This window comes from Saccopteryx bilineata, chromosome 2 (genome assembly GCF_036850765.1).
Source record: "Saccopteryx bilineata isolate mSacBil1 chromosome 2, mSacBil1_pri_phased_curated, whole genome shotgun sequence".
Taxonomy (NCBI): Eukaryota; Metazoa; Chordata; class Mammalia; order Chiroptera; family Emballonuridae; genus Saccopteryx; species Saccopteryx bilineata.
The window spans coordinates 30,410,937-30,483,025 of record NC_089491.1 but is presented as its reverse complement, the minus strand read 5'-3'; positions in this window follow the sequence as shown (position 1 = coordinate 30,483,025).

The window sequence follows — 72,089 nt, the reverse complement described above, 5'->3', positions numbered from 1 at the left end:
GAATAAGATTAGACTTTCTGTATCAAGCAGCTAAAAATGCTAGATAAAATAAAAATTATTTCAGCTGCAAAGTTGAGGTCAAAATAAATAGTAGGTAATATTCAGGCTTCTAAAAGCAAGCTGAAACTGATAATTAGAGCAATAAACACATGGTCTGCCTCTGTGGCAGTGGCCACCTTTAAGATATTAGAGAAGGCGACAATTGCAGTTGCTTCTAAGCTAAATCATAATAGCATGGGGAAGTAAATCAGGGCTTGGTCTCACAAGGCAGTAGGTTTAATTTAAGACACCTGCATAGTCATGTTAAGAGCTTCCTAGTGAGGGAAAATTAAGACTGAAAAAAAAAAAAAAGAGCACTGGCAAAAGATGAGGAAATATGTCTCAGTAAAGAGTCTTAGGGGGAAAAATTATCCTGAGACAAGAAAATCTGGGTCTATAAACTAGTACTGGTTTGGGATTTCAGAGAAAGCAGAAACCTTGTATCTAAAAGGTCAATTGTGTGAAATTTTCTCTTCTGACAGAAATCCTTGTTGATTATATAGCTCTAACTCTACAAAATAACTAAAGGACAAAATAGCTGTCCTCTTTTTTTCACCAAAAATGACTCTTTATAAAAAATTAAAAATTCACATTATTGTAAAATAAAATGAAAGCCCAAACTGGAAAAGTTCATTTCAATCTCCCATTCATGGAAAGATTATTCTAGACAATACAGATCCAAAAAAATTCCATTTGAAGTTTTAGGATATTACTCAAGATTCTCAAAAAAAAAAGAGTAAAATACTCATGAAGGTATATAGTTAGTGAACAAAAATAATTTATACTCTTAAATTAATACATAATATGTTCAGATTAATATTAATTCCTTGGAAAGCATCACTGCATATACACTGTTGAAGTTTTACTACAGCTGTCATCTATTCCTTGTAGAATGTTAAAGGAGGGGACAGTAAAAATAGCAGCACCTTTGAAGAAAGTGTAGAGACTAGGATTGCAGTAGAAGTCTACCAACAGTCACTCCAGGCAAGTCACTTGCCTCTCTGAGATGCAATTTCCTGATCCATGAAAAAGGGTAAATATTATAACAAAGTACTTATAAAAATCTGGGACATAGTAAGTGTTGTTAAGTTGTGTGCATGTGTCTGTGTGTGTGTCTGTCTGTGTATGAACTCTGAGAGTGTTGGACACATAAGGACTTTTATATTTATAAATGCCTAGAATAGCTTTCTCAAACTATAGTCTATAAACTCTTGGGAGTCCATAAGAGTAGGTGGTTCAAAAGGTTAAAACTGATATTTTGCCTATTCTACTCTTTTTTTCTCTCATAAATGTACAACAGATATTTCCAAGAAAATAATGAAATGTTATTGTATATAATTATATTAAAATATTTCTCAGATTTAACTTCAAATGTGGTAAATATTAACATATGTAACCCACAATGACAAAAGCTCTTGCAATCCTCAATAATTTAAAAGCATCACAGTGTCCTGAGAACAAAAATTTGAGAACTCTTGGCCTAGGAATATCCAGGAGTGGGCAAAAATTGGTGTTTAAAGTATGTGAACAAGAGTTTGATGTTGCATTATTACTTATTAATTATTGTATTATTTTCCATATAAACTGTAAGCCTACATTTGCCCACCCTTTATTGAGTATTTTAATTATAATAATATCAAATAAATGGTAAATAATTCTAATTGTTTCATTCTTAAAGTTTGAAAAGAAGCATGTAGACTAGACAAGTAAGGCTGACTATGTAAAAGCATTCCAGGATAACATCTTGTTGATGTAGCACAGCCTAAATTTGGTTCTCACTTTTGCTTTTATACAATCTGACTGCTTTTGGTAGATACAGAGCTGAACAGTGATTCTTGGTCAGACAATTGTACCTATGTAAAATTGTACATAAAAAAGTGTCAATGTTTTTCATGTAAATGACTGTGATCCTTGCCCATTAACTGTGCCATTTATCTGAGGAGTTCCTTTTTCTACATTCAGGAAACTGAAGCAATGCTTGCAGCTATGTCATTCGTCTAAAATGCACAGGGTTGGAGCAAAATGAGTGAAGACATATTATGATATGCTTCACTCAAGCCATGGTAAAACTTTTGGAAATATCACTAACCTGGGGCAAAATATAACCTTCCAATAATTGTCATAACTCTTAAATTCTTTGCCCCATGTAAAAGTCAACCCTATGTAATATAAGCAAACAACATTTTATTAAAAGGATACCAGACAATTAACAGCACCTCTGAAAGAACTGGAGAAACATACTTGACATAAGTACAGAATACATGGTGCCAGAAGTACAGTCAATGTCATGACACAAACAGCCTGGTTCAGATACTACTGCCTCCATTTTGCCACTGTGAATAATGCTGCAAGGAACATGGGGGTACATGTGATTTCACACATAGGTGGGATATAAAACTAAAACTCAGGGAAATAAACAAAAGTGAAGTGATTACCAGGGAGAGGGGGACATGGGAGACAGTGATATGAAGATGAGGGAGGAGGGTGTGGGGGATGGGTGGGGACAAGGGTATAAAGCAGGACAAATATAAGGTGACAGAAAATGATTTGACTTTGGGTGAGGGGTATACAATATAATCAACAGTTCAAATGCTACAGAAATGTTTACCTGAAACCTATGTACTCATATGGATCAATGTCACCCTGTTAAATTTAATTTTGTAATAAAATTAAAAAAAAAAAGATACTACTGCCACAGGAAACTGGATACAGACTCTAGTAGTGTTGTCTTCTCCACCATGATATACCTGCTCTTTTGTGTCATTCGTTCCAAATTCCAAATGGGAGCTTTAAGTTGATTCAATTTAATTTCCATGTCCTTGTCCTATTTGGTAAGGCATGGGAGTAACTATTTAGCTCTATTAATTTAAAATCTGTCCTCAGTCAGCATAATGCAACTCATTCTTCCAACAGAAGAAAATAGAATCATCTACATTAACAGAAGACCTCACCCAATATCTCATTAGTGACTGTATCAATTGGGCACAAGCCAAGATCTTCAGGTGATGATTTACAACATCTTCAAATCTCTGATGCTGATGCTCCTGCCTCCCTTTCATAGGGCCTCTGTGATTACATTGGGACCATCTGGCATCTGGGCAGTTTATACCTTAGTATCTGTAATGTCCCTTTTACAGGTAACATAATCACAGTGACTGGAAATTAAGATGTAGTCGTCTTTGGGGGACTTTTAACCATTATTCTGCCTTTTTCGTATTAAACCAAACCTTTATTCCTGTGTGACCTAAGAACTTTTTGTCCCTGGATTTTAAAATATTTGTAGTTGTTTCTCCTAACATTTACCCCTGGCTGTGGTACTAAAAGGAGAAAGAAACCATAAAATGATTTGCTTAATTCCATCAGTACTCCTCCTTTGGTCTTCTGTATGGCCTAGTCACATAAAGAAGTTGATAGATAGAGTTAACATATCCAACTTAGAAGAAACTTTATATCTTACCCTTCCTATCCTCTGGTGGAACCATTTCTCTCCTGGGTTAAATCAATATATCCAGAAACTGTAGGGTGAGGATTTCTTACAGATGGGTAAATTATTGTGATGGTAACAGATGCATTCTAGTCTTTACCTCATTGTTCCCAGACCTGAGTACTAAGGAAGAATTAAACCGTATATTAATAGCTGAATAAAAGTATGAATCTTTTCACAGATACCACCACTCTACTCACCCTGTTCTTGCAAATTGCTATAATACACTCAGCTATGATAGAGACCACATCAGCCTTTCCATTGAAGATGTCCATATTGTTGACTCTACACATAGTATCTGTCTCTGCCCACATAATCTTTTAAAATCAGAATACTGATCAAGCCCAGAAATGGCAAGTAAGACAGGTTGTTGCAGAGTTGCTAGTTTTCACTGAAAATACCTTTGCTTTGTCATCCTTAGTTATAGAATCCAAATTTAATTTAGAGCAGCAGTGTGTCCAGATAAAATATTGTATTTCTTTGCTCCTCATTCAGGGGAGACCACATGAGTAAATTCTATCCAGTGATATAAAAAGTAAAAGCATTGTGAAAGATTTCAAAAACATGTCTATGAAGTGATCTGACTTAAATGATACGTGCACTCTTTCATACTGCACCCTTTCCCTATTCCCATTTGTTGACATCCTGTCAAGATGGATGGTATTGCACCTACAATTCTGCATCATGAGCTGACCTGGAAAGTTGAAACCAGCTCATTCATGAACATGAAGCTACATACAGTCATGCCTGCATAGCTCAAGGTGTTTTCTATTAGAAAAAAATATACTTCTAAATTTTTTATGTTGCTACTCTTTTTTTCCTGTTATATATAGCAACGGCCTGATTTTATCTCACACATCACTGATAGTCACACCACTAGACATTAAGGAACTTCTCCAGAGTGACCTTCAGTGAACATGTACATATGAAACATATATTTCATAACTTTTGTGAAGTATAGTCATATACTTCTTCCTGAGACATATTTATCTCTAATTCTCCAATTTTATTCCTCCCAAACCTCTGGTCATCAGACTAAAGCACTGCCCACTGCCCATTAATCCCTACAGATACTCTTCTCAAGCCACCTTATCTGCCAGACAGAGGCAATATTTCCTCCTTAAAGTTTTTGGCACAGTCAGGGGACTTACCCATAGGTACGTTCAGGACACTTCTGTAAGAACTTTGAATGGTACATCATTGAACTTTCAGATGTCACATTCAGTAAAGTCAATAAATAAGATTCATATTATCCAACTCACTCAATTATTTATAAGGCATTTTACATGAATCCCTAAGTGTGAGTTAAGGACAGAGTAGAAGTGTTGAGGATATGAGTAGCTTTTACCTGCAACTAATTTATGCTTTCAGAACATCCTTGGATCTAGTTTCATAAAAAGTACATTCACGTGTAAAATTCACGTGTACATTCCCCCCATGTAAATGTCAACCCTATGTAATATAAGCAAACAACATTTTATTAAAAGGATACCAGACAATGAACAGCACCTCTGAAAGGACTGGAGAAACAGACTTGACATGAGTACAGAATACATGGTGCTAGTACAGTCAATGTCATGACACAAACAGCCTGGTTCAGATACTACTGTGTTTCAAGACACAACTGTGTTTAAGGCTAAGTGGATTGTTCTAGCTGAGGGTGGACAGCTTGGTAGAAAGCATCCTGACTTGTTGTCCCAAGGGCAGATGTTCAAACTTTATAAGAACTTAGTAGTAGATGAAAGGCCTTTTTCAAAAGAATCACTACTTGTTAAGGAAGGAATGACTTTAATGAAAGGAAGAAACCAGGGCCTCTACTCTGATTCCATTAGGTCTTTCTATAGTTTAAAAGAGAGCACCACCCACTCCTACTACAGGAATTCTGAGAATCAATGAATCTGCTGCATCCTAAAGTTGAATACCAAATTGCTTCAACTGAAACCTACAAGTTTGGTAAAGGGCTTAAAAGTATACGCTTTTTGATGTGGTACATATACACAATGGAATACTATGTGGCTGTGAAAAGGAGATCTTATCTTTTGTGATGGCATGGATGGACCTAGAGATTATTATGCTAAGTGAAATAAGCCAGGCAGAGAAAGAAAAATATCATATGATCTCACATATATGTGGAATCTAATGAACAAGTTGAACTAAGGAACGGAATAAAGGCAGAGATGGGGTCACAGGGACCAGAGGGACAGCAGTCAGAGGGAAGAGGGATAATATAGATAACAGGACAGCAAATCCTAGAGGGAAGGGGGGAGGGAGTTAGGGGGAGAGAGGTAAAGGCCTATAAAAAGGGACACAGGGCTTGAGAGGTGAGGAAGTTATATTTAGTGGGACACTTGAATCCATGTAAACACAATAAATTAAAAATTAATATAAATTAAAAGTATAAGCTTTTTAATGACAACTCAATGAATTCAAGAAGTAGCACTTCCAAATGTAATTTGAATTGTATCTAAATTTTTAATAAACTCACTGAGTGTTTTAATGCACTGTTACTGAAACTGGTTCTATGATGCATTTATCTATCCCTTTGAAGGGGATATTCCAATATTTACAAATCACTGTATTTGTAGACAGTTTAACAAGGGAGAAAATTTCTGTATTTTCATGCACTCTTTGTCCTATGCGCATGAATAAAAATTTCTTTTATAACAAGACCTTTAATGGAGTTAACTTCTACTTACTGTTTTTCAAGATTTTTCAAAACTAGATGGTGGCTTAAAATGAGCAGTGCCCTGCGAAGCTGTTGTCCCTACCAGGTGAAAGCAGATGCTTTTGTGTTTGCTGTTTATTGGTTTAGAAGAACAAAAGTTAGATCTGAATCAATAATAGCATACCAGATACTAGGGGCTGTATTGATTCACTTTAGTAAGAAGTGCACATTTTGGACAGTAGCTGCAATTGGAAAAGAACCTAATCAAGCTCATGATAAACTATAATTCTTTGAACCAAACTGAAAAGTTAAATGGGAGTGTAATAGGAATTATCACTTCTAAATTTTCCAGTTTTTTAATCGGTGAATTCCACAGCAATGCAGTATTGCTTTTGATTTAATAGTGGTGCAGGGAAATGTTCCAGGAACTTCTATTTGTTCTTTCTTATGATCATGAGTTTTCCCAAGATAAGAAAGCAAGTATGAGGATGCTTTTCACTAAGAAGGTACATCTTTACTATTCATTCACTCATGTATGGGAGACATTTCAATGTCTGGGTTCATTTGGGATAAATGTAAATTGACTTATTTTAAAAATGTATTACTTTACATAATATAAGGCTCTCCACATTTCCTGGTGGTTTTCATGACAAATTTGTACCAAAAGAACCATGATTATCTCAGAACAAATTTATTAGTCAGAGTACAAATTAAACACACACACACACACACACACACACCACTATAAAGCTTATAGGAATAAGGATTTTAATAAAAAAATTACAATATACATGAATAAAATAGTAACTGGAATAGTGAATATTATAATCTACCATAGCAAGTACCCAGTATTACTCCAAATAATTTCCATATTTTCCTTAATACTGTACATTATTACTTAAAAAATAATTACAGGTCACTTTAATGCAGGGTTAGAAGGAGAGTCATAGTAAGTACCCATGTTTTGATTACAATATCCTTCCTTAGGTAAGATGAAACCAGTGGCTTTCCATTTACAAGTACCAGTTACTTTAACTGAAAACTGGGTAAGGGTTTGTCACTCAATATTTTAATAGTTACATTAAGTAACCAAATTCATTGGAACTGAAAATTTTGTTTGTTTCTTTTGATTATCAATTCCAGTTATGACCTTGTCTATTCATCTCACTTATTCCTGAGGATACCATAAACAATTGCCATGAAGAAAGATCCTTTTGTTAACCATGATCATCCTTTCTTTTTTTTTTTTTAATTGAATTAAGCCATGCCCATTTGGCTTCTGAACAAGTAGAAGCTAAGTACGTCTATTTCCCAGGGGGAAACTTACTATCTTTCTTCTCACCCCCATTTGAAATCAGGGGTCCTTTTTCAATTATAGAATCTCATATAAGAGGGCAAGGCTACAGAGCACAGACATTAAAGCATTTTGCAAAGATGCTGTTCTCTCACCAACTGGGGAGAACAAGTTAATTTAGCAGACCTGACACTGTTTCCCTAGAAAGGCCTTCTTGTAAGGTGGGAAGTTGGCTGGCTTCTGGGGATTGAATCTTTGAAATGTTCTTACCATTCCTAGAACTGATTAAAAATAGGTCGCTTGCCTAGATGGTTCATATAAACAGCATGGTTAATGCTGAATACCCACTTTACTTCTGGAAATCTAAAATTTTGGTAGTTGCTAAAAAGAGGATGCCTATATGACCAGGTCCTATCCCAACAAAACACTGGGCATTAAATCTCTAATGAGCTTCCCTACTAAAGAACATTTCACATATGTTGCCACAACCCCTTGCTAGAGGAACTAAACATATCTTCCACTGGGACAGGACTCTAGGGTGCTTGAGCTTAGCTTCTCCTGGACTTCTTCTCATAAACATTTGCCCTTTGTTAACTTGTTTTGTATCCTTTTGTGATAATAAACAATAGCCATGAGTAGAACTACATGCTGAATTCTGTTGACCTTTCTTGGAAATCACTGAATCCAGAAATGGTCTTGGGCACTCCTTACACACCAGTATATTTCTTCAGACTTTGGTAAAGGAATTGTTTATAGGGTCCCCTGGGATGGGAGGGATAGTGGGTGAGTTATATATTTAAAGTTTATTACATTATTTCCTTTTCCCTACGTCACTGGATTCATTTCCCAATACAAAACCAAAGAAATTTTGGAACCTTGCCTTTATTTACTGCTGAGCCCAGTTTTTAACCAATAAGTATGCTTAAATTTGAACAATACCCCACTGCTAGAGTTAATCCTAATCCAGAAATTCTGCTAAATATACCTCCATTAATAAATTAAGCCTGATTTGAAACTGTGTTTTTCTCTCCTTAGTTAAGCATCATTGGTCTCTATCCACATAATTCTCAATGTATTTTTATATAAATAAATTAGAAAAAGTTTCCAATTACCTTTACTTAATATTTTGTACTTTGTAATTGCTTCTCCACTCCCAACAAGTCTGAATTTGATTCTAGATATAATTGCAAAGATAAAGAGGAAACATATTTGAGGCCAAAACAAGAATTTGTGTTATCTCCCTTTTAACTCCCTACATTTAAGACATTACATTTTATTTAATAAAGAGAAAAACCAGTTTCATCAACAAGGAGAAAAAAGGGCATTTTAGTTGTTAAGGTGAACAGTAACATTTTGTAGATTTGGAGATATATAAAATCTCTATATTCTTTCTCTTATGTCCAATTCTTGGTATCCCACACTTAAAACAATAAATGCAGTAAGTCTTACCAAAGAGCCCTAGCAAGACTGCAAAACAAGGAACATTTTAATTCAGTAACCTGAAAGATAAGACTTCACATTAGGTTTTCCGTTACTTCAGCTTGCAACATCAGAGTATCTATCCAATTTTAGATAGAAAAAGAAAGCCTGCAGCATTCATTTGGTGCCTCAGGTTATTAGTTGTCTGAAATGGTTATTTCCTTTTTCGAGACATCCAAGTTCAATATTAGCAGCTATCTCACCCTGACATTCCCTCCTTCATACTATTCTATGGAATTGGCAAGTCTATCCTCAACCACTTATTTTTATTGGGGACTTATTTCCAATAAATATACATAGTTTTTTAGTTGTTTCTCTCCTGTATATTATATGTCCTTTTTATCCAAATTTTTATTATTAAATTGGTGTTGCCTGTAGCCTCAAATATGCAACCCACATCAATTCCCTACACCTAGATGTCATTATTTGTAACAGTCAAACTCTGTGGATGCAAGTAATGTCAACTCACTTTGGCTAACAAATAAAAATGGTATTTCTTAAAAATCTATGGGATGGCTCAAAGAAACAAGAAACTGTAGAATATCCATCTCGGAGAACTAGCAAGAATCAAGGGTATGTAGGTAACTGAATTCCTGAGCAAGGACATAACTCAGGAACAACGTGGCTCTGCCGCTCAGCACAGGACACTGCTGAAATGTTACTGTTACCAGCAGGAGAATGAATTTTAAACTGTCTGTTTCTTTTTACACTGAATCATTAAAAACTCTGGGGGAAGAACAGATTGACCAAGCTTTGGTTACCTGTACACAAGCATGCTGCTGCTGACCTTTTTTTTTAGCTTTGGCAGTAGAGTGTTTTAGGAAGTCGAGGATCCCTGCCTCATGGAAAGACTCATAAGATGATGGAGTCTTAAAACATATTGCCCTTCATCTAAATTCCCATCCTACTTGCAGAGTTAAGGAACAACCCTTCCTCCAACTCCAGAAACATAAATGAATAACTCAATTCCTATAGTTTTGAGTTGTAGCACAATTTAGAAACAGGATACTAAAGATTGTCAAGGGTATCTCTACTTTTTTAACATAGAGTAAAAGTTCATCAGATTGCATTGCTGTTTTGGGCTTAATAGCAAAATATTAATAGTACACAGATTATTTGGGGGGTACTTCTTTGGATACCGATGTAAAGTGACAAAAAATACAAAGAATTGCAGCCAACTGGTAAAATCTATAAGAAAAATATATTCGAAATGGTAAACATAGCATATATTTAATGATGGTATCCTTGAAAATGCCTGTCTGTAATAGAAAAGAATTTCTATTAGGTTTTCTTTATTCATTAGTAAAGAGCTGGTTTATATATCCCTGTATCTTCTTTCTTTTTTCACTGAGAAGTCACTGATTTGTGATGTGAATAAATAAGATTTGAGCTATGCTTAAATTTTACTACCATTATTACAACTATTACTACATCTACCACCAGCTAATATGTACTCTGACTTCTTATGTGTCATGCCTAGCTCTAAAGGCCTTACATACAATGTCTCATGTTTCTCCCCTTCCACAATCCTGTGAGTTCTTTATGGTCAATGCACAAGACAATGACTTTTCTTTACTTGGGAATACAGATTAAAAGATCTTTGGAACCACAGTAATTTGCTTTAGGTCAGTATTATTTTATAGAAATATGACCAAACAGGACATCTTCCTTAAATGTTTATTTTCTCATTTGTTTGTAGAGTGTGCTGCAAAAGGCAGCTTTTTTATGTAAACCTTTGAATCATTCTCAGTGAGTCTCTAGAGAAGTTTCTCTGAGACCATATTCATTGCAATTCAACTCTCAGTTTACTTCAGATTAAAAATATACTTCCTAAACTCTGACACTCAATAAGGCTATATTACTTAGAAAATTAAACTAGATTTTTTGACAGTTTGGGGTAAAGTTTTTAACTGTTTCAAATAATTCTTTGTCCCATCTTGCAAATCCTGGATAATATATTTCTTTGTGTAATAAACTCCAATCTTTAATTTGTTCCTCATATAACTGATGTACAAATCAGACTTCAGTTTAGGCAATATTTCTGGAGAGGTACTGTTTTCTACTTTATTTTCCTCTGATTACCAGTACAATGATGTGTCAAGATCTCTGTTTGAAAATTATTTTTAATCAGCCTTATACCTACTGAAAAATTATTTACTTCTTCTGCAAAAACAGAAAATAAACTGTGCTATCACTTCCAATGTTCCTGGTATCCATGTTATCAAATTCATTTGCAATCCAGTTTGTTTCTTCCTTAATACTTAGTGGGTGTTCAGTACTTAGCCTACTATTTATTTACTTTTTCTTTTGCTCTTTCAATAGCTTTTTAAAATTTTATTTCTTTAGAGAGAGGAAGAAGAGAGAACAAGAGGGGGAGGGGGACAGGGAACAGGGAGAGGCAGATGGAAGGAGAAAGAAGGAGATGGAGATGCAGGGGGATAGGGAAAAAAAAGAAAGGAGAGGAAGAGGGGGGAAGAAGGACAGAGAGAGGGAGAGAGAGAGAGAGAAGCATTAACTCATTGTTCCATTTAGTTGTGCAGCCATTGATTGTTTCTCATGTGTGCCCTGACAGGGGCTCCAACCATCAACCTCGGGATCAAGAGAACACCCATGGAATCAAACCACTGATCTTAGGACAAGAAATCCCAGACTTGAGCCACTAACCCCAGGACTAAACCAACCTCAGCACACTGAGACAATACTATCCACTGCACCACCAACCAGGACACTCAACAGTTTTAAATATTATTTATGGTTCTCCAGACACTGTATTTTGATCAGTTTTGACAATCTTCTTTTAAGATGATTATTGTATTTTTCCCCCTACTTAATCAGAATTGGGCTCAAGTTGATCTTTCTGACTACTATTATTTGAAGTCCTTCTTTGAATTATGTGTGTTATGTGCTGGGGGTGGCATTTGTCAGTTAATACAGAAAAAGATGCAATCCTAAATTCACATTGAACAAGTCACCTAACAAGTAAAAGGGAGATGAATGAGGCAGGGGCACTAAGGGGTAGTGGTGAGAGGAAATAGTTTCCAGATAGCATGTGCAAGAGACAGCATGGCAAAGCAGAGGACCAAGGAACTCTCAGGGAAAACAAAGCAAAAACTATACAGATCTTCACTCCCTGAACTGCTTCAGCTATTCTGCAGTGCTTTGCACATGTGAAAGACAATGTCAGAAATAATTTATATTTAAGGCAAAATTTTTAGTAGTTTTGATTTCCCACATAAGTCATAGTCCAAAAACATCTAAGAAATTTAAAATTAAATGGATTCATATTTTCCTTAAATTCTTTTTATAATATATAATAAATGCAAAATCTCAAAAAGTTAGTCATAAAAAAAAGTTAATTCTTAAAATATTCTGATAGGCCATTGTTCTGGTAGTTTTTGAAAATCATCCCAATTGCTAAGAAGCCATAATAAATGTAATAACAAAAACTTAAAAATAGTTACTCGGTAGCAAATTAGAGATGAAAGATAGAAAAAGCAATTAATTCTTTTAATACACTACATAGGTTGAAATTTGTATACCAAAACAAACAAAAGAATATGAGCATTATAAATCATTCTTTTTCTTGGAAAGAAAAATAAATTCTGAATATAAAGAATATTCCTGATGAGGTGCAATAACAGCAATGGTTTTAGTCCACTATCTCTACTTAAGATTTTAGGGCAGGGAGTATAACATTTTAACATGAATATGTTGATGGAGATATAGTTTTACTTTATAACACATTCATTTCTATTCATGTTTTGACAAAATATGTAAAATTAGATCACACTACAAGCTTTTATGGCTTATCAAATCCTTTTACCAAATTCATTCTCATTAGATTTTATAAAAAAGCTTTATTGTTGGTAAACTATATATTATTGTTTCCTTTTACCTGATACTCAGAGATATTACATGCCTAGGTTAAATACAAAAAAATAAAGCCACATCTCTCATCCTCCATTCAGAACTTATCATTCACTCTTCCTTATAATTTTTACAGCCTTTTATTTTTTTTAACATCCAAAAATATATAATAATTTGGGAGAAAAACAATAAGTAGAATAAAGATTTTTGCACTGACAGCTTAAGTATTTTTAAGTAATATGCCTTTTCTTACAATTCTACCTTTTATATTTCTTGCTGCATATTTCTTTCATCTAGGCCCTTGAATCAAAGAGGATCAAATCTGATTGAATATAAATTCTTTATCTTTGCCATTACAGGTTGAAGTCAGCAGGATTGGTAAACAAAATAATTTCTTCTAGTGAAATCCATCCTGCCATCTGAAAATGAAACCAGGAACCATTTCTCCAAAAATAACATTGAAGAAATATTGTTGAGCATTGAAGGAGTAAGTGTCCTTGCCATACACTCAATTCATAAGATGCTATGTCATTTGTGCAAAGAAAGTCACCATTTGTATTCCCCAAGACAAAGTTTGTTATCTAAGCTCTTAAACATTATGTAATGTCACCTCTTGGAGGACAGAGGACTGAATGTTTTGTGTTCATGATTGGAAAAAATAAGTTCTGAATTTGAACTTGCATATACAAATATTGATCAAGTACAAATGAACAGTTTAAACTACTTAATATCTTAGACTGTTGCCTTTCATAGTTTTAGAGTTTGCTCTTTCTGTGAATTAACATTTGGTTTTTTTGTTTGTTTGTTTGTTTGTTTTGCCATTACAGGGTTTTGGCACAGAGTTACCATGGAATCCTTAGTTTTACTTATGTGACTACCTCCCCTGAGAGGATTGACTCTTTTCCTAGTCCCTGATCTAAACATTCTGGGAGAGGACTCTCACAGAATTGGGCTGGTCCAGGGGACCACACTGACGTAACTCACGATGAATAAGGGAAAGGAGCAGTAGTACAATCAGTGGGCCTTCTGAGTGTAAATCTCTCTCTCTGCAGCAACTACTTAGAGATAAAATGGAATCTCGTAATACAGACTTCTTTATACTTTAGAGAAGCAGTCAATTCAGGATTTTCTGAATTTTGAATAATATTCAATTCCATGCTTTGTTTATGGAAAGTAAATAATGTAAATTCAAATTTTACAACAGTTTAAAATTTACATAACAGAACTGATAAGAAAAGTTATTTAACTAAAAATAACCTTTGACTTCATATCATTAAGTTCATATAAAGAGAAAATACATTGTTAAAATTGAATTATTCATTATCTATGTTATTTTATATTAAATCAGGAATTTACTGTATTACCATATTTCCTAAAATAACTGGTAGTATAGAATTCTGGCTGACATATGTCATTTTTCAGACTTCTTGAAAATATGTGACCAGTATTGAGTCCAAGTTATGCTGAGTTTATTCAACATCAAATGTTATACATAGAGCCAATATAAAATATGTGGAACAAACAGACATACTGGAAACTCCTGAGATGCCTCAGTCTTCAGAATTCGTTCACTCTCAGGTAAACATTTGTCTAGAATATGTAGTGCAATGTGATTTTGCTCAATGGAAAATAAGGCCTAAAACTTCACTTGCTTGTGCTGATGCAAAACCCAGCTAATAAAAAGAATACCTTTTCACTGGATTAACCCTGGACACAACATTCATGGTATTAAGATTAGTCCAAAACATGCATCCTTAAACATAATATTAATTATCTCCTTGTTATTTAATAAAAAACATAGAATCTTACAATCATGCCTAGTTACTTATCATGCTGTCTCTCATCACTTGCTAATTCTGGTAATAAGGAGGAGACTTCATTTATCAGAGGTCACTATAGTTTTCCCTTCCTTTAATTCCACCTCAGAATTTCTTCATTCACCTTTTTATATATTTTCTTCTAGTATTGTTTAGGTTTTTTTCCAATACTACTTTAAATAATACTGTCATAAAAACAAGACAATAAGTGCCAATACTTCTCTAATTAGCATGGGCAATAAAATCAAGTACTAACCTAAAAGTATGGGGTTATGGTTAATGAAATAAAAATATTTTTCATCCCTTTCTTACTAATTCCTCTCCTTCCTTCCTCCTTTCTTCTTTGTGAAAAAATTATTTTTAAAATTACTCAACTATTTTCCCATTGGAGGCTAGAATAGAGCACGCAGGTAAAAATCAAAACTTGATTTCCACTAGGAATGCATGCTGTCTAGACACTATTATTTAAAATGTATATGTCAGTATATGTTTCTGGACTTCTTTAAAAATAATGAATTAAAAATAGTTTAGGGTACAGAGTTAGTCTTTATAAAAACTTGTTAAAATAAATGATGAATCAGTCTGGCTGTCAAATATGGTGGATGATACATTTTGATGAAAATAAATAGAAAGGCTTTGGCAACTTTTTACAGCATCTTTAATTGGGAATCAAATAGAATTCAAATAAGGTTAACTGGGAGATAGAAGGATGAACATAAACGTGCCCCATCATTCCAAGAAGATATCCTCTGCTGTAAATATGATTATATTTTGAATTTTAAGAACAAATAATAAACTCTAATAAATACTTTACATTTTAATACTGACAGTGAAAGAACAGAGTATTTTGGTGGTTATTTTAAAAATCTACACATGAAGGTTGGTGGAATGAGACACACCTTCACGCTCAGGAAGTAGTTTTAAATGGAAAGTATAGAAAAGATCAGGATGCAAGATGAAAGATGGGAATTACAGCAAGTGCAGGCAGAGGCTTGAGGATGGCTTCTCTGTCAGTAAGCAGACAGCATCACAGAAGAAAGAAATGGTTTTGATCCTAGTCAAGTCATTAAATCTCTTTAAGCATTAATTTCCCGCTTTTAAAAATAGGAATGAAATTATATGGTTGAAGACTATCATTTGGTTCTGTGTTGCTCCATAGATTTCTGCCTATCTGTTGTCATCCTTTCTTCTGAGGATTAAATGATAGCCTGTCACAAAATATGAAGTATTTACATAGCAGAGTTGTTAGGCTGGCAGGCTCAGAGTCAAACCAAATTCAAATCCCATTTCCACCACTTACTAACCATTTAATAAACTTCCTAAACAGTCTCTGAGGTCAGCAATAACAATTATTTTCCTATTGCCTTTGAAGCAATTGAGGAAACTTTTGAATTATGTGTACAATAATTTACCCTCAGTCTGGGACTGGTAGCATTTGGTATCTGTCAGAAATAAAACTCATTTCTCCCACTGCCCTTGGTAACTATGAATTCACACTCACAACGGGGAGTTTAAAAAGAGGAGAGATGTGTTCCATACCATTATTCATTTCACTTAGACCGCTGCTACTCTGTGAACCAGAAGCCACATGGTATTTACTACTGCAATTACAGTTGTTTATTGAATGAGGTTTTTCTGGAGTATAATACTTTTGCTATAATGAAAACACTTTTTTATATAGAAGTTCTAGTCAAATTTAAGATAATGAGTATGGGTTTATTATTTTATGTGTTCAATGTTATAAATTGATTTTTGCAGACAAAATACCATTACAGATAGAGCAACCAACATCCCCCCAACACCTGATGAACACATTTAACATTTCCTATCATATTCACACTTACTCTGGGCCCTTACCTTATCTCATCTACTTTGCAGCCCACCCTCCTCTCCCTTCAAATAATCACTACATTAAATTTTATAAATTGCCTAGTTTTTATGTATTTTATAAAAATGGGGTTGTATGCAGTGCTTGCTTAATATTTATTTTTTTAATTTTTATTAATTTTTAATTTATTGTGTTAACATGGATTCAAGTGCCTCACTGAACACCCTCACCCCACACCCCCATGTACCTATTTACACCCTCTTGCCCCCCTCCAACTCCCTACCTCCAACTCCCTCCCCCCTTACCTCTCGAATTTGCTGTCCTGTTATCTGTTTCTATGTATGTATGTGTGTGTGTATATATATATATATATATATATATATATATATATATATAATTTCACTAATCCCTTCACCTTCTCTGATCCCATCCCCTCATCCTCCTTCCCTCTGACAGCTGTCTCTCTGCTCCCTGTGACCCCGCCTCTGCCTCTATTCTGTTCCTCAGTTCACTTTGCTCATTAGATTCCACACATAAATGAGATCATATGATATTTGTCTTTCTCTGCCTGGCTTATTTTACTTTGTAATTTAATATATACACAAATGCATATATAGCTATGATTCATTCATTTTCACGTCTGCATAGTATTTCATGGGGAAATATCACTATTCATCTACTTTTCCGCTCACATACTTTGGTGTTCTTTCCAGTCTTTCTGTATTATTAGCAACACTCCTATACATTTTTCTCTATGTTTCCTGGTACACATATACAGGAGGTCCCTAGGGGTCTGGGGCCAAGTAGATCAGGCTTGCTCATTCTTTGGATATACAATTTCTCACATATATAAGGCCAAATTGTTTTCTAAAGTCTATAATAATTTACACTCCTACCAATAGTGAATAAAATATTTAAAAATAAATAATTCTATACTTTGTCATATTTCAAATCAGAACATTTCTGATCATTCTTTATAGGTCTGGATTAAATACTTGACAGGTCACAGTAGCTTATTTTTTTTTAACTTAAATTCTCAAAAGGACCTAAAACACTACTGTGATTCAGACAAGCATACCTACCAGTGGGTACATATGCCTATCACTTCTCTTTTGTATAAAGACCTATGACCCTCCATTTAGCACAAGATTTTAAGTGTTCTAGATTAAAAGTATCTCTTGTGGCAGGATAGGTAAACTGCAACCCTTGCACTGAATGGAGAAACTCATTTCTTTGCCAAGAGTAAGTAACATGAAAAGCTTATATTAAAGAAGTAAATAGGCCCTGGCCGGTTGGCTCAGCGGTAGAGCGTCGGCCTGGCGTGCGGGGGACCCGGGTTCAATTCCCAGCCAGGGCACACAGGAGAAGCGCCCATTTGCTTAACCACCCCCTCCCTCCTTCCTCTCTGTCTCTCTCTTCCCCTCCCGCAGCCAAGGCTCCATTGGAGCAAAGATGGCCCGGGCGCTGGGGATGGCTCCTTGGCCTCTGCCCCAGGCGCTAGAGTGGCTCTGGTTGCGGCAGAGCGATGCCCCGGAGGGGCAGAGCATCGCCCCCTGGTGGGCAGAGCATCGCCCCTGGTGGGCGTGCAGGGTGGATCCCGGTCGGGCGCATGCGGGAGTCTGTCTGACTGTCTCTCCCCATTTCCAGCTTCAGAAAAATACAAAAAAAAAAAAAAAAAAGTAAATATACTGGATATTCTAGCTTTGGGTATCATCACTGACCATGAATTTACAAAGAAAATTATACCTCTTCAGAAAGACCTGCTCTCACAAAAAAAAAGAGTGGTTTAATATTCAATGGAAGTTACCAACTCACTGACTAGTGGCAACACAACAGAGATGGGGATCTTCAGATCACCTTTGGCATCTGGCAATGTATTACTGTTTCAGTTTTTCAATAAGTAATACATTCATATAATTAAAATGAAAAAACTTAAAGAAAATTTGCAGTGGAAAACGTCTCTTTCTACCTCTGCTCTAAGAAAGTCCCACCATCACCCCACAATTATTAGGTTGATGTCAATTCTGTTTGAAATATGTTAATGGACAAATAAGCAAATTAAATGTAAACTAGTCTTCCCTTTTTTCATAATTGAAACTCACTCTTATGCACACAATTGTATATATTCATTTATTACTCACCAAATAGATCTTGGAAAACATATCAATTTTTAAAAAATCCCCTCCTCTCCTTCCTACCAGTTATATATCCCATTTTATAAATAAAGACAAAAAAGAAGGGTGCAGGAAGAGGTAAAAGAGGATAAAGGGGGGGGGTAAATGGTGATTTTTGGGTGGTCAACACAGAATTGGACATTTCGGCTATGTTTTTTCTAGTAAGAGTGAAAAGAACATTTATAATTTTCAAAGCACTATTTATATCCAGAATAAATTCCTAGCTGGAACTGCTTAATCAAAGGAGAGATGAATTTATAAATTGTTAAATGATGACAAAGTGACCTTCATATCAAAGAATATATAGGATTCTGGTATCAAATTTTAAATATATTTTACAGTAAGTGAAAAATAATACCTCAGTTCAAGTTTTGATTGAACTTTTTATTGTTTTTAACTTTTCATTAAATCCTATGTTTTAGAGTTTTTTAAAACATTTTTTTTAAACTTATGTTCATATTCTTTGCCTATATTCATAGGTGTTTCTGGTCTTTTAAAAATTTATACAAAAATAAAAAATAAAATAAAAAAATAAAAATTTATATGCAGAAATGCTCTATATGGAAGAAATTAAAAGAAATGAATCCTTTCCATTAAAATTTGTAGGTGTTTTCCAATTTTGTAAAATAACTTTTTACTTACTATTTTTGAATTAAGATTGTGTTATGCTATGTTGCAAATTTCTCAACCTTTTATTTAATAGCTTCTGAGATTCTCAATTGTAGTCAGAAAGATTTTTGTTATCCAAAAGTTAATAAAATATTATCTTTTCTCTAGTAACACAATATTTTTCTATATTTAAGTCTTTATTTGAAATACATTCTCTTAATTGTCACACACTATTTCTTAAATACATATCTTTTTCTCCAGTGATTTAAGATATTACCCCTAAAATATAAACAATCCACTGGACTTCAAATATTGACATCCTTGTGATAGTTCTTTTTAAGCAGTAGCATGATATGCATTTCCATTTTGTTTGCTTTGAAGAATTTAGAAGAATTTTTAAATCCAAATTTTGCCCAGTGCATTTTAAAATCAGGTCTCTGAGCAGACCTTTATCTCAAGGTATCTAGTCTTTCCTTGCTAGTGTAAATGCAGTCCTTTCCTCTAAACTATCAGCTAAATAATTGTTACTGAAATATGTGACACCAAATATTTTCATGTATATATGTAATATATATAAATATTTTCAATATATTCATATTGATTTTGTACTGTTACCTTTATAAATTAGTATCTATATGTACAATTTTTAGTTTATTTTGCTTATTTCCTTAAATCATATGAGAGCATAAGTATTGTATCTACTTTTTACAGTATATATGCTACCAGTTCTTTATCTTCTCTAATTGCAATATATAATACCCTCAGTACAATGGTAAGTTAACAGACATGTTAATGGATATTCCTAATTTCCTTAAAATGCTATAGAGTGAATGAACATAATTTATGCTAATAGGATAAATCCCTATGTTATTATTTTATTTATCATTATTCCCTCATATCTATCAAGCAGATACATTTTTTAAATGCTTACTACCATAGATTATTATAAACTTTTGTTAGCTACTAATAAGATGAATTAAATTTTCCATAATCATAAAGCATTATTTAAATATTCTGGTGAATTTTAGTTACTAAAATTAACATTTAAGCCTTAATATTATAAATGAGTTTGGTGTTTAGTTTGTAATTAAATTGGTGTTTTTTATTCTATGTTCTTAAAGAAATCAATTTTCTTTTATGCAATATTCTAATACTGTTTAAGTAGCTTTGAAATTATCTGACAAAATTTTGTGTCAGAATTCTTCTCAAAATCACATGAGCTAAATAAATACATTTGGGAAGCCACTGTTATCTGTTTATGCCATGGGAATCACTTGATTTACATTATCTTCCTCTTCTAAAGTAAATTTTCATAAATTATATTTTCTAAAAATGAATTATATCTAGGTTCCCAAATGTATTTGTAGAAATCTGTCCAAAATGGTTTATTATGAGTATTTCTATTTTATTCCTATAATTATTTATTTACATTATTAATTTTGCACATTTGTTCTTTTCCCATTTTCTCCAGATTTTATTAGATAGTTATTTAGCTATTATATTGGTTTTGTCAAAAAAAAACCTTGATTTTTTTTGTATTATAGTGTTTTTCTAACCATTTTTCATACTTTAATCTTTATCATTTCTTAGTTTCTATTCCCATTTTATTCTTTTCTTTATGTAATAAGTTCTGAATCATGTTTAATTTATTTATTCTCCTTTTTATCATTTATTAATATATATAGTTAATTTTCCTTTGGGAAAGAAGAAGGGAAGGAGAAGAAGGTAATGAGGGAGAGGGGAATGGGGGGACAAGGGGCATAGGGGGAAAAGGGGGGAAGAGAGAGAGGGGGTAGGGAGAGGAGAGACATCAATTTGTTGCTCCAATTTATTGTTACGCATTTATTGGTTAATTTTTATATATGCCTTGACCAGAAGTTAAACCCACAACCTTGGTATATTTGGATAATGCTTTAAACTAATGGAGCTACCCTGCCAGGGCTGGTATTCTATTCTCTTAATTCTACAAAACCTACCACCGTAATGAAGTTGGAAATCAAATTATAGACCACAGGGCTCTGATTAGTCTATCTTTCACCATGGTATGGTATCGTAGAGAGCTGAGTTACTGTCTGACAGCTGTAGAATGTAGAATCAAGAGAGCAATATTAAAGAAACCTGTCAACAGAGTGTCCAGTTACAATCTAGGAACACTGTCTGAACAAAGTAGGCAAGACTGATGGTACTCTGGTTTTGTAAAATATCATCGCTTTTCTATTAGTGACTTTATTTATTTATGAAATCTTAGTATGAACATCTTATAAGGATTTCCTGTTTTAGTTTTTAATCAGCAGCTTTTATTTTCATTATGAATGTATTCAGCTAAGGACTCACAATGTTATTTGTTTAATGAAAGAGTTCGATGACCACTGAATTGAAAGTAACTTTTACTTTTTAACCAGACTTATTACACTACTCTCCTACTCAGTGTTCTGATGCCTTTCTAAAGTTCAGGTAGTTTTTGCTATGCTCCTGAAAGCACAGTCTATCAAAAGATATAGAAGAATGTAAGCTTTAATCATTTCTTTGGAAAGATCTCTTACCACTGTTAGAAGACAAGAGTTTCTTTTACCAAGGGTCTTGGCTGTAATGCAATCTGTATTGCTTCTGTCTGATAGAGTTAGGCTTAACACCTCCCCTGTATGATTACAATCCTTCAGGTACATCACATTTCTGCATATATGACCTTGGTTTAGTCTTTTAATTAATCATGCTTCCTTTCTTGTGTTTCTTTTATGCTGGGAAAAATTTCAATATGTCACAACAGAATAATATCTCCCACTATATTTGATTCATGAGAAAAGGAAAACAAATTCTGACTGTATAGAATTAAGAACAAAGACGGGGCAAGTAGTAGGTCACTTCCCCATCTGCAGTTTGTAAATGGCGTAATAGTAAGTTGTGTTCTTTGGCGCTTGTAACTAAAGAACAGAACATATGGTAAAGGCTTACTTAAAACTAAAAATAGAAAATATTTATTTAAAAGAATCATGGAGCTGTTAAGATGCAACTTATTCTGTGTAAGAGGGTGGAAAGTGTTCAAAGAAGCTCGGTCTTAACTAGAGTGAGATAGTATACTACAAATTGTTAGACCCTCATATAAGCTAATTGCCACTAAGAAATCATAGTGATAAAAAAATATTCTCCACTGCATTCACTGTATATCACCCAGAAATGTTGTGCACAGCATTTTAAACTCAATTATTGTCCTTGGTTTGTAAGAAACAATTCATATAAGAACGTACTGACCAAACATTAATTATTGAATTTATGTCTGAAAGAAAAAACAATCTGATTTCATTTCAAGTCTGCAAGGATAAGATATTGAACTTGCTACTAAACTCCTAGACAGTAATTCAAGTGTTTTGGGAAACAGAGTAGGTTTCTTAGGCCATTAGGTACTGTATGGCTGTTTCCTAATTTTCTGTGACAGATGCATTCCTCTGACATTCCTACCCTGAAAACTGGGTTAGCTGATGAAACATACTTTTGCTTATAAACAGTACTACAATTGATAGAAATATAAAAATTGAGACTCAGAAGTCTTGCTATTGTTAGATATCTCTAGACCAGGGGTCACAAACTCAAGTACCTCTAAGAATAAAGGTGGTATGAACAAAGAAACATACTTCATACTAAATACTTTTGTTTTTAGAGTAAATAAGAATGTGTTATTTAAGAAAAAGCATTTTTCACATTTTTAAAACATTAGCTCTTCCAGATTTATTTTCTCACTTGCATACCTTTGTTAGAGACATAGAAACAGGACAATAGATATTTACTCCAAGAAAAACAACAAATTTGCTGACATAGTTTACATTCACCTTCTCTATCAGGAGACAATAAATTGATGGGTACTCTGTTGAATTGGAAAGTGTATATTCTATCTAAATTGTGCAACTGCAGGTCAGCTCCAGTTGAATGCTGGCCTAATGTTTCCAAATTTCCTGGTCACTTTCCCCCCAAAATGAAGGAAATCAGATCATCACTGGGGAGGTACTGATTTCTTTTTTAATGTTGGCCTAATTTAATATTTTTTAAAAATAAAAACTATATAAAAAGAACATCCAAGGCTGATATTGGTCTTCATACTAAATTGTGCAATAGGCAAAAAGGTCCCAGATATTATGATATTTATTTAAGTAGATATTTAAAATTATACCACCTGATAAAACAAGCGAGAAAGAGTTTGAGTCTATGGTAATAAAAAGCTAGAAAATGCAAAACTAAAAATAGTTCTGTCAGACATATTATGTAAAACCTGTAGGTTATGATCTGACATCAGTCAAACAATGTTAGTTATCAATATAAATTTAAAATATTATTAATTAATAACTATGTTCTGATAGATAAGATATAAATGAGCAAGAATTTCTAGTGCATAAAACTCATTTGTTCCTCAGCCTCCTATCAAAAAAAAATAAGCATGTGCTGCCTCTCTTCAAAAAATGAAATGACATTTACAAAAAGAAAGTTAAGAATTCTTTTTGAGCAATGGTCTAGTATAAAAACCAATCTCAGAGCTGTAAGGATGAAATCAAAGGCAATTAAATACTCATTAGAACAAGAAACCACAAAGACAGGAATAGTAAATATCTGAGTCATAAATGTAAACCAAGGGGGTTGTGAATAGACCCTTGCAATTGAGATAAAAGAGACTAAAACCAGATAAATGCTATTAGACTATATAATTTAAAACACTAGCATCCTGGTGGCATAAATTACTTCAAAGAGAGGTACCTTTATAGCCAATGTAGTTGTCCATGAAGGAATAATGAATAATAGAGAAGTTATTAATATCTTTTAGGTCAGAAGTTACTAATCAAACAAAAATAGAGGATTGAGGAAATTACATAATTTGTCAAAGTGACAAAACTAAAAAATGTAAGAATAGGAATTTAAATGTGGACCTCTCACACTCAAGACGGCATGCCCTTTTACTGCCGCCTTTCCATGTAGGGAGTAAGAGATTTTTCATGTAATAATCACTAAGAAGTAACTGAACAAACAAATGTGTAGGTGAAGAACAAGACTTTTTCATACGGGCACAATTATGAATTTACCAGCTGGTCAGGGATATTAGCCTCTTGTTCATAGGCACTATCCAGTTGCTGGGATTATTTGTAACATATTTAAAGTCAGACATGGAGTATGGAATAAAACAAATGGTTTTCTATCTCAGTCGTATGCTGGAATCTTAAGGTTCATTGAGAAATATTTTATTTTTAAGCAGCCAAAGCATCTCAAAAGTACATAATCAGTTACATTTTACTGAGACAGTAAAGAATGAAATGGCTATTATTAGCCTGGTTATATTCAGGGTAATAAGGACAGCCACAGAAGGAATACGAAAGTCTATTTCATTCAGTCATCTACACTGAAAGGACAAAGAAATGCGTAAATAAAATGACAGGTCTATTAAATGGATTAAGTATTCTCTTCCATGGGTGACTAAAACATAGTAACAGTTTCGCAAACTCTGCAAATTACATTGAGAACGGTTTGAGTCCATTTCAGTGTTGTATTTTCTGTGCTTGTCACAAAAAAACATTTCAAAGCCTTTCTTACTGATTCATTATAAATACCTATTCTGAAAACATTTTCCTCTCCAAGTAGGCCCTCACAATTCATCCATAAGCGCAACATGAACAACTCAGTAAGCAATGTGCCTAGAGTCTTTGAAGTCACTGCTCTGTCCACCCGAATAGAATTCTATCATGTTAATAGAGCAAAAAGCATGTCCCAACCCCTAAATATTTTCTCCAACAGCACTCTTCAAATGAGTGCATCCTACTAGTAGCCAGAAAATAACTTTCCAAGTGTAAATATTAATCTTCTGGGAAATGTTCACTTCAGGCATACTACAGCACTACTATTTCAACCTAGAAATAGACATCACAGAAGAAAGTACACCCATTTTGTTTTCAGCAACTTGATAACTTTACAGAAGGCATCCTCACTGATTACCAAACTGAGTAAATAAATCATTATTAAATTAACAAATAAATCAACAAATATTGTGCTGAATGGGATACAATTATGAGATATTTATCCTTCACCTTTAAAACCCCTCAAATCAAATAAAAATTTCAATGCAATAAATGCCAAAAGAGATCTCTTGAGTGAGGCAGGAATGCGTGTATTGTGGCACACTTTTTTGTTGTTGTTCAAAATCCACTCATCTATACAAAGAACATTTCACTTTTCTGTATGTTTATCCCTGTATTGGCTGCATGCATGATGTCCTGTCCTCAACAACAAAAAGATAAAGAAATGGTCAACAAAGATATGATAATATGCTAATATGATAATATACTTAACATCATTAGTCATTAGGGAGGACACACAAATCAAAATCATGAGATATTACTTCACACCTTAAAAACACAGAAAAATAACAAGTCTTGGCAAGGATGTGGATAAATTGAAACTATTGTATATTGCTGATGGAAATATAAAATCTATATTGCTGATAGGAAAGTAAAATGTTTCCACAGCCACTGTGGAAACCAGTTTGGTAATTCATCAAAAAGTTAGACATAGATTTACCATAAAACACTATAATCCCACTCCAAAATATACAACCTTAAAATTTGAAAACAAAAACTCAAATATTTGCATATATAGATGTTGATAGCAGTGCTATGCACAATAGCTAAAGGCAGAAACAACCCAAATGCCCGTCAATAGATGCATGTATAAACAAACTGTAGCATATTCATGAAATATGATATTCCATAAAATTATTTTGGAATACAATTCTGTAAAAAGGAATGAAGCAGTAATTCATGCTATTACAAGAATGCCTCTATGGATCTAGTGACAAAAACAAATTGGTGGTCCCAAAGGGCTAGAGGAAGGAAAAATAAGGAATAACAATTTATTAGGTATAAGTATTATTTCAGAGCAATGAAAACGTTTTAGAATTTGATAGAAATGGTGGTTGCACAACACTGGTAATGTACTGAAGGTGTTTACATTGTTTAATTATTTAAATGAGTATATGATAACACAAATATATTATGTGAATTTCACTCCAAAAATTTTTTTTAATTATAAAAAAAAAATATTTTCTCCTTTGCCCAAAGGTGTAACCACATGAAAAAACTTAAGACAGTCTTTTGTGTGTGTGTGTGTGTGTGTGTGACAGAGACAGACAAAAAGACATAGATAGGGACAGATAGAGAAGACAGGAAGGGAGAGAGATGAGAAGCATCAATTCTTCGTTGCAGCTCCTTAGTTGCTCATTGATTTCTTTCTCATATGTGCCTTGACTGGGGGGGGGGGGCCTACAGCAGAGCAAGTGACCCCTTGCTCAAGCCAGTGACCTTAGACAATTAGTCTTTTATTTGAAACTTTACTCATTAAGTGAGAAAGAATATTATATAAAAATGACAATCCTCTTTCATTATAATAGAAGTATTATGATGGTGATGACATTTATTGGTATTAAAATTATTACTATGATTCTTAATACTATATATTTCTTTGGTGCCCCAACGTGTCAAATATATTTCTGTGCATAGAAAACAGAATAATTTGAGGGGAGTTTCCTAAGCTTCTAAATCTATCAATTAGGCTTATAAAGCTTTTCACTTTAGATATGAATACAGCTTCTAGCTTCATTATTCTACTATAGGCTTTCACATCATTCTGCCACACTGCTTTTTATTATAAATAGCATACTTGTAACCCCAAACTGTTCCTAGAAAATACTGTACTAAAATGCTATATAAGAACTAGAAGTCCTCTCCTGAAAACTCTACTTCTACAATCCATTCAAAAAGGAAATTTCCCACTAATTTAACCTTGCATAGGTCAAATTTTAAAATTAGAGATAAAATATTTAAGACACCAGAGTTTGTTTTGACCATGAATCTTTAAGATGTTACTAGCAGTGTTGCTTTTTCTTTGAAAATTATTCAATCTATACTATAAATTTCACATCTGTGTCATCTATTGATTTAGGAGTTAGAGCTACTTTTCATTAATCAGTTTGCCAAATTACTTGTAGTTTTCCTGTCTGATTCAAATTCTGTAATCATCATTGGTGACTTAAACGTTCTACATTAAATATTTAAGGTAGTTATTTACCACACAGAAGTTAAACATACTTTCTTTGATTATATAATCCAATACAGCTAAGGATTCAAAATAAAGTGTATAATGACTCCCAAATTTCTACCTTCAACACCAATCTCTCTGTTGCCCACCTAGTGCAAATTTCTTTCCTCCCTTTCTTTTTTGTTTCTTTCTTTCCTTTCTTCCTTCCTTTCTTTTTCCTTTCTTTAGTTTTCAATTATAGTTTACTTTCAACATTGCTTTGTACTGATTCCAAGTATTCAACATACTGGTTAGAATTTATATACTTTACAAATTGTTCCCCCTGATATTTCCAAGTATCCAACTGGCACCATACATAGTCATTGCAATGTTATTGACTGTATCCCCTTTTCTATATTTTACATCCTTGTGACTTTTTGTAACTGCTAGTTTATACTTCTGAAACCCTTCACCTGTCCCCCAAAACACCTCCCCTCTGGCAACCCACCAGTCTACTCTCTGTGTCAATGAGTCTGTGTTACTTTTGTTTGTTCCTTTATTTTGTTCTTCAGAGTCAACACTTAAGTGAAATCATATGGTATTTGTCTTTCTCTGGCTAACTTATTTCACATAGCATAATAATCTCTAGATCCATCCATGTTGTCGCAAATGGTAAGATTCGTTCTTTTCTATGGCTGAGTAGTATGCCATTGTATATAGATATATATATACACCAAAGCTTTTATATTCACATGTCTACTGATGAACAGTTGAAGGGCTTCTATATCTTGGCTACTATAAATAATGCTGCAATGAACATAGGTTTCATGTAATCTTTAAAATTGACATTTTGAATTTTTTGAATAAATACCAGAAGTGAAATATCTGGGTCATAAGGCAGTTCCATTTTTAATTCTTTCAGGATCCACATACTGATTTCAATAGTGGCTGTACCAATCTGCATTCCCATCCACAGTGGTGAAGAAGGAGTCCCTTTTCTCCACATCCTTACCAACAGTTGTCATTTGTGTATTTATTGATAGCCATTCCGACAAGTATTAAAGTGATATCTCACTGTGGTTTTAATTTGCATTTCTCTTATAATTAGTGACAGCAACTATCTTTTCCTATGTCTATTAGCCATCTGTATTTCCTCTTTGAAGAACTGTCTATTCAGGTCTTCAAATCATTTTCTTAATTTATTGGGGGTACAGGTTTCAAGAGTACAACTCAATAAAACTACATGTGCACAATGCATCATGCACCATTGGCTCAATCAAATTTCTTCATACCCATCCTCGCCATTGCCTCTTTGCCTACCTTCACCTACGCCCACCCTCTTTTCCTCTGGCTATCACCACACAGTTGTCTGTGTATATGTCTCATATACACCATATATATATATATATATATATATATATATATATATATATATATATTAGTGGATTGTTTTTTGGTTGTTTTTTTTTTTTGCTTAATCCCTTAACCCTTTGAGTAGTAAGAACATCCATGTACGTCCTCACTCAAAGGGTTAACAAAAAACTCACTACTCAAAAGGTTAACCTTCTTTCAATCCAGTTTTAATTGGATTGTTTTTTGGTGTTGAGTAGAATGAATTCTTTATAACTTTTGGATGTTAACCCCTTACCAGATGTATCATTTAGCGAATATCTGTTCCTGTTTAATAGGTTTTCTTTTTGTTTTGTTAATGATTTCCATTGCTGTGCAAAAACTTTATGGTGTGATATAGTTCCATTTGTTTATTTTTCTTTTGTTTTACTAGAAAAGGAGAGTATCAGGAAAAAAGTATATTGTTAGGAGAAATATAAGAAATTTTACTAACTATATTTTCTTCTGGAAGTTTTATGATTTCAGGTCTAACATTTAAGTCTCTAATCCATTTTTAGTTTATTCTTGCATATAGTATAAGAAGGTGGTCTTGTTTCATTTTTTTGCATGTATCTGTCCCATTTTTGTAGCACCATTTATTGAACACTGTCTTTATTCCCATTGTATTTTTGCTTCCTTTGTCAAATATTAATTGACCATAAAGGTGTAGGTGTACTTCTGGGCCCTCTACTCTGTTTCACTAATTTACGTGACTATTATAATAAAGTACCATGCTGTTTTGATTACCATGGCTTTGTAGTATAGTTTGATACCATGTAGCATGATACCTCCAACTTTTTTTCTCTGTCTCAAGATTGCTGTGGCTATTCAAGATCTTTTGTGGTTCCATATCAATTTTATATTCTTGGTTCTAGTTCTGTAAAACAAATTATTGGTATTTTGATAAGAATTGTGTTGAATCTAAAGATTGCGTTGAGTAGTATAAACACTTTAATGATGTTAATGTTTCCTATCCATGAGCACTATATAAGTTCCATTTATTTGTATGTTCCTCAGTTTCCTTCTTCATTATCTTATAAATTTTTGTGTACAAGTCTTTTGTTAAAGACTTTGGTTAACTTTATTCCTAAGGATTTTACTTTTTGATGTATTATAAATGAGATTGTTTTCTTAGTTTCCTTTATAAAGTGATAGTTCATGATTGGTGTATGAAAATGCAATAAATTCCTGAATAATACTTTTTTATCCTGTTACTATTCTGAATTCATTTATCAGTTCTAGTAGTTTTTGGTGGAATATTTAGGATTATCTATATAGGGTATCATGCCATCTGCAAATAATGACAGCTTTACTTCTTTCTTTTCAATTTTGATTCCTTTTATTCTTATCATCTGATTACAAAGGAGCTCACTTGTAGGTAACTGCCTTTCTCTTGCTGCTTTTAAGAGTCTGTTTTTTCTTTATCCTTTTACATTTGAATTAGGATGTGTCTTGGTGGGGCCTTTTTAGATTCATCTTATTTGGGATTCTGTGCTTTGTGGACAAGTATGTCGATTTCCACCACCAGGTTCAGTAAGTTTTCAGTCAGAATTTTTTTCTCATGACATACCCATGGCAGTAAATTTAGCAAAATTTATTTGCTTCACTTATTTACCTTTGATAAATTCATTTCAAGTAAAATGTGCTTTAATTTGTGCTATTCAATCACCATGGGAAGTTCTGTCACAAACAAGTTTAAAGTGTTATATTGTTTGGTTTTTGTTTTAATTAGGAAGCTCATGGCATTTTCAAAGAAAAAATGGCAATATAAGGATTAAATATAACATTTAAAATTCCAATTGCATTCTTATGAAAACATTAAGCAGTTGTTAATAATTCTATAGCAGATCAAAATTAATCGAGGCCAGCCTGACCAGGTGGTGGGGCAATGGATAGAGCATCGGAATAAGATGCGGAGGACCCAGGTTCGAGACCCCGAGGTTGCCAGCTTGACCGCGGGCTCATCTGGTTTGAGCAAAGCTTACCACATTGGACCCAAGGTCACGGGCTCAAGCAAGGGGTTACTCAGTCAGCTGTAGACCCATGGTCAAGGCACATATAAGAAAGCAATCAATGAATAACTAAGGTGTCGCAACAAAAAACTAATGATTGATGCTTCTCATCTCTCTCCGTTCCTGTCTGTCTGTCCCTATCTATCCCTCTCTCTCTCTCTCTGTCTCTGTTAAAAAAATTAATTAACTAATTAATTAATCAATGCCATTGTTTCTGAACATATACAGAATATACTGTCACTGAAGGTATTTGCAAAGCTCATTGAAATTTGAAAATATATAGTGCAATAACATTATACAATTTCAATAAAGTTAGTCATTTGTTAACTTATTAATTGTATTTAATAAAATAAAATGAGTCAAAAGACATGACTGAAGCTTTGCTATTTCTTGAGCATTAACATCAGTTCAAGTCACAGCCTTGCTATCAATCTCAGTTTGAACAAGAGGCAATGTTTTGGTGAAAAAAACCTATACGGTGGCTACCAAAGAAAAGGGGGTGAGGCTGGGGAGTAATAGGGGACAAATACATGGTGATAGAAAGATGGTTTGACTTCAGGTAGTGGGCACACAATGCCATGTACTGAACATGTATCATAGAAATGTATACTTGAAATCTATATGATCCTAGTAACCAGTCACCACCAAATTTTATTTATTTATTTATTTATTATTTATTTTATTCAGTGAGAGGAGAGAAGGCAGAGAAACAGATTCGCACATGTGCCCTGAGATCTACAGGGTAAGCCCACTAGGGTCAATGCACTGCCCATCTGGGACTTTGCTCCATTGCTGGGCAGCCAAGCTCTTCTTAGCACCTGAGGAGGAGGCCATGGAGCCATCCTCAGCACCTGGGATCAACTTGCTCCAATTGAAACACGGCTGTGGGAGGGGTATAGTGGTAGAAGTAGAAGGAGAGGAAGAGGAAGGGAGGAGAGGGAGAGAGAAAGAGAACAAAAAAGAGAGAGAGAAATGAGAGGGGGAGGGGTCAAGAAGCAGATGGGTACTTCTCCTGTGTGCCCTGACCAGGAATTGAACCCAGGACATCCACACATTGGGCCAACACTCTACCACTGAGCCAATCAGCCAGTGTCCCCCCCAAAATTTAATAAATTTAAAAACAGATTTGTAAATAGAATCACAGTCATTTTACCATACTTAAAAAAAACAAACTTCCCAAAAATGTGTATACTTTAGAGTATTTTAAAACCACAATATGAAATTTTTCATTATTAATTAAATTAAAAGGTTCCAATTAGAAGCATTTTATTATTGTGATTAAAAGTAACTTTAAAGTGAAAGAAAACTGCATTTCCTTTAAAAATATTATATAGCAGATATACTATTATCTTATCTCTCAGTCATATATTTCTATAGTGCCTCCCTTATAATTCACAACATAGTTTAACTCTCAATAAGAATATAGCCAATTACTTGGGATGGCAGAATTAGAAACTTTTGGGGGTATAGATATCTTTATTAAAATCCATGCTTTGAAAATAAAAACTATAAAGGTATGTTCTGAGATACAATTTAGAACACCTTTCCCACATATCTATAAAAACTAGGCAAATTATAAGATCACATATGTGAATATATCTTAGAGTTGCCTAAAATTGAGGACTTACATCATCTTCTGGGAACCAGAAAAGCCAGGCCAGACCCAACGTTGCTACTACTATCTCCTCTTTCTCCTGCCTCCCTGCATGAATTTATGAAGCAAAAAATAACAGAAGAATAATGATAAGGACTATCACTTGCAACATAGTCAAATAGTTCCTATTGGATACAACCTTCCTGTATATAACAACTATAAACTCCAGATAATCCATAAAAATAAAGCAAAGAATCTAAAGCAATGAATAGTGGTGAAATGCAAGTACATTTTTGAGGTGAGGTTGATACCTGTTAAAAACGACTACTACCATGTGAATAATGGGTCCTCCCTTACCCCCTGGATTTTAGTTCAGTTAGGTTAATATTTTCAATGTGTGAAATGATTTAGATATATAGAAAACCTGCAGACTTTCTAACCTTAAAAACCAGAAGACATATTTCAAGGGAACTATACTTCTACAAATGGAGTACAGAATCCTGGAAAGGAAAGAGCCATGAACGAGCCCAAATTCTGAGTATAAGCCCCATCCAAATCTTTAGCAGGGTCCTATAGCATATATGCATGGTATTGACTCAGAGTAGCTTGCAATAAATGCTAAAATAGCTAAATTGAGATTTGAGATATAATAAAATATTTAAAGACAGCCAACTTAATTACTATTAAAACAAAACAAAACAAAATTTTAAGAAGACTATAATCAAATAAAATTATTCACAATAACTGGGACACAGTAAAAATTAATCGTGTATAAGAGAATCAGAAGAAATAATGTTGCTCATTGTTAAAGAGAAACTTATCAACAGATTTTAACTTTGAGATTATCCAGATGTTAGAATAATCATACAAGGACTTGAAACCAGCTAGCATCTATGTACTCAATGTGATGAAGGAGAAATACTAATAATGTATAAAAATCAAGAAATCTCAGCAAAAAAGTAAACAGATAAAACAAAAACATTTTTTAAAATCCAGAAAAATACATTTTTAAATAAAACATATTTTGGGTAAAAGAAATGGAAATGATGGAAGAAAGAATCAGTAATTTTCAAGATAGATTAATAGAAACAATACAGTCTGAAGACAACCAAGGAACATATTTGGGAATAAAATAACAATAAAATCTTAGGGATCTGTGGAACTTAACAAAAGTATAAACTACATATTTGAGCCCAAGAAGAACTGGAAAAGGAAAACAGGACAGGGAAAAAAAGGGTTTTTTAAAAATAAATAATAGTCAAAAACTCTTCAAATGTGTGTAAGACATCATTTACACTAACAAAATATATAGGAAAAGCCAAGGTGGAATAGTATAAATAAAAATAAATCCCGGCAAAGTCAAGATATAATCATCACAAACATATAGGATTTTATAATCAAGCATCAAAATACATAATGTAAAAACTATAGGATTAAAGAACTACCCCTGGCCAGTTGGCTCAGTGATAGAGCATCAGCCCATTGTGTGGATGTTGTGGGTTCAATTCCCAGTCAGGGCACACTGGAGAAGTGCCCACTGGCTTCTCCACCACTCCCCCTCATGTCTCTCTCTCTCTCCCCCCTCCTGCAGCCATGCCTCAATTGGAGCGAGTTGGCCCCAGGCACTGAGGATGGCTCCATGTCCTCTGCCTCAGACACTAAGAAGAGCTCAGTTGCTGAACAATGGAGGAATGACCCAGATGGGCAGAGCATCGTCCCCTAGTGGGTTTTCCTGGTGGATCCCAGTGGAGATGCATGTGGGAGTCTGTCTCTACCTCCCTTCCTCTCACTGAATTTAAAAAAAATTTAAAATTAAAAACTAGATATTTCTATAAACATATTAAAAGATTTAAACAGTCCCCTTGAAGAATTGATTGAGCAACTAGACATAAAAACAGAAACAAACTTGATCTAATGGATAATTATAAAACACTACATATGTTAATGTTAGAATACACATTCTCTTTGAATGTTATATTATATTTACTGAGATGGATCACTTTGAAACAAACCATTAAAGAAAAAAATCAAAGGAGAAATTACAGTGTAATGCAATGTTTCCCAATGTGGGGCCCACGCCCCACAGGGGGGCAATTCGATAGTTAAGGGGGGCAATTTGAAAATGGACTCAACACGACTTTAACTCTTTTGCCCCAGGCCATTTAAATGCAATGCTAGATATCAGTGCCAAATTTAACAAAAAATGCAATTCTTAAATAATTGCGGTAAATAATTATTAAGTATAATTTCATTTGACGAGACCAAAATATCAACTGGGTGATTGGCGTCGTCAAATAAACTTCATCCTGGGTTCACCGCGGAGCGTGCCGTCTGCCGCGGGGAACCCCGGACGTTTTAAAAACTCGCTAAACAACACAGTTATTCTCACCTAATTGGCCCATCGCAACTTCTGTAGTGTTTCATATCATTCAGTTGGTGTTAATTTGAAATAAGTGTCAGTCAAAACTGTTGTAAAAGCTCGTTGATTTAATAAATATACATATATATTGTATAGATATAATTGGTAAGTATTTGATTTTATTTTTATCAATATTAAACTCTTTATTAAGTACTTCTTGCATCGGGGCTAGAAAGCACTAATACTTTATAAATATTATTGGGGCTATAATAGTACATGCATGACAATTTTAATTTTAGAAGCATAACTTTCCAGAAAATTTTGTCAAGTGGAAAAAATATAGATACCTTTTGATTTGCGGTGGTAGTGTAGTAAATGTGTTATATACATTTAAATAAATATGAATTTTTACTCTAAATAATATGTAAATAAATATACGTTTACTCTATGTAACATTGAATATATTTTAACACATATTTTAATATTAGTTTTTAATTGATCTTATTTTTATTTCTTATAGCCCATAGTAAAATGAGTGGTGCAAGCAAGAAAAAAACTCATCAATATTCGGAGGAATATTTAAAATTTGGGTTCATACCCGCTGTTCACGATGAGCGGATTCCTTTTTGTCTTTTATGCCAGCAATGCTTGACCAACGAATCAATGAAACGAGGTCGTCTTGAGGCGCATTTGAAGGCAAAACATAGTGCTCATATTAATTCAGATTTGAGTTACTTTAAAACTTTAAAGAAAAATTTTGAAAAAAGAACAACATTAAAGTCTCTATTTACTGCTCATACTTCAACTAATAATCGTGTTCTTGAGGCTAGTTATCAAATTTCTTTATTCATCGCTAAAACTGGAGAAAATCGCACTATAGGAGAGAATTTAATAAAACTGTCAATATCAGCATTTCTCAAAACGGTTCTTGAAAAAGATGACAAAGATGTAAAAGCTATGCCACTCAGTGACAATACTGTTAGCAGAAGAATAGACGAAATTAGTGAGGATGTTGAAAAACAACTTATTGAAAAGCTGAAAACAAGAAAATTCTCCTTGCAAATGGATGAATCAACTTTGAGAGACAGTGAGGCAGTATTGATAACTTACGTAAGATATATTGATAAAGGACATTTTGCTGAAGAAATGTTGTTCTGTAAAAGATTAGAAAGCACCACTACCTCCAAAGAGATATATAATAAGCTAAAAAACTACTTAGATGTCAATGATATATCAATGAAAAATATAACATCTTATGCTGCAGATGGTGCTCCCAATATGATGGGCAAGAAAAATGGCTGCTTAAATTGATGAAAGATGCGAATCCAGAAATGATTCTTGTGCATTGTGTTATTCATAGGGAAAACTTGTTAGCTAAAAACATCTCGCCTGTTCTGAATGAAGTATTACATACAGTAATAAAGTGTGTTAATGCTATTAAAGCTAGTGCCAAATGTGAGCATCTTTTCAAGCTATTTTGTGAAGAACAAAATGAAGACCATGGGAGACTTTTACTTCATACTGAAGTAAGATGGCTATCTAAAGGAAACTGTTTGAAAAGATTTATGGAACTGTTTGATACTCTTAGTGATTTTTTAAGCGACAAACCTGAAATGAAGTATCTGTTAACAATAGATGGTAAAGCATTTGTGAGTTATTTAGCCGATATCTTTGAAAAACTAAATATATTAAATAAGCAACTTCAAGGAACAAATAAAACTCTTGTCAATGCAAAAGCAAAGATATTTGGTTTCATTACCAATATTGAGTTATGTCAGAAACATATTAACAAAAACTTTAAACAGTTTCATTGGTTCCAAAAATGTGAAGTAACTGATACCGCTTTACTTGTCATTGTCAATCATTTGAATATTCTATCGGCTGATTTAAAAGAAAGATTTTCTGATTTAAAACAAATTGGTTTCCCAACATGGATGATGCAGCCAATGTTAGTGGATTTGTCTGATATATCAAAAATGCAGTATCAAGAAGAACTCGCAGAATTGCAAAATGATGAGTCAGTTAATGCTTTATTTAATATCAAAGGAGCGATGGCATGGCTTTGTGAGGAAACAGAAATCAAATACCGAAATTCAACCAAATGTGCAAGAAAACTATTGCTACTGTTTCCATATTCATTTTTAGCTGAATGTGGATTTAGTGCTGTAAATGATTTACTGGTAAAAAAAAAGAAATCGGCTGGATATAACACAACGTGGAGACTTGAGACTAAAGCTAACCAAATTGGAACCTAATATAAAATCTCTGTGCAGCAAGCATCAAGCGCAAGGATCACACTAAATTAAAATAATAAATTAATATAGAAAAATCTGTATTAAATTTATTTGGAATTTAAATTTGTTTTTCATTATATGTTTTGAAATTTTACTTGCTGTGTTTTGTTAACAATTTCATAGTGATTTCTTCCTAGCACCTATCATTTATGTTTATTAAGTGAACAAATCAATTTTTTAATGTTAAAAATTATGTATGTTACATGGGGGAGACATAAAAATTTTAGAAAGGTTAAGGTGGGGCATGACACAAAAAAGTTTGGGAAACACTGGTGTTCTCTGGGCAGCAAGTGACAGCAAAAGGACCCCTCACAATGATGAGCAGGCAATCCACAATCCACCAGGGCCATCAGAAGCCCTGAGCACAAATACTTGTAGCCTTACATAGACTATGTACAGGTGGCATTGACACATGCTTATATCCTACTCAACCAAAGTGCTTGCAGGCAGTAAAACAGTGAGCAAGTCTAACAGCTGTTTTCCCAATATATAGAATACTTTAAACAGAATCATCTTTCAAAATGTAGCATCTAAAAATTGGAGAATGGAACTAAAACAATCATCACAGGAGAAGTTTTAATTTCAAGTGCTCAGATTAAAGAAAAATTTAAGGTCTAAAATTACTGACCCAAGATTATGCACTAAAACAAATTTTTAAAATAAAAGGGCAAAGTAAACTAAAAGTAAGTAAAAATTAGAAAAATTAAAGATAAATATCGATAACAATAAAAAGTAAACTATAGAAAATTAACAAAGTGGGAAGCCATCTTTCCGACTGAATCTTAGATGTAGCAACACGACAGCAAAAACCCCTGTCCTCCCAGCCCAGCATCACCAAAAAGCCTGGTAGGGACCAGTGGGGGGGGGGGGGGGGGGCGGGCTCACCTCAGGACCGCCAGGCAGACCGGGGCGTTCAGCAACCCAGACACTGAGCTTCCCTAAGTGGCCCCTCCGTCGGGACCGAGTGAGGCCTCGAGGCTTCCAGGCCCTTCCAGACACAGTCCGGCCCTGCTGGACCCAGAGGGCAGGTATGCGACAGGTGAGCGGGCAGACAGGGCTATGGCGAGGACCCCGGAGCGGCCTCTCTCCCAAGGACAGCGCAGCCTCGGATGGGCTCCCATTCCGGCCTCCCGGGCGGGAAGGACACGTGTGTTCCAGGGCGTGGGCACCCTGGGCCCGGGCACCCTCAGGCTTTGCGGAAACCGGGGCGGGGGTGCAGGAGGGACGCGGCCTGTGGGCTGCGCTAGGACGCCTGGCGTGTGAGGCAGGGCTTTCCTAGTTCACTCTGGGCCTGGGTGGGAGGCGGTGTCCGGGCGCCTGAGGGCGGACCAGGCCCCGCAGGGGCCAGGCTGGCGGAGGGCACTGCCATGGCTGCAGCCGCCAGGGTCTGCAGGAGGCGCGAGGCCTGCAGCTCCGCAGAGGCTCCTGCGAGACCCGCGGGCCTGCCGGCCCGGAAGTGGCTACTGGCAGCGCGTGCACCTGGCGCCAGCCTGCAGGGGCGCCCCCTGCGCTCTGGGTCATGCCTCTGCTGCGGAGGCCTCCTACTCTGATTTGTTCTGTGGCTTGGTTGAAACTGCCGGGAGCCTGGCTTTTGGGATGGTGGGCTCTGAACGCTCCGGAGGCCATTGTCCTCATCCCAGCAGGACTGGTGGGGCTGCGCTGGGACCCCTGGCAAGAGGCAGGGCTTCCTTAGTTCACTCTGGGCCTGGGTGGGAGGCGGTGTCCGGCGGCTGTGAGGGCGGACCAGGCCCTGTAGGGGCCGGGCTTGCGGGGCACAGCTGTGGCTGAGGCTGGGGATGTGGGTGGGGGTGGGGGTGGGGGTCTCCCACGAGGCGTGAGGCATGAGGCTGCCCAGAGGCTCCTGTGGCGCAGGGGAAGTGGCGGAAGTGGTTACTGCTGTCCTCCTAAGAAAGGTCCAAACCTGTAAGAATTTTTTATCAGTTTATTTGGGCCAAACTCTGAACAGTTGCCCAGAAGCAAAATCTCAATGGGTTGAGAAAATGCTCTGGAAAATGACGATTTTACCACTTATTTTATACACCAGGGGAGATGGGGGGGGGGGGGGGCGGGATCATGAAATCTATTGGTGATAGATTAGGGAGGCGGGAGAAAGCAAAGCAGGGATATCTTTGGGATTGGACAAAAAGTAAAAATGTATAGACTTCAAACTACCTTTTACAAAGGCAGTCCTAAAATAGTTAATAGTTGACAGTGAACCCGCTAATAATAATTAGAGGGTTTGTTGGGGTCTGCTCTGGTGGCTGCGCCCTGAGAGGCAAGATTACTCTTACATTGCAAAGGAGTATTATCAGATACAGACAATGACAGGCTCAATTAAAGTAAGCATGGACCTCTGTTAGAGAAAAATCCGGCCCTAGGACACGACTACCCACCATGAACTACTTTTCAGTTAGAAAGGTTTAATTTCAGACCATCCTATGCAGCTACTTTAGGTCTCTGAGTTTTTGCAAGGCCCTCATGCAGGTCTCCCCTGGGCTTGTCACGTTCAGCATTGGGCCCCTCTTTCGTCCACACTGACAAAGTATTGTCACCATACCTCCACCTGGGCATCAGCCTGCAGCAGTCTCTGCCTGCGTTCCTGGCTCACAGCAGCTACTGCTGAGGGCTCATAGGCTGGTTTGTTCTGTGGCTTTGTTGAAACTATCAGGAGACTGGCTTTTATGATGGTGGGCTCAGGAATGTTCCAGAAGCCATTATCTTCATCCCAGCAGGACTGGTGCTTAATCTTCTCCGGGTTGCTGTAGTTAACAGTCCTGGTGAATCAGTGGCTGCACCTGCTCCAGGAGCTGCTGGGAGAACATCAAGTCACGTTCTTGCCAGTAGACAGTGGCCAAGTAACCAGCCTTCTCGAGCTCAGACCCGACTGCAGACCTTTGATCTTTCTCTGTCTCTCTCCCTGTCTCTTTCTCGTTCCCTTTCTCCTTACTTCCCTTCCTCTCCTTTTCCCCCTTCCTCTCCTCTCATACTCTGCTTTGGGAATATGGTGTGCTGCAGCCAATTTGGAAATCTGCCTAGCAGTTTATTTACAGGTCAATATTCACTCATTATGAATTTCAGCCATTCCATTCCTATTTATCCCAAATTAATGAAAACATGTCCACACAAAGAACCGTACAAGAATTTCATAGTAGCTTCGTTCATACTAGTGAAACACTTAAAACAATACAAGTGTTCATCAACTGGGAATGGCTAAGCCAAATATGAACTATCAATGCAAAAGAATGCTACTCAGCAATAAAGGTGAACAAACCACTGTTCTAAAAATCAGCATGATGCATCTTAAAGTCATTATGCTGAGGGAAATAAGTCAGAAATAAAAGTACCTGTAAAGCCGGTGGCTGAGGCCAGGCAGGTTCACTTTGGATTTGGGCAGACAGTAGAGGAACTGTAGAGGCAAAAGGCGTTGGGCTATTTTCATTTATTAGCTTCTCCCAACAACGGACAAACAAACAGGCAGGGGAAAACCACTTAGCAGGGCAGCAGAAGAATGATCAAGAAAATGGCCCCTCGCAGTGGCAGGCAAGCGATCTGCACCAAGGGAAAGCATGGATGCTTTACATAGGATATACACACGTGGCTCTGCCACGTGCTCATGTACTAATTATGCAAAGTGCAAGTGAGCAAACCTAACACAGCTGTTTTCCCAACAGTACCTATGATGGATGATTCTATTTATATGTACTTGAGAAAAGGAAACCCAATCTATAGTGACAGTAAATAGTGTGAGAAAGATTACAGGATGGTACAAAGAAACAATTCTGTATCTTGCTTGAAGTAGTGTATACATATTTTAAAATGCATCAAATTTCATACTTTAAATTTCTTTCCTTCCTTCTTATGGGAGAAACTTATTATACCTCAAAATTATCAGGATAGTACTAAATTATTTCTCTACCTCTCAGGATACAGACTGCTTATTGTTAAACCTAATCCGGAGGGACCCAAAACATTGAACACACGAATAAGGTCAGTCGATTATACACCAAAGCTTTATTGTCTAGGTTGGCCAAGCAGTGGCAACTCCAACAGAAATCTGAGGGAGAGTGCACCGGCCTTTTGTTTTACCTAGTTTTTATAGTTTTGTAAGTGGGAAGTACAGAAGCAAAAATTGTAATTAGGAGCCCTTTACCACTATTGGTTATAGTCATATGTCCTTTAACATGATAGGACCATGTTCAATTTGCAAGCCATACATCATTTTGGAGAAAACAAAATTTACAAGTCAACACAATGGTAGAAAGATGTCTCTTTACATATTAAAAGGCATTCCTATATTATCTAGTGTTTATCTGCCATCTCTCTGTCCAGAGTCACACATGTTAACCACATGCATTTATATAGGAGAGGTAGTTTCTGTGGGGACAAATGCCCGCAAATGGCTCATTGCTATGAGAAAAGGTTTATTTTGGCTTTTCTCTTCCTGCACCTGGCTAGCCATTCACCCCTTTCCCCACAGGTGTGGTGGAATGTCTGGGAATACAGGTTTTCCTTCCCTTTACATTTACAATACAATGCCAAGGGCAATCCTGGTTATGCCAATCACACAGTACAGAGACTATTTCTCACAATTTCTCTGCACACCTTAACCCAAATTAATAAAATGTTCTTCAAGCCTCTTAAAATATTAATATTAATTCTGTAGTTTTTGGTACTTTACAACACCTACGGGTGAAGTGGCGCAGTGGCTCCTCACTTATCATTGTTTCTCCTACAAATAATTATGTGAAGGTGAAGGATAATCAAACTGTTTAAAGTGTATTTTATTTAGAAAAAAGTATAACATTGGGTTGGATACAAAGATAGATATGTTTATATAAATACTTTTAATTTCTACACTATGCATCCTATGTTTTAAAATTTTTCATGGAGCATAAACTCAAATTATGATTTAAAATTACAATAATAAAAAAGAGAATGCTATTCATTTTTCCATCAGTTGAAGATAAGCACTGTCAATATTTTAGTATATATTCTCTCAGATTTTCTTCTATTTTTTTAATAAGGGAACTTCTTTGACTGTAAAATAATAAATAGTTTACTATAAATAATTTGAACATGCATACTATCTTTAGGAAGAAAATAAGAATCTCCAAAAATCTTATTATACTGATACCATCAGCAACAGTTTGTAGACCATTCATTCAGACATCATTTTCATTCACGTAAATGCATACCTACACCTATATATAATATTTTGTATAGTAAATTATGTTATATATTATATATACTTATTTCATAGATAACTTTTTAAAAGGCATTAGTTATCTTTATTCAGTGAAGATCACACTAAAGCTTTATAAAATAAGAATGGCAATTATTAAAATTTTAGATGAACATCTGCCTTTCCCAGACTGAGAGTACATGGCAATACCACTCATACAAAATAGAAAACTCAATTTTCCAGCAGAGATAAGTAGGTAATATGACTAACATTACATAATAATATTATGTAGGTCAGATTGATGTTACAAGAAGATTATGGAAAACCATAATGACTTGAAATCATCAGGAAAGTTATGGGAGTGAGGGGAGGTCTAACAGTACTTTAATGTGGCCATTTTCTATACATATAATAGATATCGATGCCAAAAAAATTGGATTTAGAAGGCAATATTTTCTTGCAGGCTGTTAACTGAAGCTCACTCTTGTATCCTATAGACTGTCTTTGGATTCTAGTCTCATTGTTCTCTGAAAGTATGGCAGAAGAGGCTCTAGCCAGTTGGCTCAGTGGATAGAGCATTGACCCAGCATCTGGATGTCCCAGGTTCAATCCTAGGTCAGGCACACAGAGAAGCAACCATCTACTTCTCTTTCTCTCTTTCTCCCCCTTCTTTGCCTCTTCCACTGCCACAGCTAGTGGCTCAATTGGTTTGAGCGTCAACCCCAGACACTGTGGATAGCTCAGTTGATTCAAGCATTGGCCCCAGATGGGAGTTGCCAGGTGGATCCTGGTTGGGGCACATGTGGGAGTCTGTCTCTCCCCCCATCTCTCACTTTAAAAAATCTTAGCAGGAGAGTCTCTCTCATGTCAATTCTTCCTGACATTTTCCACAGCTGACCTCTAGATTATCTTTTAATGTTGTTTTATTAGTTTAACTTGGATATAGCAGTTTAATAACAAACTTTATATTATATCAACTACATTAATAAAGAATAGAATAAATGTAGAAAATTTATTTAAAAAACTGCAAAAATTGCTTAAATTTCCTCTTTTTTTACTTTATAATTTGTAAATACCTAAATCAGTGGTAATAATCCTTTAATGGGTAATGATTCAAAACACAGAATCCAAGTCCCAAATGCATGGGCCTGAATACTGGTTTGACACTTTCATGCCCTGGGCAAAATAGTTAACCATTCTTACCAGAGATGTACAGGCAATTTTTTAGAATAATTATACTACCTACCATATAGTACTATTTCCAGGACTAAATAAGTTAATGACATAAATTAGTTCAAAAAGTAGTTGCTACTTATTAAATGACACATAATACTTTCCACCTTTTAAAGAATTCTTAAAGTTTCTTTGACATTAATATAAGACTGAGAAAAAAAATGTGATACTGAAATACTGATTTTATAAATCATGAAATTAAGTGAAAATAAGTAGTTTAAAATTAGAGTTAAAATGCAACTCCTAGACTTGTGTTACTCATGACATATTGTTTCTACTTGGCAACACTTGATGATGCACTCAAACAGTGATTTTCAACTGGTGTGCCACAAGAATTGTTTTAAAGTATGAGGAGGGGAGATAGACTCCCATGCAACCCCTGTCTGGGGTGGATACTCTAATTGGCCAAGCTACCCTCAGTGCCTGAGGCTGACACTCAGACCAATTGAGCCACAAGCTTCAAAGGAGAAGAAAGAAAGAGTAGAGGGAGGGAAAGAGAAGTAGATGGTCGTTTATGTGTGCCCTGACTAGGGATTGAACCCGGGACTTCCACACACACACTGGGCTGACAACTCTATCCACTGAATCAACTGCGAGACCCCAGCCAGGGTCACTGCGAGAATTTTTAAAATATGCAGTACCTGAATAGTCAGTGGCACTGGCCTATTATCCCTTAGATTGTCATTAAAAAAAAAAAATGACAACAGCCAATACAACAGTAGCTTTCCTGTGTGAATGAATCAAAATTATACCTTTTTTGTGAGATTGGCAAAAATATATATATTTTAAAGTGCCACAGAATATAAGTAATTAGTTTACATGGGCCTGATCTTGGAAAAAAGGTCCAGTGGGCAAAAATAGCAACTAGGTTTGGGCAGGCCTCTGAGGTCTCCAGATTGGCTGCCAGTCACTGATATTGCAGAACTCCACTCAGGAGATTGGGAAGGAGCTGGTCCACGGGGACCCCCACCACATTTCCACAAGTGAGTAACTGGTGTACCATGCCACCAACAAGGCCCAGTGAGGGCTCAGTGAGTGCAGCCACTCCAAAACCAGGGGCTAGAGAGGGCCAGACAAGGCTTCCTTCCCTGAAGCTACCCAGACATCACAGGAAACTCAGGATTTCCAGCTCCCACCTGAAGCACCATGTCCATGTTCATCCAACTAAGCTGGAAGACCTGAATCCATGGAGGCGGAGCTGAAGGATTAGATGATGAGAAAAATGAGGGTTGGTTTGAGCATGAGCTAGAAGGGGAACTGATGGGAAGGGGTTGGTGCCGGACACACAGCACTCCAAGATGATGGAATTGCAGCACGAATAAAGATGGGCCTCAGACCACCAATCTGGTGGATTTCCAACAGGGAAGATGTCTTGTAGTGGGTCCTCCGCTGCAGCATCTCTGGAAGACTCTGACTGTGTTCTATCTGTAGGGGGCACAAAGAAAGGAAGACACATCAGTGATCTTTCCTCTTCTCACAGCTCTAGCACCACTGAAGAAGGAGACTGACCCCTGTTTCAGCATGTGTACATGCTGAGGAGCCAGATGCGGGGGGAGAAGTAAGGGCACTTCAGACCTAGAGAAATGTCCAACTCGTGGTTGTTTCCCCTCCAGCAGCTGCTCCAGATCTACAACCAACACCAACATCCATCCAGCTGCAACAGTGGAGCAGGGCAAGGCACATGGACCATCTCTGGAAGGGGACCCTGATTTAACCCAAGCCCATCACCCCTGCGGGGAGAAACATCACCTGAACCTGCAGTGGCTCCTGCCAAGGATAAGGAACTGGGCCCACCAGTCCTGACTGCAGAGCTGGCTCTGGCAAATTCCTCAAGGCCAGCTCTAGAGTCACTTCTTTAACCTGTTCTCTCACTAGAATTTTCTTTACCCTTCATTTTAGAACTTGCAAATCTCTTAGCTTCTCTTTGAGGTGATATCTAAAATTTTTATAATGCATGTATGTATGACATTGGAAGTTCTAAAAATATTGAAAGCATATCTTCACCATATCAAGTGTTAGCCCCCATTATTGGAGTAATTACCCTGTTTCCCTGAAAATAAGACATCCCCCCAAAATAAGACCTAGTGCAATTTTTTTTCAAGCTTCTTTATTATATGAGGCTTAATTGTCTGTTTGTCGCCGATAGCTTATTGGTTGCTTGCGTAACTGTACTAGCCAATGGGGTGAAGTTGCCATGGCTGAACGCAAATTGAGCAGGTCAGGGGGAAGGTGAACATTTGTTTGCATTGGCAATCATCTCCTTTTGAAACAATTTAAGGCTGAATGCAAATTGAGCGTGTCAGGGGGAAGGTGAACATTTGTTTGCATTGGCAATCATCTGTTTTACATAAAAACTACGTCTTAACGTAATTTCTTTTAAGAATGCCTCCTAGAAAATACAGCACTGAAGAGGAGAGAAAAGGAGCTAAAGCTGCGCAAAAACGGCTTTCTCGACAAAAAGAAACCACTGAGCAGAGAAAGACAAGGCTTGCTTCAGTCGCAGAGCAAATGCGTCTTTCTCAGCAAAATGAGACTGATAAGCATAGAGAAACAAGGCTTGCCTCAGATGCAAGACAGAAAAGCCTGTCTCGACTAAATGAGTCCCTTGAACAAAGGCAGGAGAGAAATGCAAAAAAACGACAGAGTAATGCTGACCGAAACGCAAAAAGGATTAAAACAGTTTCAAACGGAGAAACTAATTTTTGAGCATTCCTCTGGTGACATGAATATTAAATGTGAACACTGTCAGTCCTTAAACTTCAAGTTAGAAACTAATCGATTTGACCGTGGCAAGAAAGGATTTTCTCAATGTTGCAAGTACGGAAACATTGTAGTTCCACTAATTGAGAATTATCCACGTAGACAATTTCCTATAAAACTTGCCTTTGCTATGACCATCAATAAGTCTCAGGGCCAAACACTTAAGCGTGTTGGCATTTTTTTACCTGAGCCTGCATTTGGACACGGTCAACTTTATGTTGCCTGTTCAAGAGTTCGTGAAAGAACGGACATAAAATTAAAAATAATTGATGATCCTCTGCAAGGCGAGCTTAAAAATGATGGAAAGATCTACACAAGAAATGTTGTGTACAAAGAGATCTTTGACATGTGAATTAACATTTTATTATTTAAATCACCTTTATTTATTGAGCTAGTGGTGGCTCTTAAGAAATGTACCACCAGTGGTTTCCTTCATTGCACTCTAAGCAATTAAGCAAGTAGAAGAGGGAAACCCCGTGGGGCACTAAGCAAAGGGGCGTCCTCAACGCCTGCCCTGGGTAATTCAGTTTGAATTAGCAGACACCTTTGCACAAATCATTTTAATTACAATTTATAATATCTAGAACAGCGGTCATTTCATATGACCGCCAGGCTTTCTAGTAGAAATATAAGGCCTTCCCTGAAAATAAGACCTTTAGGAGCAAAAATTAATATAAGACACTGTCTTATTTTGGGGTAAACGGTAGATTGTTGTACATAGAAATAGAGTCACAAGAAATTCTTGATGGAATTCAGAGTTTGGCTGGTTATGCTGATATTTGTGATGACATGACTACAGTATATTAATAAATGTTGATTATTTGTTCAATAATAAATGTGAAATCTTATTCTTGGAAAAATAAGACATCCCCTGAAAATAAGACCTAGCAGTCTTTAGGAGCAAAAATTAATATAAGACACTGTCTTATTTTCAGGGAAACATGGTAGTTTTTATTTGTATAAAGATTTAATACAAGAAAAATAAAAGTTTATTATAGTATAATAATATACTGTTCACAAAAATTAGGGGATATTTCAAAATGAATATGAAGTGATAAAAAAGCATTTGATTTTTTTTAAAGATAATTTTTAATTTTTTTATTTATTTATTCATTTTAGAAAGGAGAGAGGGAAAGAGAGGGAGGAGAGAGACAGAGAGAGAAGGAAGGGAGGAGCAGGAAGCATCAACTCCCATATGTGCCTTGACCAGGCAAGTCCAGGGTTTCGAACTGGCGACCTCAGCATTTCCAGGTCGACACTTTATCCACTATGCCACCACAGGTCAGGCACATTTGATTTTTTTAATTAAACAAGACTATCAAGTCTTGCTTAATTAAAAAAGCAAACAAGTCAAAGAAATTCAATTATGCAAATAAGATGCAAAACAAATTTTTATTTCATTGGTGAAAATGCACTATACAAAAGGCTTTAAGTACTGGAGTACCTGCACATTTCCTGATTCCCTAATTTTTGTGAGCAATGTATAAATTCAAAAGGAATTCAGAATCTAAAAAGAAAAGGCCTGACAAGGTTTGTTCACCATGTCTGTCATTTTTCTGTATGTACATGTTCTGTTGGCATGTGCACATGTATGTACTGGTGTTCAAACCTATCTGTGCATATATGGGTGCTTGTGCATGTTCATGTTTGTGCATGTGCACTTGTTAATGTCGGGCAGGGAGTATCCAAGTGTGTGTCTTTTTGGAACTTCATTTCCCTAAAGGTGGACACTGCCAGTCAGTCATTTTCCTCCTTAGCATTTTCTGTGTCCTACACCTCAAAATTTTCAGTCTCTGCTGTGGACCATGTTCTCACTCTCATCATCATGCTGAAGGGAACACATGCACCCATAAATCTTTATTTATTTAGGACAGGTCTCTAGAAGTAGAGTGTCAGTCTAATGTAAACATAATTTTAAGGTTCTGGGCACAGTTTCCTGCATCTGAACTCTCCTTACCCATTTTAAGTCTTCTTTGAGATAGGTCAGCAGCAACCAAGACTCAACTACAAAAGAAGGAAGGAATCCCACAACCCACACAGTGACATTTCTTGAGCACACAGCAAAGTTCCCAGGGAGACAGCAGTACTGAGCCCCACAGAACACCCACTACATAAGGTCATCATACCAGGACTGGGAGATATAGCAGATGTATCTAAAACCAAAACAAATACAGAGAAGCAGCCAAAATGAAGAGATAAAGAAACTTGCCCCAAATAAAGAACAGGTGAAATCCCTTGAAAACAAAACAAACAAACAAAAAAGGAACTAAATTAGGCCTGACCTGTGGTGGCGCAGTGGATAAAGTGTCGACCTGGAAATGCTGAGGTCGCTGGTTCGAAACCCTAGGCTTGCCTGGTCAAGGCACATATGGGAGTTGATGCTTCCAGCTCCTCCCCTCTGTCTTTCTCTCTCTTTGTCTCTCTCTCTCCCTCCCTCTCTCCTCTCTAAAATGAATAAATAAAAAATTTTAAAAAATTAATAAAAAAAGGAACTAAATTATATCCAGGCAAGTTATTACCAGATACAGAGTTCAAAACAATAATTATAATGGTGCTCAACAATCTTAAGGTAAGAATGGAAGAACTCAGTGAGAACTTAGAGTAACTAAACATAAAAAAAGACATAGACACCATCAAGAAAAAGCAAATGAAGACTGAAATGAAGAATAACTTAGAATGAATCAATAGCAGAATAGATGAAGCAGACTATTGAATCAGCAATTTGGAAGACAAAGTAGTAGAGAATTTTCAATAAGAACAGCACAAAGAAAAAAGAATTTTAAAAAATGAGGATAGTTTGAAGACCAATGGAACAATATCTAACATAGCAACGTTCATATCATAGGGTTATCACAAGGGGAAGAGACAGAGCAAGGGATTGAGGACATATTTGGAGAAATAATGACTAAAACTTTCTTAACCTAGTGAAAAAAAATACAGACATACAAGTCCAGGAAGCACAGAGTCCACAAGTAGATAAAACCAGAGGTCCCATGAACATATATCACATCGTCAGCAGAATAAGTGATAAATTGAAAAATAAAATCTAGCTTCTGAGAATCATAACATAAAATGTCTGGTATTCTCTTATAGGCCAACACCAAGACACATCCTTATTAAAATAGCAAAGGCTAAAGATAAATGGAGACTCTTAATAGCAGCAAGAGAAAGACAGCTACAAGGAAGCTCCCATAAGAGTGACAGCTGATCTCTCAACAGAAGCATGCCCTGCTAGAAGTGATTGGCATAATATATTCAAAGTGATGAAAAGAAAGGATCTACACCCAAAATTACCCACCAAGGATATTGTTTAAAAGTGAAATAAATATAAAGAACTTTCTAGACAGGAAAAGATTAAAGGAGTTCATTTTCACCAAACCAGTATTACAAGAAATGTTAAGAAAATATCATAGCAACGTCTAAAGCAAACCTTCTTTAAGGATGCAAAAAAACTATCTGAGAATTATTTGGCTTATTTACTTTTGTAAAGTTTTACATTGTAGGGCTCAAAACTGAGAACTTTGTTGAAAGATTGCAGAAAGTTGCTGTTGCCCAGTGAACCCCACCCCTCCTCAAAAGAAATTTAATGAAATTATTTAAAGAGTTTAATATCTTGCCCTGTAGTCAGAAAAAAACAAAACAAAACACCAAACAGGTATTTAAATCTTTCTTGGGAAATCTATAGGATGAAAATGGGCTTACTATGTGCTTTGGTGGCAGAGCAAACAGGAGTATCCGCTGCTTGGGTTTCCACCTTCATCCCCAGAGGTATCTCAGGAAGAGAATACTTGTGGGTCAGCCTGGGGCCATATAGCATAGGTACCTATTCATGCAGAACTACCTAAAGAGCAATAGTTACAGGAAAAGAAGTCTATTGAGAGTGTGGCTATGAGAAAGGCATAAGCAACTGCAGGATAGGACACAGTTGACCAACATAAAGAGTGGGTGTCTGGGCCCTGGCTGGTTGGCTCAGCGGTGGAGCGTCGGCCTGGCGTGCGGGGGACCCGGGTTTGATTCCCGGCCAGGGCACATAGGAGAAGCGCCCATTTGCTTCTCCACCGCCCCCCTTCCTCTCTGTCTCTCTCTTCCCCTCCTGCAGCCGGGGCTCCATTGGAGTAGGGATGGCCCGGGCGCTGGGGATGGCTCCTTGGCCTCTGCCCCAGGCGCTAGAGTGGCTCTGGTCGCGGCAGTGCGACGCCCCCGGAGGGGCAGAGCGTCGCCCCTTGTGGGCGTGCCGGGTGGATCCCTGTCAGGCGCATGCAGGAGTCTGTCTGACTGTCTTTCCCCGTTTCCAGCGTCAGAAAAATACAAAAAAAAATAATTATAAAAATTAAAAAAAAAAAGAGTGGGTGTCTGAGCCTGACCTGTGGTGGCGCAGTGGATAAAGCGTCAACCTGGAACACTGAGGTCCCTGGTTCAAAACCCTGGGCTTGCTCGATCAAGGCACATATGGGAGCTGATGCTTTCTCTTTTCTTTCTCTTCTCTGTCTCTCTCTCCTCTCTAAGATGAATAAATAAAAAATCTTTAAAAAAAGAAAAGAGCGGGTGTCTATGTGTGTGTGTATGTGTGTGTTGAGATCATACTGGTTCTCCAAAGTACCGATAAAATTTCCCATTTAGGGAACAGTAAGATTTAAACAATCTCTAAACTCAGAGTATTAGCATTGTTCAAAAATATAAATTATCTGACCCTTATGTCCTCCCCATTTTTCTATCAATAATAAGAAAGGGCAAATAAAAATAGAGTATAAAATATTATATACTTACTAACATATATACTTAACTCATGAGGGTACTATTTATATTCTTATTAATTGACAGGATTTACTGTCAAATAGTAAGTAAACTAGCCTGCAGCAGAACTTTACTGGGAGGGAAGAAAAGTTCACAATTTTTCTTATTACATAGATACAACTTTTTTATTATTAAGATCATGTTGACAATTTATAATAACCTTAGAATTTTCTTTTCAACAAGAATAACTGGGAAAACCATATGGACTCACAAGTTTTCACCCTGTTGGAGATGAAACTGGAAGCCAAAAAGATATATTTGGTATTTAAGGGCATAAATGTGAATGAGATAACTCATAGGAACTGAGTCTCAAAGCGGCAAATTCTTACCTCTGTGGTTCTGAAAAGCCATGTGCTGTTTCTCAGAAAAGGATAAAATACTAAAGAATGATATCATTTAGGACATATTTTCTAATTGCAGAAATATCAGCTACCCAGTAAGTTTCAAAACCTGTTGTTTCTTTGCATTTTGTTTAACTCTTATTTAAAATAAATAACTATTTCTATGGAAATAGAAGAATTATTTAGCAATAATACAAGAGATCATTAACTACATTTTTAAAAAACATTTAATCAATATAAATTCAAATTCATTCTAGTATCAGCAAATATGTTTAGTATTGTATGGAAGGAGAAAACCAGAAACTAAAGCTATAGGATATAATGGGTAAAAGATAATAAATAGTGGATTCACACAAATGTGGTTAGTATTGAATCCAGGCTTCAGTAAATTTAAAGCATGGAGCTTGCCACCCCGGTGGAATGCTAAGGACAGCAAGCCACTTACTATGTATTGAGAGACCCTGGAACAGCAGGCTGAATGGATCAAATACATGTGAACTTCTTCATATTTAAAGATTGCTTTTTATTATTGTTTGTTTCGGAGCTTCTTTTGTTTTTTGTTTTTTTCCCAATTGTTAGGCGAGAGAGCAGTGGCCGGAATGAGGGGTGCGGAGTAGCCCTGTCTGAAAGTGGTTCGGCCGCCCATGCTGGCTTTCGCTGAGTGCTCATTCTCTGTGTCTCAATGTGTGTTTGTTTTCTTTTGAAGTTGGGATCCTTTATGTTGAACCAGCCATAGAGATACCAAGAACTAAATCTGTGTCACAATTTTTAAAAATAAAAACCACCAAAAGTGGAACAAAAGCTATAAAATTATGTATATAAACCTATATACTCCCCCAACACTCACACCTAGCCTTCCTGAAACTACTTCTTTCCAGGGAAAGCAATTCCTTTCCTCTATACCACCCTTGGACGTCTTTATGTTTTTAAAATAAACTTTTAAAAAGGCAAAAAAAAATGTGGAACTTACTAATGCTCCTAAATGGCAAGATATATTTGCTTCATGTGGTTATTGTGTAGATTAGTGAAGTGATTCAGCAAAGCACCTGTGTAGTGTTAAAAAAAATATTAGTTTTTCTTCCTTTCATAGTACTTGGTAAAAAATTTTTTTTAATCATACTTCTAATTATTAATCAATACTTCTATATTGCTGAATATATACAAGCAAATCTGAAAAAACACACCTTTCCTTAAAATTCACATAGAGTTTGTGTTCACTATTTATAAAAAGCTTACTTCAGCCATGAAGTTATTTTCTGATTTTTTTGCAGTGCTAGTTCTTCAAATTATTAATAGGCTTTGAAGGCAGATTTCACTTCATTTAAGAGATTTCACTCTCACCGGCTCTGCAGCTCACCCCCAGGGCATCTTCTCCCCACAGTCAGTTGATTCACTGCACAGTTGTTACAGTTCATTAAAAGAATGAGGGGTGCTGAGAATTCGGCACATGAAATGCATTGGCCCCTCTATGGTTCAGCTACCACGGTGCGCTTTGCCCTGTGGAATGGGGCAGCATGATGTGGAAGAGTAAAATAGGTAATAATAAAATAAATAAATAAAAAATGGTGCTTGCTTTAAGCCCTTAGGTTTGGTTTGGTGCATCCTTTGCAAATCAAATCATTAAATATGCCCCAAGAGCTTCAAGTTGTTCAGCTTTTTTTCTTCAAAATCATTCTATCCATCACTGTTGTATAGTAAGAGATGTTCACTATGACCCAGTCTGAGTTGTCTTGATTTTTTTTTTTCCTGGAAACACTTGTTCCTATAGGGTAGCAACAATGGAATTGTAATACCAAGAAAGACCTTTATAGAAGTACAAAATAAATAATAAAATATGGCAGTATAGTGCAGAGACAATTGTCAGTGACATAATTTTAGTATGTGCTAGATAGTATATTAAGTACTCACATTTTAGTGGCAAACAGAGAGGCAATAGTGTGTGAGGAAGGAAGGGTAGGAAGTGTTACAAAGTGATACATTATTTGATCAGACAATTCATGCTCTGTACATACAGGAATTGTTTAATTGGACTAGAAAGGTGAAGTAGTCTTTGGTAGAATCTATGGGAGAGTGAAGAAGGGGGATATTTATCTCCTTATACCTATGCGTTAAAGTTCAACGCCTAGGGAGATGATTCTCCTATTCTAAATTCCATCATATGTCTCAGTTGGAGGGCTTCAGAATGACAGATCCCATACTCTGTGGTGTGCTGTTTCATCTACATCCAGAAAATGTGGTCCAAGTTTGAACTCCTGACTATGCAGCTGTTTGGCCAAATAGCAAAGGGGAGGACCTGGCATCCTCAGGGCATATCACTTGTACTCTTGGATGAGAGGAAAAGAGCACTTATAGAATGAAGGCACCAGTCAAGGGAAGAGGAGGTGGTGCCTGAGAATCATTTCCAACAGAATGTCAAAGACTGCATGCAGATAGCAGTACAAAATCTGTCAAAGTGTAATGAATCAGTTAATGTTTGAGAATTAATGAATGATTAATTAAATGAATCAATGAGTCATGTACTAGAAGCCTGCTTTGTGAGACATATAAAATGGGAAAGTGGAGATAAAAAATAAAAATAAACCTTAAAGAAATTATTTTTCTATAAATGATGCTCTGTTTTCAGTTTGTTATAGGGCTGCAATGTATGTCCCTACAACTGGATTTTTAAAAGAATAATTCCCAAAATTGGAAAAGAACAGTGGAGAATTATAAAGAAAAAACATTGTTCATTAAGACACTGGAAAAGTAATCATTGGCTAACTCAGCTAAAATAAAAGATAAAAGGAATATTTGCATAGTGTTCAGTTTAATAAAGTGTACATAATTTACCTCTCCTAATTTTTTTCTATTCTTAGCTGTAAAATTGGTCATTTCAAAATTATTTACATTAGGTAGAAGAGCTGACTGAATATTTTTGAAGTTCAAGTCACCACCAACTTCCCTCCATCAAACAAGTAGGAATAAATTGCAAGTAAAATATGTGATACTGAATTTCTAATGTTGTTTGCTGTTTTAATAAATAAATGGTTTTGGAAGTTTGTAAAATTATTCCCAATAACAAAGTTTTTCAAAAGTATGTGTTATAAGTCTCCCTCCATTGTTGTGTCCTATGAATCTTTTTTTTAAGTTTTGCAGGAATCCTAATTTAGCAAGTTGCATGCTCTATTGCATGGTTCACCTAAGCCATGTGACAAAAGGTTTATGCATACTATATGTCTGTGTGTGTGTTATATTACTTTATTATTTACTATAAGGGCCAGGAATTTTATTTTATTGGGCGCATAAATAATGTGTTTTTCTTACAGAAATTTCACATGTATCACCAAAGCATATACTAAACTACCTACCCCCGTTTTCTTATCGATAAAGTAGGTTCAATAGGTAATAGTTAACTTGCAAGTATTTTCCTATGAAACTTCCTTAAACACAAGATTATTGCACAACTTTATGTCTGAATTTTTTAATACTTCCTAATGCCAATTTAATAAAGTTTAACCACTACAGCTATCAATTAAAAATTATCTAGGGTGTGTCATAATGTAGAGATTACAGGAAGTATGGCTTTGTATGGTAGTGTGCCACCTGGGCACGGGCATGCAATGGTGGTTAAGATGGAAAGTTAGTTTTCATTCAAAACTTTGAAAGGTTTTTGTCACCATGGTGAAGATTTGTATTATAGAAACAGTGAAAAGCCCAGACTGCTGGAAAATTGAGATTTCCCCCCTGCATTTGTACACTTTTCTCCTATGTAGGATATTGACATCTGTAGCCTTCTATGTAGACATTGTCGGGCCACAATTTTCTGATTGCACTCGGGCACATACAACCTATCGGATCTCTAGTCCTCCAAGCACCACCTGAGATCCAGCATTAATTTGTCACATTTAGAGTTTCATAATTGGATTCTGCCTTGTGGTTCACTCTGAAGCGTGATGTGGTGCCACTTATGCAACAGAAAGGAATGGCGTACAGGGCTTAGTGTAATGTTTATTTTTCTCCACTAGAAAATATAAAAATATATTTTATCATCTTGATGAAACAATATCACAAGAAAGAATCAGGTAACCAGACATTTTCTGTGCTTTTCTTTGGAGCATATAGTTTCAGCAACAGAAGTATTTCAAAATCAACTGTGAACTTACAAAATTTGGTTTTAATATGCATCATTCCCCAGAGCCAAATTTTAATTTAAACTTTCTAGTGAGTTTCACATTTGAAGCCTTTGCAGACTACACTGTGTATTTAGAGCATGAGAATTCATGAGACAACCTCAGCATCTCATTAGAAACAGCATATCCAAAATCATTACTCTACCCTCTGACTCCTTAGCTGATAGACACAAATGTAATGGAGACCTAATAATTTATTTTATTTGTCCTTGATGCTACAATACCTTCTCAAGAGGAAGGACCATATATTTTGATGAGGACAAATTATAACCCTATTTCCCAAGTTACTTTTTTCTCCACTGAACTTGAACCTACCATGGTGTTGTGCAATCAGCATATTAAAACTAATAATGGCCTATGTGCAGGGCACAAAAGTCTGAGTCTGCACATTCATTTGCTACTTTTAAAAATAGTAACAGGAAGAAAATGTAATAATTGTGAGAGGGCAAGAAGGGAATATATGGATGCTAAAAATATTGTAGTTCCTTATCTGAGAAAAGGTTACACAGAGATAGATGTCCATGATGTGGCCTAGGATGTGTGCACTTTTATGTATGTATGCTATCAGCAATAAAAAAATATTTTTAAAAGCTAACCATCCATATATAATAGTTTTATGAAATTAAATCAATATCCTGAGGATTTCTTAGCTGTAACCATCATGCCTACATTTATTTAGGTTAAACAACAACAAGAAACATTAGCTACTTTGGGGGGCATAGAATGTGCTCAAAAGAGTACCAATAGTTATATCTTTGCTCTAAGAAGCTGATTTCTGCAAACTGTTATTATCCATTTTAGCCATATGACACCAGCATCTAGTGAATGAATAATTCTATTCAAGCTGCTAGTGAGATTACTTTTAACTATCACCTCTTATGTGTTTATTAACAGTTGGACATATGGCTCTATAGCTCAGGAACTGGAACATCACTCTCAGAGTATTTATGATACTCAATACAATGAGAATATATTAAATTGCCAAGAGAGAGATAACATAGACTGAGAAAACAAAATGCCCAGAAGTATAATTGTAAGAAGTGTCAAGATTTAAAGGGCAGGTAGGGGAAGATGATCCAGTAGAAAACTGGAAGGAAGAAGAGCTACCTGAGTAGATAAACCACAGCAATATGTCATTACAGTCCAGTGATGATGGATCCAAGCTGGGAGGAGAACAAAATCTAAAAGGAGACAAATTTAGAGTAAACATTTAAAGTTGCTGCCCTTGAATATGCCTAAAAGCTAAAAGGAAGGAGGTAGTAATGTGAGAATGGAAATCCGGAGTCCAGGTATAAGATATACTCTTTAATCCAAGTCACATCTCATTTAGCCACTAAATGCCACATATATTAGTAATTTTGTCCACAGTGATTTTTTACCCCAATACTACAAAAAAAGAAATTAATTCCTTTTTGATAGATTACTACACCAAAACATCACCCTGAGGTAACTATTGTAGAATGCACTCTGTAGTTATTCACACATCTACCATACTAGCATTCCATGTTAACTTATCTGCTACTAATCATGGAAATTTTCCAGAAATCTTTTAATTTTTTTCTTCTAAGTTTTATTATATTTTTATAATATTTGTACTTCTTTATATTTTTATATTTGTTGGTGGAGTTTTTGTTAAATAGGATTTAGCCCTCATACCATCATATTTACCTGTTTTTATGCCTCACAAAGCCTAAACATACACATAAAATTATGCAAATTATTTTATTAAAACATTTAAGGATAGATTTTGTGAGCATTTGTGATATGGGATCTAACACAAATAAGTAAATGTAACTTCATGCACAATAGGGAAAATTAGAATCCTCAGTCTTTGAAAAGAAACTTTCTAAAGCTACATGCACCAATTTGATTAGTTATATTCATAAAAATGGATTAATCTCAGAGGCAAAAAAAATGAAAACAAATTATCAAAAGAGATACATTAATCCATCTTCCAGAAAATGGAACCATACAATAACTTCACGAGGACCAGTGCATGCTTGCTAGACACAGAACAAGATTTCATTATTGTAAATGCTTTGAGAATCTAATTTTCTTTCTAAAATATTCCTTTAAATGGCTCTAATTTTAAGATTTCTTGTCCTTTTGCACCTGAATCAATAGCCCTTTCTTTCCTTTTTTTTGTAATTTTTAAAACCTTTATTTTTATGACTATGGGCAGAATTCCATTTGTATGAACTGGATCAAAAAGTGCAGGAGCTAAAGAATCCATTTATAAAATTTAAAAGAGAAAGTACAGGAGCTAACACAAATATATGGTATAATTGATTTTTAAGAAACAAAAATAAAGCCTATAATAGTTTCTGTTGTACAATTACATCACTATCTTAAAATTACTTAATATATTCCTTTTGCCAAGGTCCTTAGAATGTTAAACAGGTCTTTCAGAGTCTTCTTAATGCTTCCAGCCTCATCTCTCATCAGGTCTTCTAGGACTCTGTGCTTAGGTCATAGTGAACTATCCACAGTTCTGTAAATGCCTCAGGCCATTTCAAACCTCTATACAGTTGCATATTTAAAACTCTTATAAATATTAGCTCTTTCTTGTACCTGAAATGCCTTCTCTCCTTGTCTAACTACTCATCATTCTTTCAAGCCCATTGTGTAGTGCCCTTTCTCATAACTCTTCTTACACAGAATTGTCTCTTGCCTAGATTGTGCCCAAATAAACACACAGGTTGCAAGTTTAGTCTCTTTTACATTCCATCACATCTGCTTCAGCCTCCTGCCCCTGTAGCACCTTGAATACTTTGAAGAAAAGACCATGATTAACTCACCTCAGTTTCCTTTGCACTTTTATAATTCTGAATACCATTAAAAATTTTTCATAATGAAGAGCTAGAAATAGACTTATACAAATATGCTCAAGTGATTGGTCACAGATTCAAAAACATTTTTTTTTTTTTTGGTGAGTTCCCTGCATTACAGAACATTTTTAAATTAAATTTATTGGATTATTCCCTGGCCGATTGGCTCAGTGGTAGAGCATCGGCCCAGCGTATGGAAGTCCTGGGTTTGATTCCCTGCCAGGGCACACTGGAGAAGTGCCCATCTGCTTCTCCACCCTTCCCCTATCCTTTCTTTCTCTCTTTTCCCCTCCCGCAGCCAAGGCTCCATTAGAGCAAAGTTGGCCTGGACACTCAGGATGGCTCCCTGGCCTCTGCCTCAGGCACTAGAATGGCTCCAATTGCAGTGGAGCAATGTCCCAGAGGGGCCGAGCATCGCTCCCTGATGGGCATGCCAGGTGGACCACAGTTGGGCGCATGGGGGAGTCTGTCTGTCTGCCTCCCCCCTGCTTCTCACTTTGGAAAAATACAAAAAAAATTATTGGATGACATTGGTTAATAGGATCATACTGGTCTCAAGGGTATATTTTTATGATACATGATCTGTACATTGTATTCTGTGCCTACCACCCAAAATCAAATCATCTCGGTCACTATATATTTGTTCCCCTTTACCATTTACTATCCCCCAAACCCTTCCCTCTGGTAATGACCACACAGTTGTCTGCATCTATGAGTTTCAGTTTTATATCCTACATAAGAGTGAAATCATATGATTCTTAGCTTTATCCAACTGACTTATTTCACTTAGATTATATTCTCAAGGTCCATTCATGTTGTTGCAAATTATATTTCATCTTTTCTTATGACTGAGTAGTATTCCATAGTATATATGTACCACATTTTTAAATTGAATTTATTGGAGTGACACTGGTATACTGGTTTGAGGTGCCCAATTCTACAAAACAACTCTGAACACCATATTGTGTGTTCACCCCCCAAGTCAAATTCTTGTTCATCACCATTTATCTTTCCTATGCCCTCCTCCATCTCCCTCCTCTCCACACATTCCCTGGCCCAGCAATCATCACACTGTTGACTGTGTCCGTGAGTTTTTTTCTCTTTTTTGTTATTTTTTTCTCAATCTCTCCACCCCCTCACCTAGCCCCCACACTGACAGCTGTCAGCCTGCTCTCTATATCTAAGTCTGTCTCTATTTTGCTTGTTAGTTCACTTTATTTACTAGATTCCATATATGAGTGCAATTATATGGGTCTTGTCTTCCACTGACTGGCATTCCTATGTTCATTGCAGCATTATTCACAGTGGCCAAGAGATAGGGACAATCAAAATTTCCTTTGATAGAGGATTGGATATAGAAGATGTTGATAAATGATTGAAGGAAGAAGTGGTACCTTTGTCAAAAAATTATTTGTCCATGTACATATGGGCTTATTTTTGGGCTCTCAGTTCTGTTCCATTGGTCTGTGTGTCTGTTTTTCTGCCAATACTATGCTGTTTTGAATATTGTAGCTCTGTAGTATAATCTAAAGTCAGATAGTGCAATACCTCTGGCTTTGTTCTTTTTTTTTTTCAGAATTGCTTTGGCCATTCAGGGTCTTTTGTGATTCTATACAAATCTGATGATTGTTTTGTTCTATTTCTTTAGAAAATGACATTGAGATTTTAATCAGAATCACGTTAAATCTGTATACTGTTTTTTTGTTTGTTTGTTTTTTGTATTTTTCTGAAGCTGGAAATGGGGAGGCAGTCAGACAGACTCCCGCATGCGCCCGACTGGGATCCACCCAGCATGCCTACCAGGGGGCGATGCTCTGCCCATCTGAGGTGTTGCTCTGTCACAACCAGAGCCATTCCAGCACCTGAGGCAGAGGCCACAGAGCCATCCTCAGTGCCTGGGCCAACTTTGCTCCAATGGAGCCTTGGCTGTGGGAGGGGAAGAGAGAGACAGAGAGGAAGGAGAGGGGGAGGGGTGGAGAAGCAGGTGGGCGCTTCTCCTGTGTGCCCTGGCTGGGAATCGAACCCAGGAGTCCTGCACGCCAGGCCGACACTCTACCACTAATCTGTATACTGTTTTAAGTAATAAGGTATTTTAACTATTTTGATTCTTCAAATCCATGAACATGAAATAGTTTTTCATTTCATTTTCTTAATCTCTTTTAATAATGCTTTGTAGTTATCTGTGTATAGCTCCTTCATATCCTTTGTTAGTTTATCCTATGTATTTTATTCTCTTGGTTGCAATTGCAATAAGAACTCTTTTTCTTTTATTTTTTTTTAATTTTTTATTCATTTTAGAAAGGAGAGAGAGAGAGAAGGGGGGAGGAGCAGGAAGCATCAACTCCCATATGTGCCTTGACCAGGCAAGCCCAGGGTTTCGAACCGGCGACCTCAGCATTTCCAGGTCGACGCTTTATCCACTGCGCCACCACAGGTCAGGTCTCTTTTTCTTTTTTTTTTTTGAGGTTTCATTGTTAGTATATGGAAAAGCAGTGGATTTTTGTACTGTTATTGTATTTGTTTATTGTATCTAAGAGTTTTTTGGCTGGAGTCTTTCCTATATACAGAATCATGTCATCTACAAAGGTTACACTTTTACTTCTTCCTTCTGAATTCAAATGCCTCATATTTCTTTCTCTTGCTTGATTGCTCTGGCTAAGATTTCCAGAACTATGTTGAGTAAGAGTTGTGAGAATGGAAAAGCTTTCAGGTTTCACCATTCACTGTGCTATTCACTAAGCGCTTGTCATATATGACTTTTCTTATGTTGAGATACTTTTTATATTCATTTTATTGAGTGTTTTTATTATAAATGGATGTATCTTATCAAATGCTTTTTCTGTATTGATTAAGATGATATGATTTTCATCCTTTGTTTTGTTAATGTGTTGTGTTAAAATAATTAATTTGCTTATGTTGAATAATCCATGTGCCCCTGGAACCACAAAATACTAGCAACTGTAATACAACAACACATTAAAACTAATAATATATCATGATATAGTGGGGTTCATTTCAGGAGCTCAAAAACAATGTAATGGAACAGTCTATTCATAGTAGTATTGGGCAATTGGACTTACATGGGAAAAAAAATACCTTGACCAAAACCCCACAAGCTTACATAAAATTTAATTCAAAATGGATCATAGATGTAAATAAAAATATAAACAGCATCTGAGAATTATAAACTTAAAAATGACAACAAGATGTCATTACAGAGGTGACGTCTGAGAAATGGCACCGTGAGGGGTGCTCCCGATACCTCTCCCTGAAGTTTCAACAAATTCAATAACTAGAGACAGAAAAACAATCCCAGGAGCATCTGAAATACACATACATAAAACAAAGATACGATTGGGCGAAAAAGTGGCTGAATATATAATCCACTCTGAAGGAAATAAAACAGAGAATGGAGTATTCTGCTTTCTTCACTGACCTGAGGAAGGGCTGCTAACACTTGGAACTGAGAGGAAGGGAGGGATAGGGGAGAGAGAATAGGCTGGCTAGGGCAGAGACATTCAAGCCAAGGAGAGAGTGTGCCCATGGCTCAGCCAACATGGAGCTAACACCAGCAGCAAACCCTGACAGAGGTGGTCAAGTGGGCTGCCTGTGCAGACTGATACAAGAATGGCTTTGGGCTTTGTTTACTCCTGGTCTCCCGGTCGGCGACCATGGGCAATGTGTGAGTGGTTCCACCTGGTGCTTTAGGCATGGGTGCCCATGTTCCCAGGCTGGGTTGGAGACTGTCAGCAGTGGCCTTCTGCATGGGATGTAGCCAGAGGGTCTGTGTAATCCCCACTCCCTGAACAACAGTGTATGGGAAGTATGTGAGAACTGGCTTCCCTACATCTAGACCTATCTGGGCGGGGTGCGTCCACCAGCTATACAGGCTAACAAAGCACATTCCTGTGGAAGAAAATGGAGAAAGGGCTGGGGGAAGGCCATGCAAGCAGCTTGCAGGCAGCCTCTGGAGAGCAGACCCACGGAACATTGAAAGGAGCCTAACCAGCGGTCTGCTTACTCCCCAGCCAGCTTGTGCCTGCAGCTCTGGCTATCAAAGCCTTATTTCCCAGGGCTGCGATTTAACTGGACCTGGAGGAGGGACTTGATAGTTCTTAGGGCCTCTTGCTCTGCAGGCAGTGGCTGGGGCAACTTCCAGCTAGCCAATACAGGTTAAAAAGCACATTCTCATGGAACAGACCTCAGAGAACATTGCAAAAGTTGGGCGGGCTGGGCTGTCAGCTTCCAACAAGGAAGAAGACTGTGGAGAGCAGACCTGTGGAGTGCTGAGGCAAATTTAACTAGACATACTCAGGGAACCTAAGAAAGGAGCCTGACCAGAAGTCAGCTCACTCCCCTGCCTACTTAAGCTGGTGGCTCTGGTTGACAAAGCTTTCATACCCAGAGCTGTGCTTTGAATGGACCTGGAAGAGGGACTTGGCAGCTTTTAAGACTGCTTGCTCTGCAGGCAGTGACTAGGGCATCTTCCTACCAGCCGATACAGGTTATAAAGTGCAAATAGCCTGAGAAGAGTAGATCCACAGAAAGCCAAGGCATACTAGATATTCCCAGAGGCTAACAGAAAGACACCTGGAAAGCAATCAACTCCCAGCTGCTGGAAGCTCTGGATGGCAAAGCTTTATCTAGAACCCTGCTTTGAGAAGGGATAAAGAGGGGATTTGGCAGCTCTTAGAGCCTCTTGCTCTCCAGGCATGGCTAGGGCAACTTCACAGCTGGGTCCTCAGGCTGATGGTTCAGGAAAATGAGATCTGGGGAGAGACTCTGGGAAAATGGACTCTTCCATTGTCGAAGCCTGCAAATGCTAAGAAACCCCACCTACAAACCGGACTGAGGCCTAGTTTATGTCATCAACGTAGCAACCCATCAACTGCAAATCTCTGCCTAAGAGTGCCACAGGGGCACAAACTGGCATACAGTGTCACCGACCAAAAAGAGAGAGAAGGAAAAAAAGGGAAGAAGATAACCTCTCAAAACCAGAAAAAATCCACAGTCTTTATAACTTTTTCCATTTTTTTTTCATTTCTTATCTTTTTTTTCTTCTACCTTAATAATTTTATCCTCTTTCATTTTATTCTTTTCATTTTGAATGCCATTACCCACAGGTGTTACATTTTCTATTCTCTTTTTTTCTATGAGGGTTACATTCCAAAAAGCTTAACTCTCTTTTTTCTTTTTTTTTTATTTCTCTTTTATCCCTCTCTTTTGCTTTCTTCCTTTCTCTTTCACTTTTTCTCTCATTTGATCCTCACTCACAAACAAATTACTTTCTTCTGGATTCAAATTATTTCTTTGTGGCATTTTGTGTGCTTTTTACTTCACTTTTCATATCATTAGCATTTCCCCCAACTCCAGCTCTCCATTCTAGGTAGTTTTATTCCATTTAATACAATAGAATTTTCATTTTACACTGTATTTTCTTTAAAAAAATTTATAATGTTATTATCAACTCTTATTAGTGTTATTAACAATAAGACTCTCAAATGCCATTAAGGAAAAAGAAATCAAATATCATAGATACAAAAGACAAAGAGGTAGCTCAGATAGATGAGGAAAAATTTATAGAAAAAAATTTCAATAGCTTGGAAACCAAACAAAATGATAGAAAAACAAAAGAGAAGAATCAAACAAGATACAACACTATCAGAAAGCAATATATAAAATGGCAATAGGAAACCCTCAAGTGTCAATAATTACACTAAATGTAAATGGATTGAACTCATCCATAAAATGACAGAGAGTATCAGAATAGTTTAAAAAAGAAAATCCAACTGTATGCTGCTTACAAGAAACACATCTATGCTACAAGGATAAAAACAAATTCAAAGTGAAAGGTTGGAAAACAATACTCCAAACAAATAATATCCAAAAAAAAGCAGGTGTGGCAATATTCATATCTAGCAATGCTGACTACAAGACAGCAAAGGTAACTAGAGACAAAAACAGTCATTTCATAATGATAAATGGGACATTGAATCAAGAAGACATAACACTTCTTAATATATATGCACCAAACCAAGGAGCACCAAAATATATAAGACAGCTACTGACTGACCTAAAAACAAAAACCGACAAAAGAACAATACATTAAATAAATAATTCATCATGATCAAGTGGGATTCGTCCCAGAATCTCAAGGATGGTTCAACATACGTAAAACAGTTAACATAATACACCATATCAACAAAACAAAGAACAAAAAAAAGATCCTATCAATAGATGCAGAAAAGGCATTTGATAAAATACAACACCACTTTATGTTTACAACACTCAACAAAAGTGTTTATAGAAGAAAAATATCTCAACATGATAAAGGCTATTTATGATAAACCATCAGCTAATATCATAATAAATGGCATAAAACTGAGGACTTTTCCCCTAAAATCAGGAACAAGACAAGGTTGTCCACTTTCTCTGCTCTTATTCAACATAGTGCTGGAAGTTCTAGCCAGAGCAATCAGACAAGAAAAAGAAATAAAAGGCATTCATATTGGGAAAGAAGAAGTAAAGGTTTCACTTTTTGCAGATGATATGATCCTATACATCAAAAACCCCAAAAACTCCACAAAAAGACTACTAGAAACAATAAACCAAAACAGTAAGGTTGCAGGATACAAAATTAATATACAAAAGTCCATTACCTTCCTATATATGCCAACAATGAAACATCAGAAAATGAACTCAAAAAAACAATCCCCTTCATGGTTCCAATAAAAAAAAAAAGATACCTAAGAATAAACAAAACAAAGAATGTAAAAGACCTATATAATGAAACTACAAAGCATTGTTAAGAGAAATTGAAAAAGAAACAGTGAAATGGAAAAATATTTCTTGTTCTTGCATAGGAAGAATAAATATATTTAAAATGACTATATTTCCCAAAGTGTTATACAAATTTAATGCAATTCCCATGAAAATTCCAATGTCATTTTTTAAAGAAATAGAACAAAAAATCATCAGATTTATATGGAATTATAAAAATTCCCAAATAGCCAAAGCAATCCTAAGGAAAAAGAACAAAGCTGGGGGCATTACAATACCTGACTTCAAATTATATATATTGTTGCACCACGATCATCAAAATAGCATGGTATTGCCAGAAAAATGGACACTCAGACCAATGGAATAGAATAGAAAGCCCAGAAATAAAACCACATATATATGGTCAAATAATTTTTGATAAAGGGACCAACAACACACAATGTAGAAAAAAAAAAAGCCTCTTCAATAAATTTTGCTGGGAAAACTGGAAAGTCACATGCAAAAGAATGAAACTCGACTACAGTTTATCCGCTTGTACTAAAATTAATTCAAAATGGATCAAAGACCTAAATATAAGACCTGAAATAATAAATTACATAGAAGAAAACATAGGTACTAAACTCACGCAGACCTTGGTTATAAAGAGCACTTTATGAATTTGACTCCTAGGCAAGGGAAGTGAAGACAAAGATAAATGAATGGGACTACTTCAGACTAAGAAGCTTTTGCACAGCAAGAGAAACTGAAAACAAAACAAACAGCTAACTAATTGGGAGATGATATTTTCAAACTACAGTCAGATAATGGCCTAATATCCAAAATATACAAAGAACTCATAAAACTCAACAACAAACAAACAATCCAATAAAAAAATGGGAAGAGGACATGAACAGACACTTCTCCCAGGAAGAAATACAAATGGCCAACAGATATATAAAACGATGTTCATCTTCACTAGCTATTAGAGAAATGGAAATCAAAACTACAATGAGATACCACCTCACACCTGTTAGGTTAGCTATTATCAACAAGAAAGGTAAAACAAGTGTTGGAGTGGTGTGGAGAAAAAGGAACCCTCATCTACTGTTGGTGGGAATGTAAAGTAGAACAACCATTATGGAAGAAAGTATGGTGGTTCCTCAAAAAATTAAAAATAGAACTACCTTATGACCCAGCAATCCCTCTACTGGGTATATACCGTCAAAACTCAAAAACATTGGTATGTAAAGACACATTCAGCCCCATGTTCATTGCAGCATTGTTCACAGTGGCCAAGACATGGAAACAACCAAAAAGCCCTTCAATAGATAATTGGATAAAGAAGATGTGGTACATATATACTATGGAATACTACTCAGCCATAAGAAACGACATCAGATCATTTACAACATGGATGGACCTTGATAACATTATACTGAGTAAAATAAGTAAATCAGAAAAATCTAAGAACTATATGATTCCATACATAGGTGGAACATAAAAGTCAGACTCAGGGACTTGGACAAGAGTGTAGTGGTTACCGGGGAGGGGGACGAGGAGAGGGACGAGGAGAGGGGGGGAGGGAAGAGACACAATGTAAACCAGATAGAAGGTGATGGAAGACAATTTGACTTTGTGTGATGGGTATGCAACATAATCAAATGTCAAAATAATCTGGAGATGTTTTCTCTAAATTTATGTACCCTGATTGATCAATGTCACCCCATTAAAATAAATAAAAAAGAAAGATGTCATTACACACCTATCAGAGTGCCTTTTAAAAGAAAAAAAAGAAAAAAAACTAATGACCCCACTATATACTGGCATGGATGCAGAAAAATTAAATCACTCTATTATTTGCCTATGGGAACATAAAATTCCACAGCTATACTTGAAGGCAATTGAGCAGTTTATTTAAAATAAACATGAACATGTTTATTATATGACTCATCAACTGTACACTGGGCATTTTCCCCAGTGAAGTAAGACATGTTTACAATGTTCAGAGCAATTTTATTTTTAATAACCCAAAACAGAAATAACCCAGATAACCTTCAGTAGTTATATACACAGCATGGAATATTACAAAGCAATAATAAAGAATGAGCTACTGATGCATATAGCAACTTAAATGAATATTCAAAAATTATGTTGAATGAAAAAAAAGCCAATCTTAAAGGTTACCTCTATATTATTCCATTTATATAATATTTTGAAATTACAAAATTTTAGAAAGGGATAACAGATTAGTGATTGCTAAGTGTGAGTGTCCAAGTCAAAAAAGGAGGGAGAGAATTGATGATTATAGGTATAAAAGGGCAATATATGGGATCAGCATGATGACTGAACTACTTCACCATGACTGTAGTGGTGCATACAAGGAAATAGAAGTGTAATACAATTGTATGAAACTAAACACACAGATGTACAAGTAAAATTGAGAAAATCTGAATAAGATTAGTGAATGTTATAGATTTTAATATTGTGGTTACACTATAGTTTTATAAATATCATCATTAGGAGAAACTATTACAGGGTACATGGTATCTTTACATATTATTCTTATAATTGCATGTGAATCTATATTTCAATACAATTTAAATAAGACATTATTTTGATAATTTTATTGCTTTTTCTTGACATCAAATACTTGTTTTAAAATAAGACACAGGAAAAGAAACAAGCAAACTGACAGATTAACTTTTTTTTTTTTAGCTTAACAGTTTAATAAGCCTAAGTTAAATTTAATTCAATTCTTTTTTGAGATAATTATAGGTTTTTGTTGAGGGCTTTTTTCTGAGGAGCTCATCAGTAGGATTTCCAGGTTTCTGTCTTCTTAGCTGAGTCTATAATACATGAGGCCAATAGAAAGCCCATCATGTTATTCCTCATGTTTTCAAGACCCTAGTTAGTCCCTGCCTTCTCTCTACTTCTCAGTCTTTGTTTGCTCTGTATATACCATCCAGGATTTTTAAAAATATATATAGCAGAAAAAAATAGGGAAAAATACATATACCACATCTTCCTATAAGTAGAAGAATTGAGTTGAGGTATTAACTTTTAGTTCTTCTAAATGGAAAAAAATGCAGCTAATAAATATCAAAGCACAATAAAATAAAATTCACACAACTTAAAATACCATATCAGATTTACCAAACAGCCTACAGCTGTGTGTATGTGTGTGTGTGTGTGTGTGTGTACACAATACACCAGAGAAGTCACGCCCTGACAAATTTTTAAAGCAAGCAACTTGGTTATTCATCTGATATAGTAACTTGTGTCCTAAGGGAAAATAAAAGCCACAGTGTAAAGCCAGGATGTTAATTACACAATTTTGTATATAACTTAATTTTAAGAGTTTTTAGGTAATAAGAAGGATTTAGATTAAAACGTTTTTTATAAAGGTTTAATAAACATCAAATTTCCTCCTACACTTAAACTTCATAATAACCCTGTTTACATTTAGCCTAACACATATCTTGATACATTTATTTAAACCAGTGAAAATATAGTTTTACATATTCTAAAATCACAAAGGAATGTTTCTTAAATCAGCAAATATTATATTTTGTCAAAGATATTTGAGAATGTATCACTTAAGAAAAATGTTGGGAAAAAAGCTGGCTATATATTGTAATTCTTTCAGTAGAGGAATGCAATATATAGGCCACTGCATCCTTGAATTGCATTAATTTTTAAAAGAATTATACTTATAATTAATATTGCATTCATTTTTTAAATTTTTACTGAATTTATTGGGGTGACATTGGTTAAGAAAATAAAATAGGTTTTCAAGTGTACAATTCTATAGTACATCAACTGTATCTTGTATTGTGTTCACCACTCAAAGTCAAGACTCCTTTCATCACCATTTATCCCCTCTTTACCCTCTTCTACCTGTCCCCACTGTCCTTTTCCTCTGGAAATAACCATACTCTTGTCTGTATCTATGAGAGTTTTTTTTTTTCTTAATCCCTTCACCTTTACACCAGTCCCCCAACCTCCCTGCTCTCTGGCAAATGTCATTCTGTTCTCTGTATCTATGAGTCTGTTTCTATTTTGTGTTTGTTTACTTCATTCATTAGATTTCACATATAAGTGAAATCATGTGGTATCTGCCTTTCTCTGACTGACTTATTTACTGAACGTAATATCTTCTAGGTCCACCCATACTGTTGCAAACGGTAAGATTTCACTTTTTATGGACAAGTAATATTCCTTTGTATATATGTAACACATGAAACCATCAACAAAACAAAAAGATAACCTAAATGGGGAAGATACTCCCTGAGGACATATCTGATAAGGGGTTAATATCCAAAATTTATAAAGAACTCATACACAATACCAAAAAGAATCAAACAAACCAATTAAAAAATGGACTAAGGAAGTCCTGTATATACACATCTCCAAAGAGGACATAATGGCCAATAGACATTTGAAAACATGTTCAATGTCACTAATGATCAGAAAAATACAATTTAAAATTACAACAAGATACTTGACACCTGTCAGAATGGCTACCATTAATAAATACACAAATGACGAGTGCTGGCGAGGCTGTGGAGAAAAGGGAACCCTTGAGCACTATTAGTGGGAATGCAGATTGGTGAAGCCACTATGGAAAACAGTATGGAGTCCTGAAAAAATAAAAAAATGTAACTGCCTTATAACCCAGCAACACCACTTCTGGAATTTCTCTGAATAAAATCAAAACGCTAATTTGAAAGAACATAAACACCCCTATGTTCATTGCTGCATTATTTACCATAGCCAAGATATGGAAGCAACCAAGACCCCATCAATAGATAAGTGGATAAAAACTCAAAACCATTTTCATAAGCACAACATTTTACAAATGTGTAAGTATAAAACATGTAAGAATTAGGGTTTTTTTTAAATAAGAGGATTCAGATCGTTGACACCAATAGAGTTCTTTCTATTCAATATAATGATATAGATTATGTGTATAAGAAGATGTGCATATATACAATGGAATACTACTCAGCCATAAGAAATGATGACATGGTAACATTTACGACAACATGGATGGAACTTGAGAACATGATACTGAGTGAAATAAGTAAATCAGAAAAAGCTAAGAACTGTACAATTTCCCACAGAAGTGGGATATAAAACTGAGACTCATGGACATAGATAAAAGTGAAGTGGTTCCCAGGAGGAGAGAGGCATAAAGGAGGGGTCTAGGGGAATGATGGAGGGAAAGGTGTAAACAGGGACAAATATACGGTGATGGACATAACTGTTCAAATGATGTAGGAATGTTTACCAGAAACCTATGTACTTATGGATCAATGTCATCCTGTTAAATTAAATTTTCTAAATACCATTAAAACAAAACAAAACAAAATTATGTTTATAATAGTGCTTAGTTTTATTATTAAATAATTATAAAAGGGGTTTTTAATATATTTAAAGATTTATGTTACCTTTTTCAATTTATTTGTTTCCATATAATTCTTATTTTAAAATATTCCTTCACATTTTATAAACTATCACAATTGCCCTCAAGTAAATCTCAATGTAATGTGTGAAATAGGAGGAAAAACTTTTGTTAATAGAGATTAGTAAAAATACTTTTCTTGGGCTCTTAATCCAATATTTTTTCCTTTAAAAAATGGCTCATGATTTTATGTTAATCAACTTTAATTTTCTGCATCACTTATTCCTTATACCACCAAATCAATATTGTCACTCACTTAAACCAAGGCTTATGATAATGATTGCATATATTTTTAGCAGCATGCATAGAAAATAAATAACTTAAAGTACAGATAAATCATTGTCTTTGTTCTTAATGTATTATTTTGAAATAATTGTAGAATAAAATAAGTTGTAGAAAGTGTGGAATTCTGTAAACCCTGCACTATATTTCTCTCCAACAGTGGCATCTTATATGACTATAGTACAATATCAAAAACTAGGAAAATGATATTGGTCTACTACTGTTAACTAGACTGCAGACCTCATTCAGGTTTCACAGATTTTCTTCATACAGTCATTTGCACACATATGTGAGTGTGTGAAGTTGTCTGCTATTTCATCCCTGATTAGACTCTGTTACTTCACAGTAATCAAGATACAGAACTTTTCATCACCATAAAGGAACTTTCTCATGCTACCAGCTCCCCTATAGAATCACTATCCCATCCCCATTCTCATTCTCTGTTACACATGAATTCTTAAATCAGTTTTCTTCTTTTTTTCAATATCATTGTACAATATTAAATAGGTAAATAAATACATGGAAAAAATGAAAGTTTATTTTACATATCATAGTATGGGTTACTTAAGTTTTTTCTCATTTTATTTTTATATACACATTTTTTAATCAATGGGAAAATACACTCATTATTTTAGGTTTGAATTTTTTAACCAACAACACATTTGGGAAATTTAATTTTTATTTAATATTTTAATTTTTATTTCTATTTATTATATAATATTGTGGCATTTTCTTTGTATTTCTGAAAGTTGTCGTTAATTTTTAACTTTTATGTGGCATACGAAAAAAATATAAAGCTGAAATTCAGAGTTGTTATCATATCAATTAGCCATCATAACATATATAAAGCACTCCTCATGCCACTCAAAATCATAGTAGCCCAACCTACTTCTCCAAAGTGACCAAAACCCTGGGTTACAGCATGTATTTTCTTTGTATTTTTCTATGTTTGAAATTTCATAAATGAAATTACACAGCATACATTCTTGCATCTTTATTTTTTTCATAAAAATGTCTTAAAAATTCATCTGAGTTGTAATGTGTAAAGTTGTAAATAGTGCATTGTTCATATAGTGTAATATTCCATTGTACGAATATTTAAAAAGTATTCGTTCTATTATTAATTGAATTTGAATGGTTTACAATTTTAACCATAAGATCAGCTCTTATGAGCATTTTTATCTTCTCTCTCAGTACATGTAACATAGACTCTTATTGAATAGATAACTAAAAATAAAATTATTCAGCCATAAGTTATGAATATGTTTCATTATAACAGAAAATGCTCTGCTTCCATTCATGGTATAGAGGCTCAATTTAGATCAACCTT